The sequence below is a fragment of the Mustela nivalis genome (genome assembly GCF_964662115.1).
Source record: "Mustela nivalis genome assembly, chromosome: 18".
Taxonomy (NCBI): Eukaryota; Metazoa; Chordata; class Mammalia; order Carnivora; family Mustelidae; genus Mustela; species Mustela nivalis.
In genome coordinates, this window is record NC_139037.1 from 36,907,429 (window position 1) to 36,978,524 (window position 71,096).

The 71,096-nt window shown below is 51.4% G+C and overlaps 1 protein-coding gene across 1 annotated transcript; it reads left to right on the plus strand.

Annotated features, from left to right (window-relative positions):
• Nucleotides 1–18,649: 18,649 nt before the first annotated feature.
• On the plus strand, nt 18,650–46,703 carry VSTM2B (V-set and transmembrane domain containing 2B). The gene is made up of 6 exons (XM_082711070.1): nt 18,650–18,866; nt 19,271–19,894; nt 20,449–20,633; nt 21,550–21,579; nt 22,917–23,397; nt 45,999–46,703. The coding sequence occupies exons 2-6, from the start codon at nt 19,813–19,815 to the stop codon at nt 46,085–46,087; spliced, it is 867 nt and encodes a 288-aa protein (XP_082567196.1). The 5' UTR covers nt 18,650–18,866; nt 19,271–19,812; the 3' UTR covers nt 46,088–46,703.
• Nucleotides 46,704–71,096: the final 24,393 nt, after the last annotated feature.

Here is a 71,096-nt window from a genome sequence, read left to right on the forward strand (position 1 = left end):
AGCAGGGCCATACAACAAGTGGGGTTCTCAGGATTCTGTCACCCTCTGTCCTCTCCCCACGTGAGCAAGCATGCTGTCACACACGTTTCCCCGCTATGGCTGGACGGTAGCCACCACCACGCCAGGGCTCACAGTTCCCAGCTTCCTAGGGTTGGAAGTGGTCATGCGAAGTGGGGCCACTTCCTTGGCTTGGATCCCCCGCCCCCACCAGCAGTAGCCTCACCTCCCTCCAGGAGCCACATGCTTGACGGAGGTTTTGAGATCCTCCGAAGAGGAAGGATTCTGATGATACAGAAGGGGCAGACCTGGCATTCCAGCAGAGTGAAGGATGCCCATGCCAGACACATTTAGAAGCCGTGCTTCATCGGGGCTCCTACACTGGCAAAAGCTAACCCTGTGTGAGGGTTGTTTACCCTTAATATCTGAATGGGGGCTTCTCCTGGCTTCATCCCAAACCGCAGAGAAGCTGGCAGGCAGTAGAGAGGGGGAGGTGAGGCAGAGGCTCCTCTCTCCAGACAGATGTGCTCTGAACACGGCGCTCAAAGCTTTGGCCGCAGAGGAACACAGTCACCTCGATGAGCGTGTGCCTTTGCCGGCTGAAATACCATAGATCAGGGTGGCTTAGACAACGGACATTTATCTTCACACAGTTCTGGAGGTCAGATGTCCAAGATCAAGGTGCCAGCAAGGCAGGCTTCAGACTGAAGGCTCGTTTCTGGGCTTGCAGGTGGCTACCATCTCTGTGTGCTCACATGACAACCATTCTGTGCATGGGTATGTGGGGGTGGGGGTGGAGATCACTTCTCCTCTTTTTAAAAGGACACAAGTCCCATCAGATTAGGACTCCACTCTTAGGACCTCAATGAACCTCATTACCTCCTAAAGACCCTATCTCCAAAAACAATCTAAGCAGGCATTGGGGTTAGAGCGTCAACATACCAGATGATGAAACAGGGGGATACACTCAGTCCATAGCAGCGTACCAGGCACTGTGATGAGTAGGGGCAGAGGAAGAAGCCTGCAGGGATGCATCCCTCGTGCCCTTCAAATCACCAGACATTGCCCACCCTGGCACTGGGCTGAGGGCAGATAACACCTGCAGGAAAACAGGTGTGCAGAGCGGGCCCCCTGACCATGCCCCACAAGCTGTCCTCCAACCTGTCTGCTACTCTAACACTCCCCACCCCTGGGAGCCAGTCCTGAGACAGAGTTTAAGCTCCAGGTGTCTATAAGAGGGCTGAGAAGGAAGAGTGCAGGATGAGGCCACCTGCCGGGCACCCTGTGACACTGCAGAGCACACCACAGAGCAGCCCTACCCACAAGACATGAAGCTAGGGGTCCTGTCATCACTGCTGAAAGCTGCTTCTGGGGGTGTTGTCTCCTGTCTGTGCAGGCATGTGCTCCACGGCTAGAAGGACACGGAGGCAGAGTTGCAGGTACAAAGGGTAAGATGCTGCTGGTATGTGGACCCACTGTGAATGCGCCGGGGAAACGCACACCAGTGGTAGTGGACACACTCCCCAAGCAGACACTTCCAGAGGGCTGAGAGCACCCTCAAGTGCCCAGAGATGGTGGACCCCCACCAGGGCTTAATCCTAGTGGACAAGCCCAGGCTTCATTCAGAAATGTCCACAAGCCACCAAGGGGTGCTGGGTGACCCCGATGGGCTCCTGCCTGCCTCCGTGAGTGTGCGAAGCCCCAGAGTACAATCCCCCTGCGGGCTCAGTGGGCACAGCAGGACGGGGACAGAGACTCAGTCTACCGTGTTAAATTGAGTCAGATAATTCTCCCGTCTGCATCATAATTAACTTTACTTTATTCAGAGGAATACATTACAGCAGAATATTAAGGAATTTTCTTTAAGAAGAAAAGCATTTTCCTCACTAGTATTATTTTTAATGAGCTAAGTGATGTTAGTTTTGAAATTGCAATTGGGAGAGAAAGCACACACACACAGTAATGGACAATTTTAATTTTCAACAATTGTGATTGTGAATAATGCTACTAATAGCTTCCATGGTGGTTTATATTCATTTGCCTAAAAGCCAGAGCCCAGACGTCCCTATTGAAGAATGAAAAGATGACTGGGGCTGACCTGTGCCTGCCTTGTGCGTCCTGCCCCCGCCCCTCTGGAAATTCATTCTGGGCTGTACCCCTTTACCAGAACCGTGGGGTGTTCTGGGCCCTTACTAGGAACTAGAACCGTTTGGGGAAGTGGTTAAGTTTGGACCCTCTGGCTCACAAATGGAATCGAGCATGGGAGGTCGGGGAGGCTCAGTCATTCCCTGCAAGTGACTCCCCAACTGCCACCAATTATGAATGGCTCTAACACAAAACATTCAAAGGGACAGCAGCAACCCGCACGCTGTGGGCTCCTTTAAAAAGAAGCCCCATTGTTCCCCAACCGCCTATTAATAGCTAGAAAAGACATCTGTTCCTAATTTGGTCTTCTCAAATCAAGAAATCTTCCTTGCACTTCCCTCTGGGGCCAGGATGAAATCCATCAAGTGACAAAATTTACCAAGCACCAGGCGCATTCCAGCCCGGAGCTCAGAGCCAGCTCTGCAATCGGACCCCAGCCACGCAGAGGCCCGTGGCCAGAGGAAGCGAGCACCCTGTCCAGTGTCGACATCCTACCACACTCGGGCAGTACAGAGACCACGAAGAAAGACTCCCATGTGGGCTAGTCACATCCCCTTCAGTACTCAAGACCCCTGCTCCATCACCAAAGACTGGCTGGTCCACTGGATTCTGACTCCAAGCCTAGCTCCCCTTGGACTCAACCCGTGACAGGCAGCTCACCACCTACCAGGGGGACTCTTTTCACCCCTGAATATCTGTGACTGCTAAACACACCCAAAACCCATCTCGCCCAACAGGACTGATTCTGCTCTAAGAGACCAAATACTGCACAACAATCCTTCCCCTATCGGTCCTCTGACTGCTTAAGTAGAGATCCCTGCCTGTTGCCAAGACTCCATGTCTCGTTTTTTTTGCACAACAGGGAGCTAGTTATGGACCCAAAGTCCAGAAAGGACAATGGAGCCTAGTGACATAAGCCACCAGGTGGCTCCCTTTCATTCCAGGGAGTGTTCCTATGCCCCCTTCTGTGCCCACGCCCGTCGTTCCAGGTTCACAGTCCACTCCACACCCTCCCCTGCCCCAGGGCCTTTGCCAGCTCTTTCCTTTGCCCAGCATGACTTTGTGCAGTGTCTTCATAGCTCGTCCCCATCTCATCCTTCGGATCGTAGGTTCTCCGAGCAGCCTTCACTGACTGGCCTGCTAAAGGCACCCCCATCACGGCCAGGCATTACCCTTCTGGTTAGACGCTTTGCATAACAGTGAGCACTACATGCTTTCTTCTCTCTCAGCCACATGTTCCTTCTCTGACCCCCGTTCCAGAATGTAAGACTGTGAATACACACAGGGTAAGAACTCAATAAATGCTGTCATCTGAAGAGAGAACAGCTCTACAGACAAAAGAATCAGCAGCTGGAGCCAAAGCCCAGAGAAGCCACGGAGCCTACTGGTTCTAAGCACAGGCTCTGGGTCGAGAAAGATCTAGGTTGGCCCGCTGTGTAGCCTTGGGCAAGTTACCTGACCATCCTGAGTCTCAGGATTGTCCTCATTTTGTGCGTGCAGAACCCGCGCAAAATGAGGACGATAAGAGCTCATGCCCCCCACCCCCCCATGACAGGAGTGAGGAGGTGCTTGTGGAGCACTTGGTCCAAAGGCAGGTTCAGAGCAAACCCTCCATCCATGGTGCGATGGTGAGTTGTGGGGAACCTGGGGTCAGAGCTCATGGGGGCTCCCGGGGGGGCCTGCATCTCAGAGGGAGACAAAGCAGGCTGGCTGGCGAGGAACATGAGCGCTTCTGCCCCTGGCAGGAGCACCGTGGCAGGAACTGCCCAGCCCCTTGGAGCTGCAGGTGGGACAGCCCACCACTGAGGTCCAGGCTGAGAACCTGCCCCTGGACCAGCTGTTTCTCCCTGTTCTCCTCCTTTCTACCCGGCGGAAGAGCGTCCAGCCCACTGCAGGCCTTGAGCTCAGAGGAGGGGACCAACAGCGGAGCAAATCCATAGCTGCTTTCATCTGCTGCTCACGTCCCCTGAGAGCAAGGAGGCCAGTGAGAAAGGAACAGGCCTTCAGCATCCCTTCCAAGGAGGCTCAGAGCCCCCTCCTCTGCCAGTGTGGGTCCTAGAGGCGGGGCTGCGGGAGAAAGCAGATGCCCTGGAGAAATGGGCTCCCTGGGGCCTGCCTCCAGCCCCACAGGCCCAATGCCCCCCACGGCTCCTGGGCCTGAGCCAAGGCGCTTCCGTTGGCCCCTGGCTCCCCAGGACACAGCCGGAATTGTGCGGCCCGCGGCAGGCGCTAAGCCGCAGCTGAGGGGACAAGGCCCAGCTGTTCCTGGAGACAAGCGGGCAGCTTTCTTCCCACATGAAAAGGGGACCTGTGTCCCCGGGGGGAGGGGAAGGAGGAGGAGGAAAGGGGCCACGGGAGGCCCAGGCAGAGCTGTCAACACCCCTCCTCAAGGTCCCCTCTGTGGTCTGGAGTGGGCCAGGTGGGGCCAGGAAGGGGAAAGCAGCAAGGGCTCTTGAACAAACTTCCTAGGCTGGAGCCTGAGGCCGGGCCTCTGGTCCTGACCCCTGTGTGACCTGGGCCGGTCCTTTCCCACTCTGGCCCCATGCTCTCCACTGTAAAGGGGGCGTTGGAGCGTTTTTCCTATGATCCTGCAGGGAAGGGGGTGCACCATTTCCTTGGAAAGGCTGGTCACCCTGCATGAAGAGGAAGCAGGACCCAAAACTGAGGACCCAGGACACATGGTCTGAACGGCACTGCGGCAGGACCCTGCCTCTGTTTGGCAGGTAGACCAGCATGCTCCAGGGAGCACCGCGGGCAACCAGGCACATGTGTGAACGCCAAGGTCCCAAGAAGGCCCCCAAGATGGCGCTGATGGCAGAGTTAGGACAAACTCTGCCCCGGGAGCCCCAGAGCACCATCACAGAATATGACAGCCTTCCGAGCCCTCCCTCTGAAAACTGATGAAAATGGTCCAAGGCAGATCATTTTTTGGTCTCCTCCTCCCTGGATCTTACCATTAATCATACACCTTATTTTTTAGAAATAAGGAATCCTAAGACATCCACACATTCTGATACCAGTTCCTTCTTACACACACACACACACACACACACTCCCCAGGGCAGCCCAAGGCAGGCTTATCCCCCTGGGGACCTTACTGCAGGTTCCAGGTCTGGGTGCAAACAGTCGGGACGACCTTCGTGAGTGCCAGGCACCCCCAGGCTCAGCAATAGAGCACAGAGATCCACCCTCCCAGGAGGGCACAATCGGCACAGAAGAGGGACCAACAGTGTGACAACAGGGTTGGAAGAGGAAACCATGAGCGCATTGTGGGGAGCTTCTAGAAGGGGGCTGGGCCTTATTAAAAACAACCACGAATCGCTGTTTGGGGAGTGATTTTCAGTCGGGGTGAAAGACCTGGACCGATAGTGCCAGGACTCTTCCAGTCGTAGCTGACGGAAAACTGGAGTCCTAGAGCGTCAAACCGAAAAGGAAGGGACTGGCCATGGAAGTGAGGAGCATGGGGGGTGCACCTGTCTCCAGGCCTGGCTCAGCCAGGGACACCAACAACTTCGTAAGATCATCTTTCTATGGGTCAGCTCTGGTTTCTCCCGAAAGGGTCAGGGATGGCTCTGGCTACCACAGAGCCCACCACCGTGAGGACCAGAGCATGCTACCTTCCTGATGATTCTGGCCAGACTCCTCCTTGCGGCATGGACGTTACATCTAGCCAGGACCCTGTGCGTCCCTGAGCTCGTTTCCACAGATGGGGGTCTGAGTGTTCCAACTGGCAAGGTCTGAGTCACATTCACATCTCCGAAGCTGAGAAGTGGAGTCAGCCCCACATACCCCGTAAGCACAGGGTGTGGGGGAAGCAATTATCTCCATTTGGAAAGAGTTGTAGGGTTTTTTTTTTTTTTCTTAAAAATCAGCTATTCCCTATAAATGTGAACAGCATGCCAGTATCGCCCATTCCCGCAATGGGGGTGGGGGGGGTGGGAGGGGTGGCTGCAATCTGCAAGAGTGGAGAGAATGAGGCTAGCATGAAGAGAAAGGGAGAGAAACAGCTAGAACAAGCATCCTGATTGATTCATTTGAGTCCCTGGATCAAGCTGTGCCTGAAATCTATTTGAGTTATGCGAATCAATAGATTTGTTCCTTGTTTGTTTTACATGGTGTGAATGGTTTTTCTGTCACTTGCCACCAAAATGAAGACATGTTTAAATCCCTGCCCTCCCACCTACGGGGTGAGCTCCAAATGATCAGAAATCATACCTTCACCATCTCTGGATACCCAGCACCCGGCACCGGTGAGAGATGCTAACTGAGCGGTTGTTGAATGAATGACAAGTATCAACGGGGATGAGGAGGTTTCTCTGCCCACTGCCCTCTGCAAGCTCTCCACACTCGCGGAGCCCATTGCTGTATTCACCGCACCTGCACACCAGGCACCTTTCCCATCCCCCACGACATCCTCAGACTCTGGCAGGATGGGGTCTGGCCCCCGTCCTACAAGAAGAATGAGGGCTAAGGATAGTGTCACCCAGCCTTCTCTCCTCAGGGCTTGTCCTTTGCTGCCCGTTGATTAAAATGTTTTTAAGAGACCCGTTTATGATACTAGGGAGCCACCTTTTGGACAGGTGGCGTCCACGCCTCCTCAGAGGGTCCCCTTCTTCGGAGTCTCCCTACAAAGCTGCCCGTGTGCCCAGGCATCCACTGATAAAGGGCTTCTGCATAGCAAGGCAGGCAAAACCTCGGACATGTTTTAAGAGTGAGATGGAAATCGTTAGCTCCCATTTTAATTTAACAAGCCCAATTTTATAAATAAGAGTGAATTTTCCCAGGCTATTATATCTAATTATGCATTTACATCAATTCACATTATGCGGTTGATGAAATGTTAATACCAAAGGCAATTTTCTGCTGACGGGTGGCATGGAGAAGAGCTTTCTTCACATTACAAGTCAATATTTTTGGAAATAATTACCCAGTTGCTCACTAGAGTCTGCACTGACTAACCCAGTAGCTGTGTCGACACAGCCCCCAACTTGAGATGCTACGAGGGGAAATCCCCTGACAGGCAAGGAAGATGGGAGAGATCACGGGTGCCTGAGTGAGGGGTCCTGGCGGCCTCTGGTGGCTGGCAGAACAGGCTTCGCCCAGACTCCACCTTGTACCAGTACCAGGTCCTTTGATTACGTTATTACTAAATTGCGCCACAGCTCAGACTTTCATCTGCGAGACGAGAATGACACTAGGTACTCTCTCCTAGGGCATAAATGCATTTATGCCTTCACTCATTTGTTTGTTCAAGGAATGTTTAGTGCAGGTTACTCTCTCTGGGCACTCGGGAAATACACGGCACACGGTAATGATGATTATATGGAGGAGGGCGAAGAACTCGGACATCCTGATGGGCCTGGCGGGTACTCTTGGTCCCCAGGGGCAACACTTCTCAGGACTGATGGAGGCCAGCAGCCACAGAGCCTGAGGGACCACCAGAAGGACCACGCTTCAGCAGAGAGCCCCAGCAACGCTTCACTGGGCTTCCTCCCCATGGGAGATGAGTGCTAGAGCCAGGGGCCAGGGGACGCCTGGGCATCAACCAGCAAGGGGTGGCAGGGGTCAGGATAGGACGGCCGCTGAGGGGGTGAAGAGAAGCGGGTGATCTGAGAGACATCCCAAGGGTCAAATCACAAGCCGCTCCCTCCCTCCTGGGGGCAAGGGAGAGAAAAGTGCTGTGATCTCTCCAGCTGGGCTGCAGGGAAGTCAGGTCAGTTGCTAAGCCAGAGAGAACTTCCAGGTTCACAGGACACCAGGCTTTGCAGAGGGCCAGGCTGTCAGGTCCCGTGGGACATCCACGCAGAAGTGCACACCCACAGAGGAGCACCGCCGACCGGAGCTGGAGAAGAGGGCCCAGGTCCAAGCCATGAGGACTCTGAGACTCAGAGGCTGGGCGGAGACAGCCAGCCCGCGGGGAGGCAGATGGCACAGCCAGTGCAGGAAAAGAGACGTGCGTGAGAAAGAAGAGCAAGCCCAGCTGTGCCGAGTGTGTAGAAGCTCAAGCTGGGAACGACAGTGACCCTTAAACTTGAGAACACTGACACCCTGAGGTTTGTGAGGTTTGAGGTACCACTGCGGTGAAGGAATGGGGTTCTAGGCAGGCTGAGGAGGACTGGACAACAGGGACGCAGACGGACCTGCCCCCGAGGGAGGGAAGCCAAAGGCAGGTGGCGGTCTCCGTCAGCCTCTGCAGGAAGGCCCCAGGAACGAGACCAGCCCTCCTCCTCCCCAGCCTGGGCCTCTCGAGCCCAGGAATGAGGAGTAAAGCAGGCACTGCAGGACCCATGGCCCAGCTCCTTCTTCCTGTATGTGAGCCCAGCCTCCTCACCTGTAAGTGGGGGAGGAATTCTGGATACAGGTGGCCGTGAGGGTGACAGGGCGAGGAGCCTGGCTGGCACCAGCACCAGGCCCCATCCCTCCAAGGCAACTCCAGAGCCAGCTCCAGTGAGAGACCTCCGACTGAAAACAAAGTCCGATTCAAGAACATCCTCACCCAGACTTGAAATGGACAGAAACTTCAGGTGAGTCTGAAAACTCCACAGGGCCGTGTCTCATAGGAATCTCTAGTCTCGCAAGTATCCCCAGAGGGTGCACAAGGGTGCTGCCCGCTCTCTGTCCGTGTCTCCACAAGGCGTGGGGGAAACTGGACGCGAGGGCCACACCAGAGTCTTGCCGGGCGGGGGTCGGCGGCTGGGGCTGGCGAGGGACGAGGCATGCTAAACCGACATGGGAAACCAGACCCTGTAGGCCAGGGTGTAGCCGACAGACCCCAGAGGTTTATTTCTGTAGTGGAACCAACATTGAAAAATTAGATCCTGCATAGAAACCTGGATTTGCCAGCTTTACCAGAAGCACTGGAGAATCGGGTCCCACAGACCGGGAGCACGAAAGCAAAGGCGACCCCAGTCCCGGCTCCTCCCCAGCATCTCCCCCAATGGCCCCTTCCCGTTTTACATGTCTGCCTGGGCCCTGAAGGCTTCAGGCCTTGCCCCTAGAAGAGAGATATGGAGTGCAGCTTCTAGGTAGCATGCGGGGACAGGAAGCATTCCTGCAGCATGGACAGCTTGGCCCTCTTCCGCAGCTCAGACAGGGCCTGCCCAGAGTCCCTGTCCACTCGCGCCCTAAGAGCAGCCAGGAGGAGAAGGGGGACTGGCTAAGGGGGAACAAGTCAGGGAGGGGAGTCAGCTCAGGTCTGCAGTCCCAGGGGGGATGTGTGCCATTAAAAGGAGAGAAGGAGGGGAGAAAGGAGAAGGAATAGAGGGAAGGGTAGGGGAGAGGGAGGAGGAGAGAGAAGGCAGAAGGGAGCAGGAGGAGGGAGGAGGAGGAATGGAAGAAGGTGAGGCCAGGCAGAGCACAGTCTCTGGGTTCCTGTTCAGTGCCGTAGGAGGGCCAACCAGCCACCTGGCTGCAACTTGCCACCCTGATTTTGTGCATGGTGCACAAGTCTGCACACACTGTCCATATGTGTGCACAGTGTCTGTGTACAGGCTGTCTGGGCATATGCACACCATTTACACACATCTACGCTGTCTGTCATGCCAGTTGTCCATACACACACACACACACACACATAGGCCAGCTGTCTGCACACCAGTGCCCCATCTGCACACACAGATACACTGGTACACACACACCCATGTCCTTCCCTGCATCCATGCCGTCAGTACACATAAACACAGCATGTGCCCACCACCCGCATCCCGAGAGCACACCCCTGGGACCCCAGGCCCTGGATAAAAGGGTTGGGGTAGAAGAGCAGGACCCACGTGGAGAGTGAGCCTGCACCAGATAGTCTTTGAGGGGACAGGCCACACGGTGTGTGCCAGAAGAGCACAGTGACAGAAGTCGGCAATGCCTGAAGCCGGGACCCAGGGGTGGCCGTCTTCCCAGTTCCCCCTTGTCCAGAGATGGGGTGCAGGTGTGGGGAGATCTGTGCCCCTTTATCAAGCCTCCAGCTTTACTTGAGGCGCACTCTGCCACTCTCTTACCACCAAGAACCCCCTGTTCTGTCATCCTAAGCTCTGTCACCTTGCACAAATGTGCCCTCCAACAGCCCCTTCCCCCCAACTTGGCCACCATGGTCTCGCCCCAGCCATCCCCCAGCTGGGAGTTCCAAAAGCCATGCCATCTCCCTCTTGCCTCAGCACGGTGGAGACTCCGGTGTCAATGCCCAGCAGGGCGCCCACCAGAGCCCGCTTCTCTTTTTTTCCAGCTTGCCTTTCCCTACCCACCAGCAGAGCCCTCTCTGAGCCGCACCCCCACCAGGGGGTCTAAAAAAGGCGGGCCAGGCTGGGTGGAAACTCTGAAAACCACTTCTCTAAAGTGCACGGAGCAGATCACAACTGGACAAAAATTCTCACGCCCGTTCTCCACCCTTGCCAGCTCCCTGACCTGAAATGAGCAGGACAGGGTGTTCTGCTTGTGGGGACAGCTGGGAGCTGAGCCAGAGAGAGAAGGAAGGGGCACAGGCCAGTGTGGACAGGGGCCTGGTCTCTCCCCAGGCTCACACCTCTTCCCAAACAGAGAACCTTACTCAACAGCTTTTTTTTTTTTTTTCTTGGAAAGGGAAAAATGACATTTTGAAACATTACTGTGAAAAATTAATTTTGGTCTGAAGCATCAAAGACATTTTGCAAACAAAACCAGGGCATTTTGTGGTTGGCGACTGCCCGAGTTTAAAGCCCCAGGTACCCCGGCCCAGCCAAAAGGCCCCAGAAGGCGTAGGGACCTCACCCACCTGCAACTGCTCTCCTGGGGGAAAGCGTGGCCAGCTCCAGAGCCCAGGGGGATGGGAGAGTAATCACATGTGTGCAAAGCCAAGACAGCCCCCGGCTCCTCAGGCAGGGTGACCTTTTGTCAACTTTGGACAGGAACACAAATCTACCGTCACTCTGGATCGGCCTTGATTGGATCAAAATCCCATTGGAAAACAGGGGGGGAAAGGCAATAAAACCTCCAGAATTGATATTAAACCACTGACATTTCACAAACCGAGCGGCTCTGGCAGCTGCCAGTCTACCGGCAGGAGGAACTCTAAAGGGGCAAGTCAGGCGTGAAGGTCATGGCGGTGCTGAGGAGCCTCTCCCAGGCCCAGGCATCAGCACAGAGGGGCCAGGGGCCCAGATGGCCAGGGCCCAGCAGGCTCGGGCCAGGGTGGACGCCCCTGCCTGGAGGTCCTGTCCCTTCTGGACCCATGCATTTGCACAGGTGCACCCCAGCAAGAGAGATGAGCTGACCTCCAGGGCCATCCAGACCAGACACTCCGGGGCTCTGAAGCCAAAGATACTGTCAAACCTGGAGCTTGCACCTGTTTCCTTGACCCCAGTGGTACACCTGCCATAGCCCAACAGTGGGGAGGAGCCCCTATCTAGGAGGAAACCAGGACCAACAGACATTCCTTTGAGAAATGCGCTGGGAACTGTGCGATTGCCTCAGCTTCCTGCAGTCCAGCACACACTGAGCCCCTGCTACATGCCAGGCCAAGTGTCTGGGTAGGTCCAGACCAGCGTTCTTTTCCTGCAGGTAACCCAACTTGGGCAGGAGCAGGGAGACAGGCTCAAACAAGGCACTGCCAGAACCAGGTACCTGTGCCTACCACTGTATGTGGACAAGGAGGGGGACCCAAGAGCTCTCATGTTTACGCCCAAACACCGCCAACTCTAGGTACAGACCTACAGGTGCTGGCCTCAAGGGGAAAATGGGAGAAGGAAGCAGTCTCCAGAGCTCAGGGAGCCCAAGAAGCCTTCTCCAGGGAAGGCAGATGCTGCTGTATGCCTCCCGCCCCCCACCCACAGCAATGGCACATGTCACTTCACCATGAAAACATGCTTCCCGGCAAAGCCCAGATGTGGCCTCAGAGTATTCCCCAACACAGAGCCCCAGTAGAGGCCAGCACCTCATCGAGTCATCCTGAGAAATGACAGCAGGTCTGAGCCTTCCTGAAGTGAGAGTTTCCTGGGGGCATGAGGGGTGTTCTGAATGCGGACAAGAGGAGGAGATCATGAGGAAGTCTTCCTGGAGGAAGAGTCTGGAGGCAGGAGTCAGTCAGAAGAGCCAGGGAGTAGGCAGGGGAGCATACCCTGGGCTGAGCAGGGATGGTGGGGCAGGACCACAGGGCTGGGTTTGCAAACTGGACTGCAGGAAGCAGCCCGAGTCCAGCCCTGGGACTCCTAGGTGGAGCTGGAAGTGACCCTTCACCGGATCCTCAGGTTCCATGTCAGCTCAGGATGGAGGTGGGGGACGGAGAACCCGTTCTGCTCCCTCACTCTCCAGAGAGAGGTGCCACAAGATGTGGCACCAAGGGCGGCACCACTTGGCCACGGGGTGTAACCGCCCATGGGCCGCAGTGCCTCCCGATGGCCCCAGGTCCCCCATGGGGTTGCTCTGTTTAGAAACTTCTAGGTGGTAGTCCAGAAAGATGTAGAAAGAAGCCCAAACCTTAGGGTCCTGGAAATAGAGCCATCTGATAGCCAGACAGGGATTTCCTGAGCTGCTCTGGGGGCCCCAAAATGCAGGGGACACAGGACCCTAATGACGAGTCTTCTCCCATGACAATTCACAAAGCTACTTTGTGGACATCAGCTCTCTTGACCCCCACAACAGCCCTGGGAGGTAGGGATTGCAGTGCCCTCCAATGGGGAGCTCAGGCTCAGCTCAGCCTCAGCATCAGGGAGAGACTTGGCCCTGTCCCACCAGGCTTCCATCACCCCATCACTGCCCCCTAGTACCACACCAAGTCTGTGTTTTCTGACCACATGAGGCCAACTCCTCAGAAGGCTGTCCAATCCCAGACATAGGGAGACCGCCACGGACACCTCTGGCCCCCCAAAACATCTCCCATGGAACCATAAAACAACCTCTCACCGTGGGGTCTCGAGACCTTGCTGTGGGTCCAGAGAAAGCACTGGAGCCAGAGCCCTGCCCCTCAGGCTGACCCCTGGCCATTACAGCCAGCTCTGTGTTTCTAATCACCATCCTCACCATTAAGGTGAAGAAAGCACATAGGGAAATAACAGGGTTTTATCTCAAACCGATCGATCTGCTCAGATCCGTCTGGCCCCGGCCTCTTAATTCTCCATAATGTCAAAGCAATTTTTGGTTAAGTATACAGTCTGTCCTCTACTAAATTAAACTAATAGATCTAGTGGGAAATAAAACCCCAAGTGTACTGAGAATATTAAAAATTAAAAAAAAAAAAACTCTTCATGGGTCTGTAAGATTTACTTTGGCAAATGATTAAGTAAATAACACACGGACAGGCTATAATAAGATCCGTTAGGGGACAGTCAGCTCCACCGGTCACCTCCCTGCAGGCCACACGACCCGCCCAGGCACCCAGGCTTGAGGGTGGCCAGGCAGTTCCCTGAGGTCCCCCACCCACATCCTCATGACCCAGAAGCCAGCAGGACACACACCTCAGAATGCGGACCGTGGCTGCTGGTCCTGAGTCTCACAGGCCTTTAGCTCAAAAGCCAATGCTCCCATTCCCCCTGCACTTAGCACAGCTGGGACACCCTCCTTACAGGTAAGAAAAGTGAGGCTCCAAGAGGCCAAGGCAAGACCAAGGTCTGAACAGGAGCCCCTGGATTCCACAACCCTGGACACCACCTTGCTTTGCTTTGTTTTGTTCGGTTTGGTTTAGACTTAATTTTTCATTGAGCCATCAATAACCAGGCCACGAAGCAGGATCTTGCTCCTATGAAGCTCGTCAGAGCAGGGTCTGAAGCCCCAGAGCCTGCCACCCTGCTATTCCTGCCAACCCTGGCCCAGCACCTTCAGGCAAGTGCATGGGAGAGAGGATGCATGCAGGAGAGAGAGGAGCTAGGGCAGGAATTAAAAATCCCACTTTGCAGCTAGGGAACCTGAGCCTCAGGGGCTTTCCTGCCTGTACCTCAAGGTCCTTCCACATGTGGCTAGAAGCCTATGTGTGCCCTCACCTGCCTTCCCCACCTCCCCCCAGCCCCACTGTGCACCTCTCTCCTAGGAGGCTCTGCCACCTTCTTCCCTCCAAGTGCCCACCCTGCTCAACCCTCGGCCTTCACACTTGCTGTGTCATCTGCCTGAAACAGATGGCACTGGCTGTGTCATCTGCCTGCCTCCCCCAGGGCTCTGCCTAGCTGACCACTACAGGTCTTCCTCTGCCCACGAGGTTCCCACTAGGTACGTCTGTGTGTGTGCATGTGTCTGGGCCACGGGTCACAGGGTACACAAAGCTAAGACGATCAGGCTTAGGTTTTGCTTCTCCTCTGCAGGTGTATCTCTGCCCCCTTCTGGGCTGAAATGCCCATTCCCTGCAGGCAGGAAGCTACAGATTCCCCACACCGTATAGAGTCCCTGCTGACACCTATGTGCAGGGTAAATGAAAACTGAGCTCTCAGGACACATTGGCTGGATAAATGTTTGAGGCGAAGCAGGCTCTGCCTGGAGTTTCTCCTCTCATTCCATCTCTCCGGGCAATCCACAAGCCTAATCAATCCTGTCTCTGACAAGCAAACAAACAGCTCCAGGCACAGGGGACCCAGAGCAGTGACACCAATGCAGCAATGACAGGCCAGACCTGGGACTGTGAGCCAAGCCTGCTTCTCAGAGTGCGTCTGGGCAGGCAGGACCGGGGGCGAGGCCAGGCCCGCCTCCCTGACGGCCCTGAGGTACGGTGCGAGCCAAGGACCCTCTCTTGTCTCCCTGGGATGGCAGGGGCCGGAGGCCGCTCTCAGCCTCCTGCAAGGAGGAGGGTTAGAACAGGACAACAGGAACCCAGGACCCAAAACAAGCTTTTTCCACTTGCCTCGCCCCATGTCTTAGGGGCAGCCAGGGTGCAGAGAAGGCCACCCTCTGCCACCTCCCTCTGGAGACGCTGACCTGATGTTTGCCCTTGGAGGGGAGTAGTCCTGGGGCAGGACTTCAGGCCTTTATCCCCGGACAGTGATGGCCACTGAATGACTAAAGTGGTCAAAAATAAAAGTCCCCATAAATCTGGTATTTTCCTTTAAGCTGTCGGGTACACAGAGTGTGCCGGGATTATTGATAGAAAAGTTTATGGATGGGCTGCATCTTAAAATCAAAATACATTACCCCAAATCAATGTTGCCTTGCGTGGTATGGGAGGACAGGAAAGGTCAGCCGAGACGCGAATATCGAAACCAAAACTCCAAGAGGACCTGAGCATTAAAATAAATATATTTTGGAAAGTGAGTTCCAGGAAACACATTCACTTAGGGCTGTAATTTAAGGGTACTTTCACGAAAGGCTGGGCACTCTTTTTAAATGGCGCTTTTTGAAGTGCCTTTGAGAGTCTAGTGAATCCATCCACAAAATGGTATTGACAAGAGCCACACACCGCAGCTGGCAGCCCGATGACGGGAGCGCGGATGACGACAGGCAGGACAGGGCAAGGGTGACCACGGGCGAGCACCCAGCATGGGGGAGTCCAGGACATGGAGGGTCTAGTGGTCACGCCACAGGGGGGCCGCCCACCTCCAAGTCCCTGTACACTGTGATCCTGCAGGCATTCTGGAGCCTGTGAACGGACAGAGGGAGAGAAAAACCGTGGGGTCCCAAGGTTACTGTTACTACTACTACTGTTACTACCCACCCATGCACACTCAGGATCAGAGACACAACCTTGTGAAATGCTCTTAGAAGTCCACCAGTGAAGAAACCAGCCTCATGCCACATGACCAACATTTCCTCTAAACAGGGCATCTTTGCGGGACCCAAGGGACACTCTGGCAGTTGCTAGGGGTGAGTGGGGTGAGTGACCGTGTCCCCAGAGAGAAGTTTCCTTTGAGAAGAGAACCAGAGAAACCACACACGTGTTCCATCACAGATGCCTTCTTTACAGCCCCCGACTGAGACCTCTTCCCATGTCTCAACACAACCAGAAGGAACCAGCTCCCTTGCAGAAAGGGGGGCAGAGGCCAAACATCCCTTCCCGCCACAACTAGCAGCACTCCTAGTTGCAATGTTACTGAGCCTAAGCAAGGGCTGGCCTAGCTGAGACTTAGAGACACAGAGAGGGAAGGCACAGCTGCCGACCTCCCAGGCTGCCAGAGGGAACAGAAGAAAAAACAAACCCTCTGGATACAGAACCCCTGTGCACTTTTCAAAAAGTAAGGAAGAAGCTGCAAGGCAGGTCAGGCTGCCATCAACCAAGGGCAGGGAGGTCCTGCCCTCCACACCAACAGCACATACAGAGACCAGAATGTCACCTGGAGTAGGGAAAAGTTGAATGTTTAGGTTACGAATTAGGATCCCAGACTAAGACAGACCTGGGCCAAAGCTCTTACTCCGCCGCTTACTGACCTGGGGCTAGTTCCTTAAGCTCTCTGAGCTTCAGCCACAACATCTCTAAAATACAGTGAAATCACAGTGTCTACCCCGACAGAGTTGTTATAGGGGTTAAATTAGCTCTTTCATTCACTCCACAAATATTTATAGGGTTACTCTATGCCATACCCCGTCTAGGTGTCAGAGATGTGTCAGTGAACAAAGCAGTGAAACAACCCCATCCTAGTAGAGACTACAGGCCACAAACAAGAAACACAAAAAATAAGGATGTTTTACCATATGCTGGAAGGCATTTAGTACTAAGGAAGGAGAAAAAAAGGAGAGCAGGGTGAGGGGAGTGCCGGGGGAGAGAGCGTGCAGACAGCAGTATAAAAATGGTGGTCCCAGGATCCTAGTTGAGAAGGCAACTTCTTAACTAAAGCCAGAAGAACATGCTGGAGTTTGTTTAGTAGGTGTGGGGAAGGAGCATCCCAGTCAAATGATACAGCTGGTGCAAAGGCCCTGGGGTGAGACCACAGTGTGTTGCACTGTAGTAAGGAAGCCCGCGTGGCTAGAGAGAGTCATCAGGGAAAGGACACAAAAAGTATGAAGACATAGTGATTGAGTGGAAGTCAAAAGCAGATAGTTTGACCTTGTCAGACATTGTAAGGCCTCTGGCATTAATCCTGAGTGCAAAAAGAGCCTCTGTAGGATTTTGAGCAGAGAAAGAGTGATCCAATTTCATAGTGAGAACCAATGCATGGTAAGTATACAGCCAATGCCTGATACATGGAAAGCATGTGAAAGAACATGGTCATTATTCTTGTTAATAATAACACCAGCTCATGAAGCAGTCAAGATATAGCTTACCCCACAAGGTGGTTCAGGTTTAGAAGACTCACAGATCTAATGGGGAACCAAGGTATAACTCCCTCTACCTGCGGGAATTCTCCCCTTATGTATCCCTGATCACTGGCCATCCATCTTTGCTTGGATCTGGTGTCAGGACAGGAGATGGCTGTGTCCCCAGGCAGGCCCCCTGCCCTGTGGGCTAGCTCTTGCCATCGGAGCCCTGCCTGTAATCAATTCCCAAATGAATGTGCTTTCCTAGAATCCCCTCAAGGTCCTAAATCTCCTTAGCACAGTGCAAGTCTGCCCCCTCCGTTCAGAAACTAAGGACAGCAGTGGGGTCCACAGGGTCTTCCATTCAGCAACCCAAGGCAGTTTCTTAAGGGAGGTGGGATTTCTAACGGGAAGCCCCTGGCCCTAGGGAGATGAAATGACGGAAGGCAGCTGGCAACTGCCTCCATGGCTTGGAGTCCTTGCAGAGAAACCATAGAAATAAGAGAAAGACCCTAGACATTTTCCCAGCCAGGGCTCCCTAGTGGAGCAGCAATGGCTTGAGGGAGTGGGAATGTCTCCGTGGTCACAGATGAGGATACTGAAAGCCAGGCCCAGGAGGGGTAGAGGGCACAGTGTCCAGGGGTAGCCTTATTGGTAAGACAAAGCTTAGGAAGGGACTGAAGCTACTACTTCCCCACCGAGGGTGTGCCCTGGGCAGCCTGCACCATGTCTGCTGCCCTGAAGTATCTGCCCTCTGGGTTTCCTTCTCCTTGGCTCTTGGGGAACACTCTGGTGGTGCCTCCAGAAAGCTGGCAAACCAAGCTGGAAAACAGACACCTCAACCATCCACTGGTGGGGGCCTCCTGTAGGACTGAGCTGAGAGGTTGGGGCCAGGAAGATAGGGACAGAGAAACTGAAATCCGGGATTCAGGTCTCCCATGGGAAGGGAAGCAAGAGAGACCCAAACCCAGTTGCGGGACTTGCCCCTACAACTGTGTGCCCATCGGAACCAGAAGCCGGCCCTACACTCCCCCTTGGGGGCCAGACTGGACTCCCGCAGAGAGCTGGGGAGGGACAACCTCCTGGTGAAGGCTGGGAGAGGTACAGGGATGCGGCGGGGGGTGGGGGTGGGGGTGAGAGATGCAGGGACCGGGGATGGGCTTCGGAAAGCTCCCTGGACCCGACCTCTCGCCGCCTGAGGATCCCCTAGCCTTGCACCGGTAAAGAGAGGGCCGCGACCGGCGAGGAACGAGTGGGCACGCATGGGCCAACGATTTAGGTGCAGGAACCCCACCCCCGCTCGGAAACCTCCGGAGCCCTGAGTCGTGCTGGGCGCTCCCCACCCCACCCCACCCCCGCCGCCTCTGCCGTCACTCACGGCCGCTGCTCGCTGGCTCGCTCGTGCGCTCTCCGCGCCACAGGCACCTGCTCGCCGGGCGCTCTGCGCTCACTTCTCGCTCGCACACTGCAGACTCCCGGCGTCGCCTCCGTCACCCGGCCTCGTCCCCAGCCCAGCACAGCGCTCCGCCCTTCTCCCTGGCCCCCGGCGCCCACCCACCAGCCATGGCCTGGGCCTGGGACAAAGAGCGGTACAGCTCTTTGCCCAAACTGGGGTAAGGAGTTGAGGGCGGGGGTCTGCGGAGAGGGCCGCGGGGCACGCGGGGTGCAGGGATAAGCTGCCGTCTCAGGCGAGAAGATTGGGAAGAAGCCAGGGAGAGTTTGGGTGGGAGGACCCCCAGCCAAAGAGGGTGCGGGCGGGGCTGCGCTCCAACCACAGAGATTGTGGCCCCTCCAAGCGACCCCCGCGGGGGTGGGGGCACGCTCTGGGGCGGGGGCGGTGCAGGCTGTGGAAGAAGAGGGGAGGGCGGGGGTGATGCAGCGGTGGAGGCGGCTCCGAGCCCAGCCACTGACCGCCCCCTCCCTTTCTCCTTCCCCTCCCCCTCTCCCCGCCTCTCCCCGGCTCTGGGTCCGCTACGCCGGACCCGCTCTCCCCGCGCTGCACTGGGTCGGACGCCAGGTCTGCTAGCCGCGGCTGAGCGCCCACTCGCCTTGCGGAAAGAGACGCGGAGGGACCAGCGGGGGCGGCGGCGGGAGAGCTCGGCGGGAGCCGGAGGAGGTGGCATTCGGGAGCCAAATCAGAACGAGACCGGGAGGCAGAAGCTCGCGGCTCTGAGGCGCGCGCTCCCTTGGCCAGGGATGGGTCTCCGGGCGGCCCAGCCTCTGCCCGGCCCGCCGGGCAGAGACTAAATTGAGCTACCCCATCGTCCTGTGGACGGCCCGACAGAGGGAAGCACGGACAGATCACCAGTAGCCTCCCGGCGGGACCTCGCGTCCTGCGCCCCCCGCGCAGCGCCCCCAGCCGGAGCCGCGCCGGGCAAGCCGGCGAGGGAGCTGGGCTGATTGGCGGCCGCCGGCGGCCGGGGGAGGGGGCGCCGCGCGGGGCCATGGCAGGCTCGGAGGCGTCCTAGCCCGAGCCCCGAGCCGGATCCGAGCCCACGCTGCCGCCACCGCTGCCTCTCGGCGCCCGGGCCCCCGCCGCCGCCGCGCCCCCCGCGGGAGATGGAACAGCGGAACCCTCTCGGAGCCCTCGGATACCTGCCGCCGCTGCTGCTGCACGCCCTGCTGCTCTTCGTGGCCGACGGTGAGCGCGGGAACTTTGCTGCCGCGGGGGGCTCGGGCGGGGGAGTCCTTGCCGGGGCCGCCAGAACCGTTCTGTCCCGGTCACCAAGGAGCCGGAGAAGGAAGAGAAGGGGAAGGCTTCATGGTCTCCAGCAATCCCGGTGTGCAGCCCAGGCCCAGAGGGGTAGGGGGAGGAGAGCAGCGAAGGGTCGCCGCAGCGGCGGAGCCCTCTCCGGGGTCATTTGAAGCCGGACAGGTGCTTCGGCGGAAAGGTGGCTTTCGGGGCACGCGACCTGGCGCGCCCCAGGCTGGCTCTGACAGTGCGGCTGGGCGCGGGGTGGAAGCATAAGCTGCCCGTGCCGCTCCGCCGGATCCGAGGAAAGCAGCCTGCCGCGGTAGCCGGTCTCTGCTGGGGCCGGGCAGCTGTTCAACCGAACTTTGCTAGCTCCTGGGCCACGCTTGTGGCTACGGGGTGGCAAGCACAAAGGCCAGAGAGCCGGGACGCACAGTCTCGCCTAGAGTTGCCCCAGGCCCCCGCCCCACAGTTGGTCACGCCTCTCTCTTCCCCGCCCCCAGCTACATTTACCGAAGTCCCCAAAGATGTGACAGTACGGGAGGGAGACGACATCGAAATGCCCTGCGCCTTCCGGGCTAGCGGAGCCACCTCGTATTCGCTGGAGATTCAGTGGTGGTACCTCAAGGAACCGCCCCGGGAGCTGCTGCACGAGCTGGCGCTCAGCGTGCCGGGCGCCCGGAGCAAGGTAACCCGCCGCCCACGCGGCGCCGGCGCTCACTCGGCTCAGGCCCGGGCGGCTGGGGCAACCCCGGCAAGAAAGGCAGGGCGCCGCCCTGTGGAGCTGCCCGTCTCCCACAACCCCCATTCCCGCAGCATCTTGAACAACAGCACAGTTTTGATAATACCTTCCTTCTCCTTTAATTTAAAATTCTCTTAAAAGCAACCCTTCATCCAGTTCGTCTGCTCTTGCTTGCTGGCTGCTGTCCGCAGAGTCAGACGGGTACTGGGTGATGAAGGAAGACCACTTAGATGGGCCAGGCTTTCCCTGCCCTCTGCTACTCCGAGGTCCTCAGGGCACAGGGCCAAGGAGTTAAGCTCCTCTGGGCTGGGTTCCAGAAGCCCGCAGTGCACCTCCAACCCCCACAGGATCAGAGGGAAGGCCCCCACCGTCTGTCTGCCTCTTAAACCGGCCTCTCACATACAGTCTAACACACACACATGCACACCTACTCTCTACCCAGGGTCCCCCCCAGAGTTACTGCTCACGTCTCCCTCTGCGTCCTGTCCGGATACACGGGCCCCTCTGTCCAGCTTTCCACGGGATTTAGAGAAACACGGCAGGGAATGATGATGTTGGGGGGGGGGGGGGGAGATGAGCCTTTCTTCCTACCCTGGTGGCAATCCAGCCTTTACTCTCTGGCGGCCAGGTGTGCTAGGGCAGCCTCTCCTTGTCCAGGGACCATGGTAGCTCCAAGCCCTGCTTCCTTCTGGGTAAAACTCCAGGAAAATCTCATGTCCTTCGTGACTTCAGCCTGGCTACATCCCGAGCGGTTTCGAGTCCTAGCCTGCCCGCGGAGAGTCCCCTTGCTTGAGGCGCATCTGAGTTCCCGGAGCCTGAAGGCCGAGAGCCTAATGTGTCTCTCTCCCTCTTTGCATTTTAGGTAACAAATAAGGATGCAACTAAAATCAGCGTAAGTGTGGAGCCCAGCGCGGGCCGCGGGAGACCCCTTCTGGCCGCTTCGCGCCCCACATTTTCCTCTCTTAGAAAGGCTCGGCGGCCGCGCTATGTTGGGCCCTGCTTGCAGCCTTGCGTTGTCGGTTGCTTGGCTTGTCGGGGCGCCATCTGTCGCCGCTAGTGGAATCCGGTTCACTTTTGTGTAAATCAAGGGTCCCAGGCCTGAATCTCCTTTCTCTGTGAGGCGCTCACCTGTAAAACTCTCCTTCGTCCAGCTGGCGCGTCCAGACCCCTGCGCATCGGCTTGACTCTCCTCTGCTGGCTTGTCTCCCAGCAACTGGAGCGCGCTGGCCTTGACCCCTTCGCCAACTGGTGGGCCTTTCCGGCCCCGCCCCCACACACCCGGCGCCCAAGTTGCACCCTCCACCTCATTCCTCTCCTTTGCGTGGCTTTCAGGTCCGGTGCGGGGTGCTATGGGCAGGTCCTGGGGGAAGGTGGGGGGCGGGAAGGGGTAGAAGGAATTGGCGGGGCTGCTAGGGGCCGGAGTCTTGGGATCTATAACTCAAGGAGGAGATGCGCCCAAGCTCTCCTACCTGGAGCTTGGAAATATCAGGGCTTGGAAACCACTGGGGCCTCATCATGCGCTGGGTTCCGAGGTGAGCGCCTCAAAGTGGTATCCTCCAGGCCGCGGAGAAGGTGGGCTTGTAGGAAGCTTCGGGCTGCCTCTCTGAAATGCAGACTCAAAAGTAGCCCAGCCCGGGAGCCCAGCAGCAGCCTCCGCGTTGCCTACATCCTCGGAAGGGTGGAGGGTTAGCTGTGAAGGGCAGCGTGGAGGGGGGAGGCAGTTATTTATGTGTACTCTTGAGAGCCAAGTGTCTGTCCTTCAGGCACTAACCCAGGCCCTCTGGATTCCAGAGAAAAGGAACGTTGGTGGAAGTGGATGTGGAGGGCTGGGCTTAAGGCCCTGCGGTGGTTTAGCGACAGGAGGCCAAGCCAGAATTTTCCAAGGTGAAGAAAGGAGGAAGGAGGGGTGGGTTCTGCTTCTCTGATGGACAGAAGCATAGTTTGGCGAGGGGATGTAACATGATGCATTCGCTTAAGATGATGGGGAGACGGCGCAATGGGTAGGGCCATCCAGGGTCCAGTCAGGTTTGGGAGTCCCATGCCCCTGGGGAGACGCGGGATGAAAGAAAAACTGAGTCACCAGGGGCAGACCTGAGTCCGAGAGGTGTTGGGGTGCTGCGGCATGAGGGCGTAAAAGCAGAAGTGGGGCGCGGCGGCACTATGCTGCTGCAGAGTTTGCTGTGGGCTTGCGCATCCCAGCCTCTGACCCCAGCGCCTGCTCTCTTGCAGACCGTGCGCGTCCAGGGCAATGACATCTCACACCGGCTGCGGCTGTCCGCCGTGCGGCGGCAGGACGAAGGCGTGTACGAATGCCGCGTGTCCGACTACAGCGACGATGACACGCAGGAGCACAAGGCCCAGGCGTTGCTGCGCGTGCTCTCGCGCTTTGCGCCGCCCAACATGCAGGCCGCCGAGGCCGTGTCCCACATTCAGAGCAGCGGTCCGCGTCGCCACAGCGCCAACAGCGCAGCCAACGCCAACAACGTGGGTGCCACCGGCGTCGCGAGCCGCGCCACCTCCGACCCCGGCCGCGGCGACAAAAGCCTGCCTCCGGGGAGTCCTCCTGCGGCCCCGGGTCCTGCAGTCCCCGAGGCGGCAGCCGCCTCCGCGGCCCACGCAGCCACGACCACCGTCGCGGCTGCGGCCGCAGCTTCGTCAGCGTCACCGCCACTGGGCCAGGCGGTCCTTCTTCGCCAGAGGCACGGCTCAGGTAAGGGAAGATGCCGAGAGGGGGCGCGCTTGCGCGGGGGCTGCGGAACGGGGCGGGGGGTGGGGGCGGGAGGAGTAGGGGAGGGACTCTAGCATTTGAGTTTGCCTGATGATTGGTAGTGCACTTGGGTGTGCCTGGGGCAAGTTTTCCGCAGCCTCATTTGGGCTCCCTCATTTCCTGAGTTTCCTGTTTATTGCTGGTCGCTCAGAAGCATTCAAGATGTGTATTTATGAAGGGGGTGGGGGCCGGCCTGCCCCGATCTCCCGGTACATTCGTGGCTGCTGTGTGGGGAAATCTCTCTTGAGCTTGGAGAACTGGACCCTTTTCTCCTGGAGCCCTGAGAGCCTAGAGGGTAGGGCACTAGCGCCCAGAGTGGGAGGAGGTGGTTACAGCTCAGACAGTGGGCATCTGGATGCTGATTGCTAGAGCAGACATTGTTGGAGGCTGTGGGTAAGACTGGCTGTGCTGCCTCTGCTCTCTTTAGCTAAGTCCAGACTGTTTCCTAGGCACAGGTTCTGCTATAAATAGTCCCCTTTGGGCCTTCTTGGGGAATGGGGGCGTGAAGATAGAGCCTTGCCATGGTTAGCAGGGCATCCAGAGGTTAAGACCTGCTTTCCTAGGGAGCTGAAAGGGTTGGGAGAGATGGTGGGGGGACAGGAGAGAGAGGAGTTGGAGATCAGAAGGGAAAACAGACTGACTGCCCTGGGCAGACAGCTCTGGGGCAGGACACCCAGACTTGTTTGACACAGTCCCAGAGAGAGCATCTCTACTGGCTTTGCAGCACTAGGTGTCTGGGTTCTTCGACAGTGGCCTGTAAACGTCACTGTGGGATGGAGCACACTGTGCCCTAGGCTCGTGCTTCTCAAAGTGCAGGCCGCTCACCAGCAGCATAGAGCTGGTTAAGGACTCAGGATCCTGGGCTCTCCCACGGAATCTGAGGTGACAGGGATCCCAGCCTGTCTCCCTTGGCTGGTTCTGAAGCTTTCCAACAGTTGAGACCCTATCTGTCTGTCTTCGTGTCAGTTCAGTTCCACTACCCTTTGGGGGTCTCTCCATGCAGCTCAGGCTTCTGGCTGGATCTTAAGCTCCACACAGCCCCCCACAAGACTTTCCCCCAGGCTCTGGGAGAAGGTGGGTGAGCTGAGATCTGTGGAGGGCCTCTCCCCAAACAGCCCCAGCCTTCCCCACCTGACTTGGAATTTTCTATCCCCTATGTAAGTATGAAATAACACTAGCTGCTGTGACAAATAAACCCTAAAATGCCAGCGCTTAACACAATTCAACTGTATTATTTCTGGTCCACGTCTCATGCTGCTCTGAAGTCGGGGGTGGGGGTGGGGTGGGGTGGGATAGAGGTTCTGTTCCATGAATTCATTCAGGGACCCAGGCTGACATGCACTTTCCCATCTTCAAAATGTGCCTGCCAGGGTCTCTCTGGGCATTAACTTACAGCCAAAGGATGGGAGTGAACAGAAGCAACATTCTCACTACAGTTCCCCGAGAAAACCAAGCCCTAATGCTCTGAGGCATACATTGTAGATAACAAATTGACTTCTTTCTTGTTCATTTAGAACGGTTCTAAGTTTGTATTGTTCTTGGAAGACTGAGAGAAAGGCCACTGAAATCATTTTGGTAGGGGTGAATTCTCCCGGAGCAAAGCTGTTGTAGAGAATGGCAAGGCAAGTATTTAAAGACCAGGCCTACAAGTGGTAAAGGTTACTTCCCTTCTCACCTTTTGGCCAGAACTCAGTCACGTGGGGCAACAGAGCTGCAAGGCAGGCTGGAAAACGTAGCCCTCAGCCTGGCAGCTGCTTTCCGACCTCATGTCCTGTCTCTTCTCGGTGGAAGGGGAACATAAATTTTAGGGGGTTAGCCATCTTTGTCTAGCACACAGGAGGGCTACTGGAAAAGTGTTTATTGACTTGTAGAGTGAGGGGCTTAATTGGGTTGATGGAAAAAAAAAATCCCTTTGCTCTATGCCCTTGGGCCCCAGCAAGTAAATGCATGTGTCTCTGGCCTGAACATTCCTCTGGGATGTTCCATAGACCATGAGTAGTGGCAGAGCAAAGGGTTCAGAAGGCATGGCCAGATGTGAGTTGTGCTCCCAGCACTTACTGTATGAATGACTTAAGCAAGTGGTCTAACAGCTCCGAATGTATATGTCCTCATCTGTAAAAGAGAGTGGGAATCCCTGACTGCAGAGGGAGCTCAGTGTGGAAATTTCTACGTAAATGTTCATTATCATCACCGGGGCCATTACCTGCTGTTGCCAGAGAGGAGGGGGTGGGGGAGATGAAGCTGAGTGGTTGGCAGTTGGAGGCCACACTGCTGAGGGCCTTGAATGCTAAGTGGATCCAATAGGGACCATTAAAGGCTTTGGTCAAAGAAGCATCATATGAAACAGATCTTTGAGAATGAACTTGATAGGGTTCCCAAAAGGTGTTAATGAGACCAAGGCCACAAGCTCATTCCTGCTTGAATCTTCTCTCCCCAGCCCGAACCTTGACAGCCTGGTCCAACCAGGGCTGATCTGAGTGTGACTGGCATCGCTGGTCTTATATCCAGTCTCTGGGCTGGACACAAGGGGCTCCAGGGTCACTCATCCCCACAACAGGACCCCCACTGTGGAAGGTGGCACACAGATTGTGCCCTTTCTGTGAGGCGAACGTGATAACCACTACACTACGGAAACGCTGATTGTGCCCTTTCTGGAAGATCTAGAGGGTCTCACACCCGTTCAGTTCTGAGGGTGTAGTGCTCAGGACCCCCAGCAGGTGGGGCCTTGGGCACTTACCCGCCACAGGGCAGCATTTTAACTCTGCTGTCCTCCCATGGAGTGGCTTGTAATGTGCATTCCCTCCGAAAAGCACACCAAGTGGACTCCCAACAGGGCTGATAGGGCAGTGCCACCAGGATGGGGGTGTGGTGGCCCATAAGGTCATGCCGAGCAGTTGCCGGCTCCTGAACAGGCCTGTAACTACTAGATACATCTCAGAAAGAACCCCAAGTTTCTTTCCAGCTCCCATTCAGAAGGCCAGAGGTGGGCCTTCTGCCAAAAGACCAGAAAGCCTGTACCTTCCCATCTCCAGGTGAAGGTCTTGGGAGAGTCACGGTGCTCTGGGTACCTCTGTGCCCCACTGTGGCCATGGAGAAGTGTATGAGCTGATTTCTAATCCACAAACATACCCAAATGGCCTTGATCCCAAGGAGGGGGCCCATGTGGTCCTATGTGTTCCATCCCGCCTACCACCCAAGGCCACCCAGGTTTGGGCTGTCAGCGGGACAAAGCCTGAACATGGTGTTTTAGGTGGCAGGCGTTGATCACCGTTCTGCAGATGTGTGTGTCACTGAGCTATGCACGGTCCTGCTGAGCCTTCCTGGGGTGCAGCAGGCCAGCCAGTCCACCGGAGCCACCAGCAGCATGAGCCAGACAGGGAGCTTGAGACTGTGACCTCAGGCCTGACCTCCCTTGCTCACAGTTTTCAGCAGCCTTGAAGACAAGGCGCCGGCAAGGACTGCTGCCACCTGGTTAACAAGCACGGAGTACTGACGGAGTTTATCAGTCAGGTGCTGGCAAAGCAAATGGCACATTCAAACAGGGTCACTGGGGAAAGGCGACGAGAGTAGTTTCTGAAGGTGTGGACAGGGCTAGGGTAGCCAACAAAGCATGAGTGCCAGTCCCCGGGGCTGGGGACAGTGGGAGCCGTTAGCACCCCTGGCCTGAAGGGGCAAAGGGGGAGCAATTAGTATAACCCGGAGGGGCTGGCCAGTTGGAGCGGCCTGCCTGACAGGAGCTGTGGGCTTGGTCGGATGGCCCAGCAAGGACCTCACTTTCCTTCTGCCCTCCAGTTCCTGGGCGGGCCTCCTACTGGCCAAACCCTCCTGAGAGCCTTGGGCAAGGACTCTGACAAGGTGGCCTGGAGGGACCAGTGCCCAGGGGCTTCGAGCAGAGTGCAGAAAGGTGGATAGTGATTCAGGGGGTGCGTCGGCGATAACCCAACTCTCAGACGGAGGAAGAGGGTTTCTACCCCACCCCAATTCCAAGACAAACCCAAAGCTGAGTTTCTAGCTAAAAAGGCCATTCCAGGCCTGGGTCAAGGGGACACTCTGGCTGTTTGAGAATGGCAGCCTCAGGGCTGGTTCCAGCCCACCTCCCCAGTCATTGGTTCAGCAATTGCTCCTGGAAGAAAGAAGTCCCAGACAATACTGTGTTTTTCAAGCAAGCTACTTCAGCAATGCCAGGAAAGGGGTGTGTGTGTGTGTGTGTGTGTGTGTGTGTGTGTGTTGCAGGGGGGTGGGGGGTGGGTACTCACTTGAATGTCTGTCCTTTAACTACTGCCCAGCCAGGCCAGAAAACCCTTCCTGTGCCCCATAGGTGCCCAACACAGCCAAATACATATTTGCACTAAAAGTTTATGTCCAAAAATTCATTCATTTCACGTCTCATTTGTCAAGAGACATTTTGATATTTGTGCTTAAAAATAACATGGGCTGGATTAGCACAGCAGAGTTGGCACAGGAGACCAGGCCCCTTCTTAGCCACGTCCTCGTAAATCTGGCTCCTAATTAATCTGAACGCTGACCTATTTTTTATGAACACTTTGTTGCTGATTGCCATTTCTAGAAAAAATAAAAAAGAGAGAGCGAGAGAGAGAGAACAAAACAGAGTATCTTCCAGACAAACCCTTCTAATCGGGAAAGGCGTTGGTGCCACAGTGAAGCCAACGGCAGCCTCAGAAGAATATAGTTTGCAACTCAATGGCTTGTGTGTTGGCAAGAGGTTCCCCTCTGCGGGGACCTGGGGATCAGATCTGTGGCATGCGAACCTCTAATTAGCCTCAAGGCTCCGGCTCCAAGGAGAGGCACCCAGGCCCCTACAGAGAGCCGGCTGATGTGGCAAACTGCAGCCTGGGGCCCACACAGGGAACTGGCTCTCAGTATTTCAATTACTAATGAGAGAGAGAGTCAAGGCCATGGGTGTGCCAGCTTTCAAGAGGCTCTTACTGCTGGGAGCCACTGAGGGAGCATCCTTGGGTATCGCCATGGCAACTATAAACCATACCAGAAGGGGGCTGTGGACAAGGTGAAGGCCCTCACTCTCAGCCCGTGCCCCGCGGAGATGACCAACCTGGGAGAGTCTCCATGGAGCTGGGAAAGTCTCCACCCAGGCCAGCAGGGCCAAGCAAGAGTCACCTGGTGTTCCCAATCTCCCTGGACCCACGAAGAGCCCCCAAAACAATTGCCTTCACTAAACAATTCACTCTTCCCTCAAGCTCTGATGTGACATGAGGATCATAATTAAAGAGAAAATAAGTCTAGCAAAAGTTGTCCCAGAGAAGAGGGTGAGGCTCCCTGAGCATCCTGAAAGAGAAATTAAAGGATTTCATAAAGAAAATGGCTGAGCCTCACAGCTGGTGAGAGAGGCCTGCGTGATCCCCAACAGCAAACATGTGTGATTATTGGCTGCATGGCATCCTCGGCCCCATGGGCCAGTCACGTGACCGCCATGAGCAGGAACCGGTGATGGTGGCCATGCACCCAGCTCAAGAGTGTCAAGGGCACCTGTGGATCTCTGCCACAAAGAAGTCTGTGTCAGTTGATAGTCCTCATCCACCAAAGGCAATCAGAGGAGGCTTCCTATAGGGAGCGTGCAGTTTCTGACACGAAGAGGCACCTGGAGCTTTGTCTGCCTGCTTAGGTCAGTCCTGGGAAAGCTGCTGGAGGCCTTGCCTCCCTCCCCATCCTGAGCCTCATGAATTGAGAAAGTCACACCAGATGGGATAACCTTCGTCCACCGTTGAGTGGTTAGCCAGCCCATTGCGTGGCCATTCTTTCTGCATAAGGGAGATCCCAAATTAAGGACAAAACAGCTACCCTGTGGATTGCAATGACGATGAATAGATCTTACCTTTTCCTGAGCACTGATTATGGGCCACACGCCCACCCCGGGTTTCCTTCCTTTTTGCTGTTCTGAGTAACTCCTCCTGCCTCCCTTCATCTCACAGTCCCCTCCCCAGGGCACAGACCCCTTCCCCAGCTCAGGTGGAAGCCCCCACAAGAAAAATGGAGAGCCGGCCTTTCTAAATGTCACTGGGAGCCAAACCCACTAAGGAGCTACTCATTAATAAGCCAGGTGCACACTTTTAAAGCTCTGAATATTAAGGATTCCCCAAGCATCTGTGGGGATAAATAAGGTCAAGTGCTTTTGTAATATGATATTGATTAGTTCTGCCCCATGTGGACAGAGGCAAGGGCTTGGCTGTGGTCTAAACCCCTGAGCTGTATGGGAGATGCTGGCTTGATTCGAACACTTCTTTGCAGCACAGAAGGAAAAAAAGAATTATCTTTTCTATTCCTCCGAGCTTTGCTGACTGTTACTGGTCATCTCTCAGAAACTCCTATCCGAAGCGTGAGAAGCTTCCCTTTGTCTTATGTAAGGGCAGCAGGGAAGTTTAGGATGACCAGCAAACAGGCCTGGCCCCCGTAACTGCCAATCCCTACCTGCTCCTTGAAGGGTGGCAGACCTACCCTGTGGTGGGGCTTCTGGGGAAACTAGCCTGCTTGTCTGTGGCTTTGCTACTCCTGGGGAAGGTGTGCTATAAATACCAAGATGACTTAACCAATTCAGCCTCCTCTGGGCTACCTCTGGGTTTAGCTGCTACTGAGAAGCTCACCATGCAAATAGCTACAGGAGGGGCCTCTCAGCCTTCGACAAGAGCTTGAGACCTGTGCCCTCCTGGAGAGGCAGCCCAGCTGGCAGTCCTGGGGAGGCTGCTTCTGGAAATTACTGGTCATTGTGTTCCACATTATCACTCCTTGGACTGAAACATCAAAGCCACTCTGGACTGGCTTCTGGTGTTTCTGGTTCAAGCGGAAGGTTTGGGGGGCCTCTGTCTGCACAAAATAGGGCCAAAGTGGACATTTCAAAAGCTTTCTCCCCAGCTTTCAGCCACCCCCGGGGGTTCTGCTCTGTCCAGCTCAGAAGCCACCACCTGGCCAGAAGGGCTGATGTGGGGAACAGACCCCTCATGTCTGGAAGCCAACTACAAAGAGGGTGTGGCCTGAGTGCTCCCAGCTGGACACCCGGCGCCCATAAAGGGCGAGCCCCGGGGACGTGGCCCGGTCACTTCTCTCAGGGGCTGCCCCTTATGGTGGAAGAGAAAAAGCGCAAACCTGGAGACCAAGAACAATTCAGAAGGAAGCCTTTCCTTACCACCTTTCTCAGACATTTTATTCTTCTTCCTAACATTTCGAATGTTCCTTACTGTCCAGTGAGATGGCTCATAAGCAATCCAGGGGTGGGTGCCGCAACACTCGCCCCATTTCTGGGCCCTACAGAGCCCCGACCGCAGAGATATCACAGTATGTGCCTTATCCCTCCTAACCCTCGTAAGTACCGTGCTTCCCATTTTCTGCATGAGTCCAGCTGCTCGGATCCGAATCCTGATCCATGCGCCCCATGTGTGACTTCCACATCAGTTCTTGTCTGGGTGGTTCCTGGACCTGTGCCAGCATCAGAGGAAACAATCTACAGAGAGAGAGCTGAGCTTAGCGCAGCGCCTGCCACCTAGAAAAGCCTCAGTAGATGCTGACTCCTGTTATCTGCATCATTTGGGCAAATGGCATTGACTGTCCAGGATCCTTTCATGGTGCTCAGATCTGAGCCCTCGCCCTGAGACATTTCTCCCTCTGCACTGCTGTGAGCCTCATGGAGCTAAAGGTGATGGGAGGAAGCTGGGGAGCTTCAGAACAGAAAGTGCCTTCAGACTGTAAATGGCTCAGTGGGTTTCTATTTTTGTCCTTTTTCTCCTAGTGCCTTTTCCAGGTAGGAAGTGGGGAGGACTCTACGCCCTCCTCCTGGCCTGGCTGTGGCTGTTTTCGATGTGTTAGGAGCTCCTTCGTGAGCACAGACAACCTTATCCTGGTTTTTCTCGAGTTCCACCTTAAACCACACCATGTGTGTGCACCTGCCTGTAGGCCACTCTGTGCACCTGTGTTATCCCTGGTCTTGGTTCAGGGTTGTATAGGCTGCTGTCCACAGGCCATTGTGATGGGAGGAGACAGGCCCTTTGGTTGCTGGAAAGCCATTCTGAGGAGAGCCTGGTGTTTGCAGCACTAGACTAGGACCCCTCCACAGGAGAAGGGAGCAGAAGGAACAACCCCTTCGGTGACAGTCAAATAGCCAAAGAGCCTCCAGAGCAGGCCTGGACTGGGGATGGGGTGGCCCACGTCCCCCTTACTGGGACTCTTACCACTCAAGGTAGAACTGCTTTTGTGGGAAAGCCCAGTGTCCCACAGAGAGGCGCCTGTGGAGGGGCCTTGGGGCCACTGTCACAGGCTTGGGCTTGCACTGGCTCTTCCACACGAGGTCCTGTGGTTGCTTTTCATGTTCACGCTCTACCCAAATGCCCTTGCTGTGGCTCACTGTGCCTGATGACGACCAATCAAGGTGTTGGTTGGTCCCAAGGACCACTGGGGAGAAGGTAGGACAAAGACCACCATGGGGAGGTGCTGGGAGCCTGAGCGGCCTATTTGCAGGGCTGAAGGCCAGGGCCCCTTCTGCCCAGCCACACCCCTCCCTGCCCCATGGGAACCTTCCTCCCACCCAGCACAGAGAGCCCATGCAGACTCACCGAAAAGGAGGCCCACCTACTCTTAATGTCTGTCGGCAAAGGCAGAGAGCCCCTCGCTCTGCTCATTTCTGGCCCCCTGCCCATCAGCTTTCCTCAGGAGGAAATCCATTTTCTTTAACCAGGAAAGCCCAGCTGCCACGTGAGTCCCCTTATAGCAAATTTTATTACAACTGATTCTCACAGAAATGCCACTTGGCCCAGATGAAGGATCTTCATATATAATATAATAAACCGGAAGGAGGGAGAGCTGGCATACCGTGGCTCATCCTGAAAGGGGGCTCTTGGCCAACTATATTTGGTCTGGCCAGAGCCAACTGCCCAAAGCATCAGGGAGCCCCATCCCCTATCTCAGGGAGGAGCTCACCATCTCACAGTGGTGGTCAGATCAAGCAAGAAGTATGCTGAGAATGAATTCAGGGCTCAGCTGGGGCACAAGTAGGACTCAGAAAAGGTGGGATAGGTAGAGATCACTTCAAAGAAGGGAGGAGAGCTTTGTTGATCCTCCGGTCAAAGGGGTCTCATTCACCCTGAGCATCCAGAAGGGCTCCACTGATGTCTCGGGGCTCCCAACCTTTCCTTCTCTGTCATGGAGTCGGTGTCTGGCGGATGCCAGGCTGATGCCCCAGTGAGGCAGGCTAAGTTCTTTCTCAGGTCTTTATCCTCCCTGCCCCGTGTTCATTGGGCCTGGCACTAGTTCATTCATTCATTCATTCATTCATTCAACTAATGTTCGTTGAACATCTTTTATATGCAGGAACTGTGCTAGGCATTGAGGACACATACAAGGTCCTCAGAGTCTGGCAGAGAGAGAAGCAGACATTGATCAAGTAGTCACATGGCAAGTGGAAGTTTGCAGCCATGGCTGGTTACTCTAAATGAGAGGCTCATGAGCTATAGGAGCTAAAAATAGGGAGACTTGACTCAGTCAGGGAAGGGTGTCTGAGGGAGTGACGCATGAGCCATAATCTGAAAGATGGTTAAGAGTAAAGAGAGAGGGTAAGGAGAGTAGGTTGGGTTTCTAAGAAGAGGGGACAGTGTGTGCAAAGATCCTGTAGCATGGCAGGAGGGAACAGGAGAGTACAAAGACCTGACAAACATTACTGCAGTTGGGGCAACAAACAAGAAAGGGAACAGAGGGAAATGTAAGTAAAGAGTATTTCAGAGCTCCTACTCCATAAGGCCTTATGATAGAGATGGGTGTTTGGGCTTTGTCTTATGGGCAACAGAATGGGGAGCAAGTGGGTGATAAGGGATGATGTTTTTGGAACCGATACTCTGGCTGCTGTGTGGAGGTTGAAGAGGTGAGGACAGAGTGGATGTGGAGAAACCACTTTAGAGGCAGTGATCCAGCTAAGAGATGATGGGTCTTAGACTACCTGTTTGGTTAGATAGGTGGTGGGACTGGTGGGGGGTGGAAAAACAAGCCGGTGGCTGAGTCAAGGGAAAGATGTGAAAATATGGTAAGAGGGTAGGGATGAGTGGAAGGAAATATGAGTGGGTGTGTAGATGGATGGATGGATGGATGGAAGGACAAATGGATGTGTGGATGAATGGATGGAAGAATGAGTGGAAGTGTGGGTGGATGGAAGGATGGACAGAGGTGTAGACAGTTGGAAGGACATGTGGACATGTGGGTGAATGGGTGGAAGATGAGTGGAAGTGTGGGTGGATGGAAGGATGGACAGAGGTGTAGACAGTTGGAAGGACATGTGGACATGTGGATGAATGGGTGGAAGATGAGTGGAAGTGTGGGTGGATGGAAGGATGGACAGAGGTGTAGACAGTTGGAAGGACATGTGGACATGTGGATGAATGGGTGGAAGATGAGTGGAAGTGTGGGTGGATGGAAGGATGGACAGAGGTGTAGACAGTTGGAAGGACATGTGGACATGTGGATGAATGGGTGGAAGGATGAGTGGATGTGTGGGTGGATGGAAGGTTGAGTGGAAGTGAGAATGGATAGAAGGAGGAGTGAAAGTGTAGGTGGAATGAAGGATGAGGGTAGGTGAAGATAGATGGAAGGAAGAATGTGAATAGGTGAATGGATGGGTGAATGGGGGATAAAAGGAAGGATGAGTGGATATGTAGATGAAACAGGAATGGGAAGATGGGTTCTGGTGGGGTACATAATGAGTCTTACAGAATGTGTGGGGTTGGGGCTGCAGACATGCCCAGGGTTGGCATTGCCCAAACCTGACACACACGTGCAGTCCATATTCCAGAAGAAGTTTCCTAGGAAGTGGCATGGCACAAACTGGTTCAGCTCAGAATTCCATATGAGCCCTTGCTTCTGTCTATAGTCCCCAGGTACAGTAAGAATGGGCAGGGCAAGTGGACACAGCTAGTCTCCAGCCTGCTCCAGCTCCCCTATCCCTTCAGCCTTTAGAAGGCACCACCTTCGCTCCCTGGTGAAGGACAAGAGTGGGGGACCTTTCCATCTGCTGGACACTGGGCACTCTGGTGAATGCAGCCTGACCAAGACTGATTGCATGATTATTATCCATCCAAAACTCAATGTGGATACATTTGTTTTCAAGCATCAAAAAAAAAAACTAAAATCTCCAGGTGGGCAGGAATAACTATATTTGCATTAAAGACTAATGTAACAAAAAATACACAAGGCAATAATTCATAATGCATTCATTCTAGTCTACAGAGTCATATTTTAATGCGTGACATATCCTGGGCAGCTCCTCTGTGCTAATTTTATTTAATGAGCACATGTTAAAGAATTTTCAGAGCACTATCCCTGGGCAATTAAAATGTGTTAACCTTTTCAGTTAAATTGTATTTCTAACGAAAAGTCGTCAGTGTGAAACAGAAAGAAATACCTGGGCACGGTCAAGGCAGAACCTAGAAGAAAGGTTTGCAGTTGTGTCCTGGCAGTGCTGGGCTCGGGGACCTCTAGACCTTCGTCCTTGGCCCTCTGGCCTCTCTTCATGGCCAGGTCCCACTCCATAGAGGAGGGCAAGGAAGCTGAGTCCTGGACCCACACATTAAGCAGGCTTCATTGAGCCGACATTGAGTGCCCAACGTTTATCTGACCTGGGGTATCTGGGGCACGCTCTGTCAAAGGACACAAGGGCTGTAGAGGGGACGTGTGGGATTTGGATGGGGCTAGGATGCCCCGAAGAGGGGCAGGGTCCACTAATTTGAAGCCCTGGCAGGTCCTCCATTCCCTATCTGTGTAATAGGCACCCTAGTGCCCCAGCAGCCACAGGTCTGTGTGTTTCAGATCTGGAAAGGGTCCTCAAGAGCCTCTGGTGAATGGTTCTCAAGCTGTGTTCCTTGGAACCCTGAGTTCCAGCCCTATTCCCAGCTTTAACCAGAGCTGTTTGGTTTTTCTAATGGCTTGAAATATCAGGGTTCCATGCAGCAATTAGCTTAAAAAAGGGTTCTACTGCTTTAGATTTAAAAAGCAATGGATATAGCCATATATATATATATATATATATATATATAAAATACAAAAATACACAAATTACATAGGGTATACAAGTAATACATATATATATATATATATATGTCACCTTCTAAGGGAAGAATTTGAAGTGGCTTACAGACTGCATGTAACATAGCAAAACAAAAAATTGTTAATGAAGAAATTATCATAAAGGGAAAATGAATGTAAAACAGTGAAATTCGTTTGAGGAAAAGTTGGACAAAGAGACGTGCGCGTACAGTCTCGGGCAGTTGAAAGGTCAGATCAGTGTGGTAGCAACCGGCCTCCAGCACCAGCTTGGGTTTGAAGATAAAAAATGAGATTTCAATTTGAAGCATCTGGTGAATGTCTGGATGCTTAGACTAAGAAAGACGTCCATTCATTCATTCAGCCCGTATTTTATGAGCATTGCAGGGTGTGGGCAGGGTGCTGGAGACAGGAGTCAGAAGGTGAACCTCCCACGGACGCGCAAAGGCAGCTGGGAAGAATAGGAACTTGCCCTCAAGTCCACAGGGGGCAGGGAGCCTCCAGATGGAGTCCAAGTGGATGCAGTGTCTCAGGGAGACCTTGGGGGTGCAGAGGAACCCGTTAGGGGAAAAGGCAGGCACAGGGTGAGCAGTGTGGTAGATGACAGGGCTGGAAGGCAGGTGTGAAGGTGCAAGGTGGGCTGGGCTGGGGCCAGGTGAGAAGTCAGATCTCCTAGCTAGGATGGAGCCCCTGGGGGACCAGGGTGTGATAGGCGCTTTGCATTTGAAAAGGGCGCTATGGCTTCTGACTGAGTGGGTGCCTGGCTGTTGGGATCAGTGAATGTGGGGAGTCAGGAACATCCCTGCCCTGCCAGGAGACAGCTGATTTGGTGAGAGGGAGGGTCCAGGTGTTAGGTCCCCTAATAATGCATCCGTGATTAAAGGAGCAAGACTGATACAAAGCGAAGGTCAAGCAAAGCTTTATTTCGTGTCAAGCATCAAGAATCAAACTGACGGGCCAGGGCTGCGCCTCTTACAGAGAGGACGACCTTTCTCTGTTTCACAGACTAACTTTTAAGGGCAAAGGCCATGTGGTTGGGCCTGGCCATGCACAGGTGGTCAATGAAATTGTAACACACAGAGAAAGGTGCACAGTGATGCTAGGTGACCAACTGAATCACAGTCTACCCTATAGTAGACATTTGACCTAGCCTATCACCTTGGTTAGAACTGGCACCCAAAAGGCTCCCAAAGGGTGGGGCCCATACTCCTATGGGCTAGGGAGACAGTATGCAACCCCCCACTGATCAGATGTCCCCACCTGGACTGACCCACCCTTGTATCTGGGCTTTGTTACCTGGGGCTGGTTTCCGGGACTTGTTTATTTATTTATTTTTTTTAATTTATTTTTTATTTATTTTCAGCATAACAGTATTCATTGTTTTTGCACCACACCCAGTGCTCCATGCAATCCATGCCCTCTCTAATACCCACCACCTGATTCCCCCAACCTCCCACCCCCCACCACTTAAAACCCCTCAGATTGGTTTTCAGAGTCCATAGTCTCTCATGGTTCACCTCCCCTTCCAATTTCCCCCAACTCCCTTCTCCTCTCTAACTCCCCATGTCCACCTTGCTATTTGTTAGGCTCCACAAATAAGTGAAACCATATGATAATGGACTCTCTGCTTGACTTATTTCACTCAGTATAATCTCCTCCGGGACTTGTTTTTAAGTAAGTCCCCTGTGGGAAGGGGAGCAGCAACCGTTTAAGGGTTAAACAACATTATTGTTTAACCTTGATGGAGGCCTCTGGCTAAATAGGTCCTTACACAGGGACCAGGCAAGGGTGGGCCAGGACAGTTCAGCAGGGGGTAGTATGGGACAGGAGAACTGTCTTGGAGGTCACCTTGTAAAGGCCTCTGGGTTGGGCTGGGCTCAGCTGGGGAAGGGGAGTGGGCTGTGGGCAGCCAGAGGAGACAGAGCAGGGCCCTCTAGTAAAGGGGACAGCGTGAGCGGCCTCCATGCAGCACCTCAGTCTGCTGGAGGTGGGGGTACCTGAAGCATTGTGGAAGCAGATGAGGCAGAGGGATCCCTGAGTGGGGTCCGGAAGAGCCTCCCTCAGGCTACGGAGCCGAGATTCCACTCACAGCTACACCAGAGATTAACTCCTATACCTATACTGCCTACCCGCTGTGCAACTTTAACAGGCCCCTTAACCTCTCTGGGTCTCACCTGGGTGAGGGGAAAGTGGCTTCTACCTCCTAAGGCCACTGAGAGGATAAAAGGAGAGAACCCAGAATCGTGTGCTGTTAGCACCCTGCAGCCTCAGAGCTCAGAGAATCCGGATGGAGAGTGGCGGATCCCCCATGAGGATGGGCCCGGCACTGAGGGAGCCCCCCTCCCCCCGCCCGGGGTGCACCCTGACGGTCACCGTGGTCAGGGCTATCCCTGGCTCTGCCAACACTGGCCTCCTGACAACACGGAAAGACTAGTTGACCATTTTCATTAAGTGACACCATTAAGGGATCATTTGGAGCGAGATCTCATTTCAAAAGAAATAGGAAGCTGGAAGGGAGTTCACAACAAAGTTGTGGCCACATTAAGAAGCCATTATGAAGGTTAAAATACAGAAGAACATCTCCTCCTACGCCATCTCCCTCGGAAGCAGCTTGGGGCTGGGATCCAGCTGGGGCATGGGGGGTGGGGAGCAGCCCTCCTGCTCTTTGGTTCTGAGAGGTAGTCTAGGCAGGGGGTTGGTGTGTGGACAGCAGCCCGACGGTCTGGGTATAAGTCTGGACTCTGCCATTTATTTATCTGGCCCTTGGTAGGGCCAGATTTAAAAAATGAAAATTCAGGACACCCGGTTAATTGAATCACAAGAAACAAATGATAGCCTTTGAGTACAAGTAGGTCCCATGCAGTATTTGGGATATACATGAACTTAAAATTATTCATTGTTTACCTGAAATTCAAACTGAGCTGGTGTGCTGTATTTTCTCTGGCAACCCTAGGCCTGGAGTATGTCAGGGCTCTGGATCTCAACCCCCCTCTCCCCCACCCCCATGAAGTAGAGTGAAATAGCAACTCCCGCAGTTAGGACGATTGCATTTAATGTACCATCCTGTGACAGTGTCTGCCCTAACAGGGGCTAGCCAGCTCTGCTGTCCTCTTTCTGAAGGTGCTTGCCTCTCTCTGCTTGGGCCTGGCTGGGTCTTCTTCGGGCCATCCACTCCCCAGTGCTGGACAACCGCTCCCACATCAGATCGCCGTGCCTCCCTGGGGGCGGGGCTGCTTGCCTAGGCAGAGGAGAGGAGGAGGTCTGAGGCCAGCCCTCTGCTGCCTGGGCTTCCACCAAGGCAGGACATATTGTAAGAAAGGCATTTATGGTAATGGGGAGAGAAGTGGTAGAGAGACAAAGGGCCCCATGAACAGTGCAGACACTTGCCCCAAGCCCTCTGTGCCAGGGCGCTCAGGGAGGGCTTCCTGGAGGAGGTAGCACTGGTTGCAGGCTTGAGGCACAGGTCAGAACTAGACAAAGGAAACAGAGGTGCCGCAGGGTGAGCCCAGAGTCCACTGCAGGTGCTCACAGAGAACGATGGACTGGAGAGCAGGTCGGCTGGCAGGGGGGCAGCAAAGGTCAGGTTGTTAGGGAGTGTCACAGAGAAGCCCAGCTGTAGCCCTGAGATGGTTGCTCTTTCTCCTAGAGCAGAGGGGCTCTACACCTCGGAGAGAGCTCTCCTTGTGTGTCTGAAGAAGGGAGGTGAGCAACGGCTGGTGACGGAGACAGGAAGATGCTTTAGGGAGCGCGGGGGCCGTGCACAGAAAACACAGCAAGCAAGGGCTAAAACCAGTGTCCCACCCCTGCCTCTGCCCCCGTTCACCCCAGGGCTCCTCCCACTGGCTGGACACTGAGGCTGCCGGAGGACAGCTTGTCTTCCCACCCAGGCCCCGGGCAGGCCAGGCAGCAGGGCTGATCAACATGGGACCAAGGGACCCTCGTCCCATTTGCTCTCCTGCAGCTCTTCCTTCCACGCTCAGCTTTCCTTCCCAACATCTCCGTTTCCTTCAAAGCCCAACTGCACTGGCTGTGCCTAGTTTCTGCCCTAGTTACCGGCATGCATTAATTTTATGGCAGAAATCAATTCTGTCCAATTCTGTTGGTGCCCGGTTATTCCTTGCTGACTCCCTTTGAATAAATATCCATGAAGAGGCTTTAATTAAAACGCCAACAAGGGAAGCTGCCTCCTTGCAAGGCTGGCCTCTTTGCACTCAGCTGCGGCGGGGTTGCGTGGCCTGCTCGGCATGGCGTCTGGGGAGGAGGCAGAGAACCGCGGCGGTGGCGGCGTGGGTGCTGGTGGCCATGCGCAAGTCAGGAGTATCAGAGCGGGGAGGGCCAGTGTCTGTCTTCACACGAGATACAAACTAAGGCAGGACCAAGGCCCGGTCTCCTGGATGCTGCCCCAGAGCTGGCTCGAGGGCTGCAAAGTCAGGGGCTGCTGAGGGCCAGGCTGGGTGGTGGAGGCGAGCGAGGCTGGCTGAGCGAAGGGAGCCCCAAGTGCTCGAGGGCCGGGGGGTAACTGGCATCCACCCTTGGTCCAGCTGGGGTTAGGGAAGGAGCAATGAGCAGCAGAGTCCTGCTGAGAAGAGCCCCCAGCTACGGGCCGTGTAGCTGGGAGGGGTACGTGCCCAGGGTGGCTGGGACTCGGGTGTTGGCAGTAGACGCCCAAACCTCTGCTTTCATGTAAGAGCCTCCTCCCTGGTTTTGCATGCTGGATTATAATTTAGAATTTTTTAGAACTGTGTGCACCCAGCCAGACCCCTCTGCAGACCTTACTGAGCCTCCAGTGGCTTCTTCCCTTTTCCTTCTCCCTGCTGTTGCCCCTGGGCTCTGTGGGAGCTGGTGATTCCTGGCCAGGGAGGTGGGGCTGGAGAAGGGGGTGGGGTGGTGAAGAAGAGGGAGAGGCCAGCCCGCAGGAGCGCCGCGGGCGACCCTGCCTGCAGCTCTGGCCTGATGTTCTGGGTCAGGCGTCTCCACCTTGGCCAGGGTGACTCCTACATGTCCTTTCTGCTCCACTTCACAAGCGCCTAAAAACCCAGAGAGAAGCCCCCTGCACCCTGGCCCTGGGATGCTCTACGAGGGACCCTCTCCTTCAGCCGGGGCTTGGCCCCCTCTGCCTCGGGTCCAGGAGGGAGTGGGGCCGCTGATGGGAACAGGAGTGAGGCCAGGCCATCCCTGGCTGCTCCAGGCAGACAGCCCTCTGTCCCATGGCTACATGGAGGTCCGAGGCCAGCCCATAAAGACCAGCCACACGTAGGCTGCTGCCTCTTGGGGGCCAGCCCTCCCCTCTCACTTGGAGGAAGAGCAAAAGGGGAAAGGCCGACACTGGACATCAGTGCTGAAAGGCCTCATCCAGGTCACTCACTTGGCTTCCTACTCTTCTAGCCAAGAAGCCTGTATTTAAAAGAGGTGTTATGACAGCACGAAGTGCAGAACAGACTCATGTGCTTTGCTCTGGGTGACGTAGAGGAGGGGACTGTCCTCACGACCCTCCTCACAGCCCTTACGTTAGGCTACCCTTGTTCTCTGGTGAGCTGGCTTGTCTGTGGAGACCAGACTAGTTCTCTGGCCACCTGTACTCAGCGTGGAATATTCTAGGGCATTTCTGGGAAGGGAAGGACCCAGCATTGTGCTGTCAGCCCTCAGAGTGAACCTGAGCCTAGGCCCTGAGGGCCAGAACCAACCAGTTATCTGTTTAGGTAGGTAGAGCCAGGCCTCAATTGTATCTGAGTTTTATTTATTCTTTGCATACCAGGACCACATTTTGGTTTTTAATCTATAGCGAAAACAAAAACAAAATGGCCTTGGAGCAGCCTTGGACTCGGAGGCTGACTCAGGCCAGCCCCTCCACGACAGCAGCCAGGCCACCCGCAGGCCTGCAGCTGTCTCCTGTCCACGGCTGCGTGGCAGGTGCTACAGACCACATCGGGGCAGAAGTTACCCCCGAGGACAGGGAACCCGGGAAGGGCAGGCAGGGTCCATGGAAGGGAGACGGTGGCTTCCCTGGCTAGCCATACCCCCTTGGCCAGCCGGGGAGCAGCTCACCATGCTTCTGATGTCCACAGAGAGGGGGCTTTCCCATCAGGGCTCCCACGCCTGTGGGCATCTGGGATGTAGTGGGGGTGTCCTGCTGTTTCCCCTGCAGGCCCTCCCCCACCAGGAACCTGACTCATGGGCTCAGCCTCCAGACATTGTGGACAGGGCAGGGGTCCCAGGAGATGACCCAAGAAAAACCTCCTCCTGCACCTCTGTCACGAGGCCTCAGATGGCCTCAGAGAGCCCGTGCTGTTTTCTGACGGGGCGTTTGGCATTCTGCCATTGTTGGGTGCATGAAAAAGTGGGACTTTCCGGCCAGAAGCCGCTTGGCTGGTGCCTCTGCTGTGCCCATGGGGGCTCAGGGCCCCCACTGGCTTCTTCAGGAGCCTCTTAAATGGCTCCAGGAGGCGTCTTATCCCGCTCACCCTCTCAAGGATAAAAGTTAATATTCACAGAGCAAAAGCAGCTTTGATTTCTTTAAGAATGATTAGCAAAACGGTGCTACTTGTTAAATTAAAGAATGAATCAGCCACTATCCCGTCAGAGGGCTTCCCTCACCTCTGATTTTCCAGCCTGATTGGAAGCAGCCTGATTTTCCAGCTTAATCATGACAAACAAACTTCTGCGTGTTCCAGTGCTATTCCTGTAGTCCTGGGGAAGGGAGGAAATAGATACAGAGACGGGCCGTATCCCATTGCGCAGCAGCCTCAGGCCCCCTGGAACAGAGCCGCCGCTCGCGGCATAATGAAAGAGGCCGGTCCTGGAGATCCGACCCCAGCTGAGGCACATGCCCGGCCCTGCCCGGGGAAAGTGGGCCCCGACACAGTGAGCTGTCCTGGTTCACTCCAGGAAAGTGAAGACAGGGCTGGGGGCAGCAGCTGTTGAGGGGGGCCCAGCAGCCTCGTGCTCACCGTCCTTGTCCCTCCCGGGAGCTGGCACCTGGGGAGGGCGACACTGGACTGCCAGCATCCTGAATTGCCCCCTCTGGTGTAAAGAGCCCTCTTCCTCCAGGGCCAACCTGGAAGTCAGTCTTGCCCCGTCGGCCCTGATCCATTCGGGAAGCCGGGTGTGTGTTTGTATATCCAGTGAGGATTGGCAAGACATTCCAAAACTTTCAAACAAAACGTTCCAAAACATTCCAAACAAAAACTCGGTCTTTCGGGGGCGCCTGGGTGGCTCAGTGGGTTAAAGCCTCTGCCTTCGGCTCAGGTCATGGCCTCAGGGTCCTGGGATCGAGCCCCACATCGGGCTCTCTGCTCAGCAGGGAGCCTGCTTCTTCCTCTCTCTCTGCCTGCCTCTCTGCCTACTTGTGATCTCTGTCTGTCAAATAAATAAAAATCTTTAAAAAAAAAAAAAAAAAAACTCGGTCTTTCTCCCACCAAAGATCCAGGGACGTCTGTCTGTCTTGTAAGAAAGGGCTGGGGAGATCATTTGCCCAACTTCTTCTCTCTTGGGAAATTTTCCTCTTGAGCGAAAGACAACCTCCCACATTCTGTTTTTCTCCAACGCTTTTCAGAAAAGTGATTATGTTACCCTTTTCGATAAGATTTATTTGCAAAGCAACTGACTGTTTGAGGCACTGATGTTTACATGATTGTGTGACAGGGCACTCGAAAATTCGGAGGCTTTGGCGTAATGTGAGAACCATTCATTAGCTCGTGATCTGCCATTCTCATCTGGGCTCACTCATGCTTCTCTGCACAGCTGAACTTTCAGCTGAGGACTGATTGGACTAGACAGGCTGAGCAGGGACATCTCATGGCTTTTGTCCTGCTGCAGGCTGGCCCAGGCCTGGTCACAGGCTACAAGAGGCACAGAGGAAGGACAAGCCTTGGCTTGCCTCATCCTTGATAATGTTCATTGGCCAAAGCAAGTCATGTGACCTAGCCCGGGGTGTCGGGGACACCACCATAGGGTGCAGCTGTGGGGATCGCAGAGATGAGGGAAGGAGAGTGTGGTCATTCCTGCAGTCAGCCACTGTGACCTTGCTTGATCTGATCCCAACCTTGTGCATCATGCCAAATGCCTGTTAACTGTATGGAGCCATGAGTATGCACATGCACACTCCACTTTATGGAGTGTGGCACAAGACCCGGAGAGGTACAGGGTCACACAGCAAGTCACACAGGTCACACCCAGGGCACACAGCAGGCTGGCTCGGAAGCCTCTCTCCCAGGTGCCAGCCCACTGCCTGATACCACCACCCTGGGCCCCCTCTATGGTGACACTAGGCCAGAGAGTGGATGACATGTCACCCAGGAGCCAAAGCCTGGCTGTCCCCCCACAGACATCCATCAGCAGAGACACCAGAGACCTTGGCGTCTGCCGGCCCCAGGCACTGGCCTCCGGGACCCACCAGCCCCTGCTGCTTCCACTCTGGCCCAGCAATGAATGGCAGGCTGATTGTTTTAATCCAGGGTCTTTGGGAAGTCTCGTGCAATTCTAAAACTTGGCAATGGGAGGAGGTGATAGTGTGACACTGGGGAGGGCCAGTCAGCAGTATTTGGAGGAAAATTAAAATTTCTCCTCGCATCTCCTATGCACAGAGTTCCGCAGGTGACGTTTACCTTGTCCGGCTCATGAGCCCAATTGCCCTTTCTCCTGCCCCTGCATCCCTCGAGGGTCTCTGTTCTGCTGTGCACATCCCTCTGCTTTCCCATGTCTCACGTGGCTGTTTGGTCCCACCTGCCTCTGCCTGAGTGTCAGGGTTTGCAGGAGCACAAAGATCTGAGCCAGGAGATCTGGAGGCCAATGGGCCCAGTCTGGGCATGTGAGACCTGGGTTCCCAAGAGGCAGCGCTCTGCCCGCTGCATCCCCCGTTTCCGTGCACCTGAGTCCAGGCGCCTGGCCATCCATCAACACATCCGTCTCCACACCCACCCTCATCCTTTCCAGTGATGTGTGACAGTGAAAAGCAGCAAAGGAGGACCTAACCGAGTCTTTGGAGTGACCAGCGTACCCTGGTCCTCCTCACTGATGGATGGCAAGATGCCCAGGACCGCTCCGACCAGGCTGCAAGGATGGCCAGTAGCAACACCTGTGTGGAAAATCAGTGTCTGAAGAGGAAGGTCCGCACACTTGGATTTGTCCTGTCCTTGTGCTTCTCCGCGGGGTCTCAGACTGTGCTTGGAAACGATTCACTGTGGGCGAGAGGCGCACCACAGACGGCCCCCACCCCCCTTCCATTCAGATGTTCGAACACAGCCTGTTTCCCAAAATGGGCGGATGGAATCCCGGAGTCTGCAGCAGGAGTGGCCCCTGGATCATTGACCCATCCTCCTCCTTCTACCAAGGGAGATGGGCCCAGAACACAGTGATTTCCAGAGCAAGAAGGATTTGTGATTGGGGGAAACACCTGGAATAGAAGATTACTGGCTCTTTCAACTGGAGAGAGGGGCAGGTCATAGGTTCAGTCCCAGCCTGGTCAGGAAAACCAGAAACCTGGCCTGCTTGGCGCAGGGAAGGGCCGCCTCTCTCCATCCAGGTGCAGAGTGGCAGCCCAGCTGGTTAGCTGGAGTGAAGGGAAGAGAGAGGCCTCCAGGGGGTGCCAGTGAGCAGGCTGGGGCTAGAAACCGTCTACATTCAGGAAGCCAGAACCTAAGCAGGGCTTAGGGGCAGTGCTTTCCCCAGGGTTTGGGCAGCACTTCTACACTGGCTTCTCTCAGGACCCCTGGGGCGTCCCACCTTCCAACGAAAGCCTGGGGTTCACAGGTAGGCCTGTCCCAGCTTACACCAGAGACCTCCAGTAGACACAGACCCTGATGACAGATGGGCAGGAAGCCAAAGCAGGCTGTCCAGGAGAGGCAGAATGAAGACACATGTCATCATTCCTGTGGTGGGCCAGGGGCCCGAGTTCATGGCAGCACCGGAGAAGCAGATGGGAGTGACCTCCCACTAGAACTGTGCAGGCGTCACTCTTCCAGGAACCCAGCTCCCTCACCTCCACCAACCAGTGATTTCTGAGCTTCCCACTTTGACCCCAAGGGCTCCACTGACTGTACATGGGAAGAGGACTCGGAAACATCAGCATGCCTAAGATAGCATTTGTAATGCTAAACTGTGCGATTCAGGCAGGGGTTGGAGGGGTTGGAGCCATGTGAAGTCGTGGAGTTTCCCTAGAGAAGGGGGGAAGCTGGGGCTTTCCTGTAGAGGGTACTTTGCAGTATACGTTGAGGGGAGGGGTGGTGGGGGGAGTATACTGTCTTTTTATTTAGCTAAAATAACAACGTGGACTTGAGAACTGCAATCTAACTCACCCAGCTTCAGGCCAGGGTACCTTTTGTCTGAACACAGTAGGCGTCTAAAACGGGTGGTCTGAAAACAACAAACGGCAAAATGCCTCCTTGTTGTAGGGAACCGCTACCAAGCATCAGCTACGTGCCCAGCTTCTCTCCGGTCTGCTCATGGCCACTAGGTTCTCATGCATCAGGCGTTCACTGTGCCCATTTTCTCATCCCCTGCAGGCACTGGCCCTAGCTCGGCCACAGACCCACTCCTGTCCCTGCTCCTGCTAGGTCTGCATAAGTTCCTTCGCCTGCTGGTGGGGCACTGACAGACATGGCCATCCTGCTCACCTCAGCCGCCCCACATGACCTGCCTGGACCCGGTGTGAGGCCCGCAGCCCCAGACGGACACAGAGAGACTGAGAGAAGCATGACAGAGTCCACGTGGAAAATGAATAAATCATATTTTGGGGGAGGTTACTCAAACGTAGAACACCTAAAATAATGCATCTAGTTTCCAAATAAGATGGAATTTGGGCCATGCGGTATGCATGGGATCCGTGATTTCTCTACTTCAATGTATTTTTCTTTTCTAAACTTTTCCTCCAAGTCTTCATTTTGCACGAACTGTTGAGCAGTTATCTTTAGGATACTATGTAAAAATGTTGGGTCAAAGCCTTTCTGACAAAGCAAAATATTTTTAGTAGATTATTGTGTTTAGGAATTTTTTATTTACTTCTTTTCTTTGGGGGCTTTCCTTTTTTTATTGAAGTAAATTATTTCTTTTGAGACATTTTGATTAAAAAGATACATCTTATCATAATTAAAATTCACTGTCAATAATATTTATTTTTAAATAAAGATTGGAAACAAGGTCAGATACTTGTTTATAAACTGTATTGTATATTGCTGATAACAGTTGAATAAAAAACAACTTTGAAATAACCTTTCTGCAGGCATGTATAAATGTTAAGCCCAGGAGCCTAAAACAGCCCGAATGCCATGACCTCTTGTTCTTTGAAGCCAGCTGCACACTTGGCAGGATGCAGCCCAGCATGGACGACAGCCCAGGGAACCTGGCCAAGGCTGCACAGAGCAGACAGAGTGTTTCCCAGCCTCCACGAGGCACAGGGGACCTCACAGAGCCAGGATCAAGAGCAGCCCCCAGCCTGGGTTCAGAAGGAAAGAAGGTTGCTGGGAAGAGTGTAATTTAAATCAAGAACCAATTTTCCCCTTTTGGTTTAAAGTAATTATGCAATGTATTTGTCCACTTGGATAAGACTATTTCACATTGGATTCACTGCTAGCTTGAGAAGGAAATTCCGGGAGAAGATGGGGAAGCTCATACTCTTTCTATATGCATAGAGGGATAGCTTTGAGCCTCTGAAATACAGGTGTCTGGGTAGGTGTCACATATCTTAAAGGAATAGACATGACGTGGGGGCTGTTATTCATTCCACGATAAGATACCATTAAATAACTAGAACCCATTGGGTTTGCTAGTCTAGCAAGTTTTTTGTTTTGTTTTTAAAGATTTTGTTTATTTATTTGACAGAGATCACAAGTAGGCAGAGAGGCATGCAGAGAGAGAGGGGGAAGCAGGCTCCCCGCTGAGCAGGGAGCCCAATGCGGGGCTCCATCCTAGGACACTGGGATCATGACCCCAGTGGAAGGCAGAGGCCCTAATCCACTGAGCCACCCAGGCACCCTAATCTAGCAAGTTTTTAAACAAGTGTGTTTGTGCTTGATGTTGGTCATCTTCCTGCATTCTGTGGCAGGTGGGGCAGCTCTGTGACGGAGTGGTAAATAAAGGGGGATACATGACTTTCAGTCCCAGGCATTTGACTGCTAGTGCAAGACCCTTCAAAGCCTCTGGTAAGCCCTGCAGTTTTGAAGACTAAATACTCAGCCTGCCCAGGTCCTGAGTTTCTATGGTGCACGCAGCCCCCTCTGCTGGTCAGTACTGGAAATGCAGCACCATGGCGAATCAGCCCCTGAGGCTTCAAGCCACTGAGTTTGGAGTTATTAGTGCAGCACAGTCCAGCCTATCTCCACTGATTCAGCAAGTCACTGCCGTATTCACTTGAGGGGTGAAAGGAAAAGAAGGTGCATTTGGATGACTCCACGCGTGCAGAGACCCCCGGTGTGGAACTGATACCCTGAAATGCCAATGGGGGAGACCACCTGTAGTTGTTGTTTCTGGCGGATACATGGAGTTTGTTCACATTTCATTTCTATTGATCAGCACCAATCAAGCTTTAAATTTAATCATTTGCCTGGTGGACAATGATTCTGTCCAGAGGATCATCTCTTTTATAGTTAACTCAATAGTGCAGTGGGCTAATGTCATGTTAAATACAGGTCCTCTGTGCTTGAAAAGAAAACGGCACCTCCTAGGCTGACTCCAGGTTGAACGGAAACGATGTGTCAGTGGTGGGCTAACATTGTGCCAGATCACTCCAGGGACCCGGAACTGGGGAGCCATATCCTATCCCTAAAACCAGACCTTCTACACATGCGCAGTCAGCCAGGTTTCTGCCGGCATGATGGGCCTGGGAAAGAACAGGCTGATGTGCTTTGGGGAACTCCTCTCCTGGGATGCCCTCTTTCTGCACAGATGGGCAGCACCTCACACTCACAGGTACAAGCCCTGTGTCTTCTCCTCGGGAGGAGGGATTTCTAGGAAGGAAGACGTGGGTGAGGCTGGGCTTAACTCCCCAACAGAGGCCAGTGGAAGTCGGACCAAGACCAAGGTGGAACTGGGGTCCAAGAGAGCCAAAAACAAAACCTTCTGACCATGGAGCCCCCTGCACCACGTCCCTGCTGGTTAGTGCCCTGGACTCAAAGGAAGAAGAAATGAAGGGTGCACATGTGCACCAGAAAGCGTATTGACAAGAACCTTCACACATGCTCCCGGAGGTCCCTCATGTAACACCCCAAGATGCTGACAAAAAATGGACAGGCTGCATTGAGTTTTCTGGCATAGACACAAACCAGGAGGATCAAGCACCCACCCAAAATGGAAACAATGGGACTGGACTCACCACCCAAACCACCTTTCCCTTTGGATTTTGGCCCGAATCCACAGCAGACAGGGCCTCAGGTATGAGGACAAAGATGAATATTTTGATTTGAGAAGAAGGCTCTGCAGGTGATTCAGGAACTCTGGACCCAGGCTGTGAAGACCACCCAGCTGACTAGAAGGGATTGTGGAAGTGTGGGTCATTATTGCAAATAACATCAAAATGAGGGTGAGGAGGCAGGAGGGGAGAGGAGGCGAGTGATGGCAGGGCAAAGTCCACCCCAGTGGGAGACTGAGTGTGGGGTTGGGGGAGGGAAATAAGGGGGTGCGGGGGTGTAGACGTGTTGGAGAGAGTACACAACCCAGACCTGGGGAAGCGACCCTGCATTCTGCAGTTGTGATAAGGCTGTCCCTGGTTGGCAGCACCCCATGGTGTTGCAGGCAGCATTTCAGGGCAAAGCTTCGCAGGAAGGACAGGAGTCCTCAGAGAAGTGACGGGAGGTGACGTGACCAGAGGGAGTAGCATTCTGAGTTTCAGTTCTGTATCGACCCCGCATTCTTAGCTACAGCTCTGACCCATAAAACAGAGCTCCATGTGATTGGTCAAGACTGACCTTGGTTGGAATATAATCAAGTAAGCCATCTGTGAGCTGAGCTTGTGGCTAAGGGGCTCCTGACACTGTCGGGGGCGGGGTCTGATTCTGGCTTCTCTCTGCACTGCTTCCCCAGACAGGCTCATCCCCATATCCGTTGGCATTGGGCATCCGTGCTGCAAACGGTTCAGAGGGTGCACCCCCTGCTGTTTCTAGATAACAAGTAGCAAGAAGCTCAGTGCACTTGTTCCTCATGTGTGGGCACACGTCTGCTGAGCGGTCCACTGCTTCAGAGCACATTTGCTTTCTTTGCAGTGAGTGATGCAGCAGTGGGAGTGGCCCAGTGCTTGGGGGAACTTTAGCCAGCCTGACCACATGGTGGGGTTGCTGCCCCTCGGGCTTCCGTGACTTCTATTGCCAAGAAGAACCTTTACCCACACATGCATGGGAAACCCATGATGTGTAGGAAGGACCTACACCCTCTTGTGCCTGCAGACACAACATGAGATAAAGTCTGAACACAACACCAGCAGGGACACCTTTTAAATTACAAAGAGCCATGGAGCACTAAAAATACGTATCAAGTCAGAGAACCGGACTGCACACCAAGTCTAATGTGCCACCAGCTAACAGAAACCCAATGAAAATCAGATCTGTTCCCTGCCCTTGATTTTTTAAAGGGGCATATGATAAGTAATACTCATCAATCATTGATAATCTTGAAAATATGGATGATATCTTTCAGATTTTGAAGGGGGGGAGGATTTCTTTCTTTCTTTCTTTTTTTAAAGGTTTTATTTATCTATTTGACAGACAGAGATCACAAGTAGGCAGAGTGACAGGCAGAGAAAGAGGAGGAAGCAGGCTCCTTGCGGAGCAGAGACCCTGATGCGGGGCTTGATCCCAGGACCCTCGGATCATGACCTGAGCCGAAGGCAGAGGCTTTAACCCACTGAACCACCCAGGCACCCCTAAGGGGGAGGATTTCTTAAATAACTCCCGAAGACGGTAAGTTTAAGAGAAGAGATGGATGATGGTGACCAAGTATCATGAAGAGCATTTGTTCATCCAAAGCCACCATAAAGAAAGGGAAAAGAGACTTAAAAATGCAACCAATAAAGAATTAATATCAAGCATGTACAAAGAACTCCCAGAAATCAGTAAGCAAAGCATAATGCAGAAACAGACAGAAAACATGAGCCACAAAAAATATGGTCTGTAAGCATAAAAAACGTGTTCTTCCTCACCTCACTAGTGACAACAGAAATGCAGAACAAATCCATAATAATTATGGCCACTCAGTTACCAACAGTGTGAAAGCCTGATAATACCATGTGTTAGGATGTGGATTGTAAGATCTCTCAGGCATTGTCTGTGGGAGCATAAATTGGTGCAACCTAATTAGACATGCTTTGCCACTGACTCTCAAGATTGAACATTCCCATACCCTGTGGCCCAGCAACTTCACTTTTTTTAAAATATATTTTTTAAAGATTTTATTTATTTATTTATCAGAGAAAGAGAGAGCACAAGCAGGCAGAGTGGCAGGGAGAGGCAGAGAGAGAAGCAGGCTCCCCGCTGAGCAGGGAGCCTGATGCAGGACTCGATCCCAGGATCCTGGAATCATGACCTGAGCTGAAGGCAGCCGCTTAACCAACTGAGCCACCCAGGCATCCCCCAACAACTCCACTTCGGAGTGGAAAAAGTCTTGCTCATGGGCACCAGGGAACGTATACATAAAAGCTAATGGCAGCATAACCTGGAAACAGACAAGTTCCCGTGGACTAGAGATCAGATGAATAGGCTGTAGAATATTCTCATCAGGGAATATGACACAAGAGTCAAAAATGAACTATTATCATATTATCTATTAGTTGAAAATAGTAAGTCCCAAAAGATTATATACAGTATAATATTCTTTTTATAAAGTTAAAACCCAACAAGAGCCAATAGATAGAGCATGAATGGATGGATGGATGGACTCTCTAAAAAGCCTATAGATGAGATAAAACTATCTAAAAGGAAAGCAAGAGAGTGATGTGTAAGGATATGGAACCACAGGACCATGGCTATCTTGGTTAGAGGAGGCAGAGAGATGGGGTGAAGGAGGAACCCACAGCCAGATGCAGGGGATGGTCAAGACCTTAGTTTTCAGACTAAGGTGGGGTACTGACTGCATCATCTTGAATGAATGAGTGAATGTTACCACACTTGAATCAATGATAAGAACTTATCACGAAGGAGGGCCGTGATCAATCAGTGCAACCCAGGTGAGGTTAAAAACAAAAGAAGCAAAGACGGCGTCCCATCAGGGGTTTCTGTTAAATTCGAGAAGTAACATTCAGCGCTCCCCTTCTACAGGCTGCAAGACAAACCCACATCGTCCTCAGTCTCCCACCCTGAGGTTGCAGACCGAGGGTACGTGAGTTACCTCTGGCTCACAGACTTTCTTTGCTTGGCCTGCGCAAGGATGTTGATTATTATTTTACAACAGCAGGAACTCTCATGTGAAAATCCAAATTTCTGGTTTCTCTTGAGAAAATCATCATAGGTGGCCACATGGGGCCCACATTACCGTGTGGTCACAATAGATGGGTGCCAAGCAGCTGTTCCCGGAGAAAGAGCACGGTCTCCCCACTTCCTGACAAGCCCTCCTTGCCCACACTTGGCCTGCTTCATGCAGGTGCCAAATCTGTAAGCACCTGGGGGCCAGTGAGCGCCGCCCCCATGCCCAGGAGGGCCCTTGCCAGCCTCCCTTCCCCTTCTGCCCTCAGCAGCTTCCAACAGCTGTGTCCACTCTCCTGGCCTTGCAGGGCCAGAAGAGATTGCAGCCGTTCAGAATGCTTCCCAAAGGGGTCTGAAGCAAAAGAAGTTTTAGGGTTAACCACTTTCCATTCCCAAAGCAGGTAATTGATGTTCCTGTAGAACATGTATCCAGTTTTCGATTTAAGAACACAGTGAAGTTAAATTGGATTGCAGATAACCTGAGTTTTCTTTTCCTTGCAAATGTTGATTTTTTGGTGCTTTTTTTTTTTCAGTAAATTATAGTATATGAAATTTTCCATTCTGCTTTGGAAGGTCTGCAGCATGTCTATAGCACAATCTACAACATACTCTTATCTACATAACCCACTAAGGCCTGTTTACAGCCAAACATCGTCCTGCTCCCTAAATCTCTAAAAGCTTGGTATTGTCAAGCTCTTCTCCAATGACCCAGCTCTAAGACCCTCAATGGTAAAAATTTGATCCCACCAACCACCACCTCCCACAGCTTCTCCAAATAGGGTCCTAATGAATTGGTACTTTTAACACCAACTTTTCAGAATGTTAATCCCATAAAATGGAGTGTCAGTTTTACAGGGAAAGCTCTCCTTTATCAGCAAAACTGATTCCATTTGACTGATTAATTGCCTTTAGAACTGTCAAAGGCTTCTAGATTAGCGGTGACAGCTGGGGAGGAGGTGGCCATGCAGTGTTGTGACGTGGAGCACTCCTGGGCTGGGGAAGCCAGATTACAAATGCACAAATAATTAATTCAAATCAATACAGCGAGAGGTTCAGGCTGAGAGACATTCAATTATGTTGTTCAAAGAGAAGATGCTGATCTTCAGCTAGTGTGCTTCATGCTGCAAATAATAGAGCATTTTTAATTTGTGCAGCAGGGTTGTTAATCTTTCCTGGTGTAATCCAGCCCTTGGGGAACCCCATAAACGTGTGGCACTGAGTGTGCAAGGCTCCCTGTGGAGGGCACTCGATCAACCCAGCCCTGGCTTCCCTGCCTGCCTTTTTATGTCAATCTATCAACACTCAATTAAAAAAATATATGGTAGGCTAATAGATGATGGATGGATAGATGGATGGATGGATGGATGGATGGATGGACGGATGGACACATGGACGGATGGATGAACAGATGAGTGGATGGACAGATGGTTAGATGAATGGATGGTTACGTGGATGGATAAAAGACGGATGGATGGATGGATATGGAGGGAGAGACAGAAATAGAAATTTTCAAAGACTGTCAGACATACACACCCCAACCATAACTTCTAGTTTTATGACTTCTAGATTTTACCTGAGCAAGTAGCACCAATAAATCCCAGAGGAGTTATGTCCCCAAAGGAATTACTTTAGAATTCCCTTAAATAGCAAGCTCCTGAAGCCTGTTCAAAATAAGGTTTCAATTTTAATTTTATTATACAGAGAATATAAGCACATGTGTGCTTGTGCACACAGACAAACGCGCGCGCGCACACACACAGATTTGGAAGGTTATACACCAGGGTGTTAAGGATTGATATCTCCATGGTGGGTGGCTTTAGTGGCTGACTATAAGGCTCAACTTTTCTGTGATGAATACCACTTCTATAATAAAATAAAAGCAATAAGATATTTTTAATTAAAGCAACTCTCACACACAAAAAGGATGATTTATGTATAAAAAATGTAACTTCCCAGGAGTTTTCAGAAGGACATTTCCTCTAGGAGGGGGCTTTCCAGGAATGTGGTGCTTTTCACACCTGGCTCCGTGGTGGCCGAGCCTGCCTCAGATCACTTGGGTGGGAGCTTGGGGTTCATCTGAGGTGAATGATCTACCACACCCCACCACCCAAAAAGAAAAAAAAATCTATTTGGCCCAAACACAGGGTTGGTAGCAAAACAAACTCAGAGGAAGAAGAGGTTAGGGATATGGGGTGTCTTGGGGGACATGGACCCATGAGGTCTGCAGAACGTGACATTAGCTACTGTTACACAAATTCAAACTCAAACACACATTGTTTATTATTCTACACAAGCTCTGTACAGGAGAAAGAGCTGACTACGCAAGGACACCCCTCCACCATTCACTGAAGGAGCTGGCAGTCCAGCAGCAGGGAGGAACACATCCACAGTTAACTGGAATTCCATTTGGACCAGATAGGCACAATAATGGGGTGGAAGGGGACCCAGGGGGAGAAATAATTAATTGTGATAGGGTGGGGGGGGGAAGCAGGGGCTCATCAAACATTCATGGAATTGAATTGAAGTGGCATTTAAGCTGGACTTTAAGAGCCCTCCCTCCCTCACCCTGATGCTCAGAGAGCCCTATCAGACACAGACACAGCGGGATTTCCCCTACGACAACCAGAGCTGCTGTCATTTGGGCAAAACTCGGTGCTTTCTCACAGCGGCTGTCACCAGAAGTGGAGGCCTCACTGCACATCCTTCTGAGATGTGTTGAGCTGCTGGAACAAGAACTCAGGGCGGTCTCAGGGCAGCTGAGTCATGTGGGAGTCTCAGAGCCCACACAGGAACATGGAGAGATCTCTGGGCAGGGCCAAGACATGCAGTGATGCTGAAAGTTGACCCAGCCACAGGGAGCGGCTTGTTCTGAGCCGTTCCATGCAGGCAGTGCCTGGGAGACAGTGCCGTGCTGCGTGAATCAGAGAGTACCTGTTACGACAGCGACAGATGTGGGGGAAGCCAGGCACACCACAAATCAAAAATAAGAAGGAAACCTTCCGTCAAATAAAACTCAAGCCACGCCAGCTCTTCTCCTCCTTTGCCAGAGCCTTGCGTTCTCTGCACACAGACTCCCAGGACCACAGAAATGGGCCCAGTGGAGGTTTTGCCTATAAATAGGCAGGTCCAGGTCAAAGAGATGTGTTTGTTGACCATGTTAAAAACTAAAAATCAGTCAAATAAATGAGACATTTTTCATTTCCCCCTAAATTGCAGGAGGCAAGGACTAAGAAAATAATCTATCAAGCTGGAAGTATCTCAGCAGTTGGTTTTTATTTATTAAAAAGATGCATGGCATTTGCGTTGTTACCGGATACATTTTCTATAGACTAGAAATTGTAGAAAGTATCCCAGGAGACCAGAAAGATCGGAGATTTTCTCCTTGCTTGTTACTATGAACAAAGTTCCCAATTTTCCAATTTATGCCACTGGTCAAGATCGAAAGGGAAATTTTCACATCATTGACAGATGATTTTTCAGATAACTATTCCATCATTCCAACTTGGGGGCATCGACTATGTTCCCACATCTTAGTTACGTAGGTCATTTAAACACGACCTGTCAGTGTGTCATGACTGCAACAGACGTTTTTTGCACCATACAGACCTTCCTTCAGTCTCCTTGGGCTTTACCCAGCTGTGGCGGATGCTTCCAGTTGCTGACCTGGGGCCATTCTCAGAGGCTTGGCCTGTGTCCTCTGCTTTTCCACCCAGGGCTTCCCCTAAGTCACAGCACCTGTTCAGTCTGGAGCAGGCACAGTGGAAGCATAGTAGGGTTGGGTGACTACTGAAGGATCCTGTGGGTCCCATGGGAATCCGCCCCCCGGCCCATTCTCTGGTGGATTGTTCTCAAAGGCATTCTGCCTTCTTCTTAATGTACAACCGAGTCTTGTTGCCTACAGAAGTGACCTAGATATAACATCCTTTATTGTCTTCCTCCTTCCAGACTCAGTCTCTGCTTCCTGCCATCCACTTTCTAGAATCATCCCCAAATAAATTGCCTCCACTCAAGTGCTTGCCCCAGGCTCTGATTAGGACCCAGAGCTTTGCAGTTTGGGGCTGTCCAGCAGCCATTCTTCCTTTATAACTGAATTTTCTTGGGAAATGACCATGCACTGGATGTGTGCAGATCTGTGGAGGTGGATCTATCAGGCACCCGTAAGAGAGTCAAATCAACTAAATCTGTCCCTTCCCTCACACCATCAGGGCCACAGGGCCACAGGGCCACAGAGAGACAGAGGTGAGAAGAACAGCTTGGGACCACTTCCAGGTAACAGTAATTCATGTTTACTGGACTGTCCTTGCTGCATCGCTCTGACTGTGTCTTCTGCTGCTCACCCACCCAGCTCCTTTGGTGCACCTACCTCCCATGAGACCCTGAGAGCCTTCACAACCAAGAGATTCTCTCTGATGGAAGATAGCCAGAGTCAGGTTCCATTGCTGCCACCACAAATCCCAGCTGACATAGTTAGCAACTCAAGCCAAGCTAGGCTGACCAGAGGAATTTATTAGGAAGCAGGGTAGCCTCATGAAACCTCATGGCATTTGAGCTTGTGCTTCAACATGGGGCTAGAAGAAGACCATAAACGCCAGCACTATCCATTGTCTAACACATTCCCTTGCTCACGGCCCTATAGCTGGTAAAAGACATCCCATTCTCAAGTGTACAAGTTAAACATCTGGCTTCCCAGGAAGAAAGTGTGTACCTCTCTCTGTCTCAGTTCCTCTCTGTCTCTCCCTGTCCTCCCTGTCTCTGTCTCTCTGTCTCTCTCTCTCTCTCTCTCTCTCTCTCTCACACACACACACACACACACAGTCCTATCTAAATTCCCAGAGAAAGGCTGTGATTCTCCCAGCTTCAGCTAGGTGATTAGCTCCAATCCAATCAAATGTGACAGGGAGCTGGGGTTATGTTATCCAATGTGTCTTCCAGCCCCACCCCCTTCTTCTGGTGAGGGAATGGGGTGCCATTTTGATATGGGAAGACACTATAATAGATGTCCATTGTACCAATGCTGCTCACACTTCTCTGTGCTCACAAATCACTGGAGGGTCTTGTTAAAATGCAGGTCCAGGATAAGGCCTTAGAGTCTGCATTTCCAACAATAAGATGTTGACGTTGCTGCGCACTCTGCATACTTTCAGTAGCAGCACTACTGCTACTCAGTAGTCAAAGAGGACCGTCTTCAGCCTCACTAAGTAAGCACCCATCCCTCCCCACAACCAACAAGAAAAACCACTTTGCTACACAGCAAAGACAACAAGGAGGACTACTTGCTGGTTGAGACATGATAAGAATTGAGTTGTCAATGACATTTTCATGGGGCTTTTTTTTACACAGGGACATTTAACACAGCCTACAAACCAAGCCATTAAACTTTCAGCCAAGTAATTACTTTCACCAGAGCAATGATCAAATCAGATCAAATTAGGTCCCAGCCCTGAGACTTACCCTCCCATCATCTGCCAGCATTGTTGTAGAAATGTCTTGGATTAATTAAAAACAGTGATTTTATATTTCATCACAGCATTTTTGGGACAGTGACTTCAAGTGGGCAAGTCAAAGTGGTCTCCTTCTTTTGCCCACCTTGCCTCATCCCTGGAGTGTCCTCACCTGTCTTTCCTCTTGTAAATCTCATTTGTCTACAGCTCTGGTGTCTTCTGCCCTCACCAGTGAGGGCTCCCAGCCTGCAGAGTACCACATTTGTACCTTGTACACCCCTACCACACCTGTGCCTTACATTCCCCCTCCCAAGCCCCAGTATCCATTTCTGTCTGTTCTTTCTGTCTTTTCCTGTCCATGGCCTCAGAAGCTACCAGTAGCAGATGTTCCTATTTCAATGGCTCTTCATGGATGTGGTCCTATTGCCCTTCACAGCCCCATCTTCTTACTAGCCAGTCAGGAGATGACCAAGGTCTCAGGGTGAAACACCCATGAGGTTTGGAACAGTGTCCAATTAGGGAAGTGACTCAATCTTGGTGGATACCCTACAAAATCGATGCTGCAGAGTCTGTATGTGAAGCTTCAGAGGGACTGGGGAGAGCCACATGGCACTATGGTCCAGAGAGGGCACTATAGAAACAGTATAACCCAGACACCTGTTGCTTAGTATTTCATATCACCATGGTGCCCAACCCTTCTGTCCAAACCCTCCATACATATCTTCTGGAAAGGGCCACCCAGGGCAGGTTTCCCAATACATCCAGACCCAGAATTGAGATCCACAGTGATCTTGTAGATCTGATGGGCCTGCCACTGGAGCCAGGAGTTCTCTTCTCAGTACCCACACTCTAGAAGACTTCACAGCCCCCACTAGGAAAACAGTTTCTGGGAAGGGAACTCTGTCCTCCTCCAGAGAAACCCCCTCTCCAGTTCAGTAGTATGGTCATGACTATAACAATTAATAGGAAAAAGAACTCAGGAGGAAAAGTGCAGGCATGGCTGGATCAAGGGTGCAAACATCATTACTGGGCCCAATTCTCTTTCTATCTCCCAGCTCTGCTTTCCTCAGGGCTGACTTGGGTCCTGAGCAGGTCCCTGTCTGTGTGGTGACTCCCATGGCTCTGGTTTATATTGTCTAGTTTAGCAACCAGTGGAAAGAGGACATCTCTCTCCCTAAAGCTTCTGGGATTACCTCTCAGTGATCTTTCTGGGGTTATGTGCCAAACTGAGAGCCAGTCAAAGTGGCCAGGGAGGAGTGGCACTCTTATTGGCCAGGAATGAGTCATAGCCTCTCATTAGAGGTAAGAAGTGAGGGTAGAACAACTGTGCTCCCCAAGAGGAAGCTGAGGGCTGCTAACAGAAAAAAAAAAACAAATTACAATTTGTCTAAAACAACTTAATTCTGGAGACAATGAATAAGATCATATAATTTCAGCTATTATATATAATATCACACTAAGCAGTTATCCAACATGCCCAAGGACAAACCTGTCTTTCAGATTGAAGTGATGGGATCACATAAAGACTATACCCAGATCACTGAAGGTCATGGGTTGCCTGAGATGCGTATCCTGACATGAAGGTTAGAGAAAAAGTAGTCTGTTTGGGAAGTCATGAGATATCTACAGGGGAGGTGGAAAGTGAGACAGCCAAAAAGGGTGTGTTATCAGGATCATTACCACCATGGGGAACTGAAACCTATCCCACCAGGGAACTCTGGGAGGTGGCAAGTCACACTTGAGTTATCCCAAGCAGGGATGAGGGAGCTGGGGTATTTATACACCATATCCTGCCTGCTGATTTCCAGGACCTTCTGGCTTGCTGTACCCAGTGAAAAAGGGGTCCTGATGCAGAGAGATTCAGGTGCTGGCTGTTGGAAATGGGGCTGGCAAAAACTAAGGTGGGAAGTGTACCTGAAAATGGACAGGCAACCAACAACACTCACAATGTCCAAAGACAGACTAGACTGAATAGACTGAACTACATGGTCTTGGAGGTCCTAAAGTCATTTGAGAATCTTGTGATCCCTCCAGCTCTAGATCATTTACAACTCTATCAAGCCCTATACAAAAATACAGTTAGTAGAGATTTTGGGTAGGTAGAATATTAAGTAAAGTAACTTTATGAGGTTTAAAAGTTAGAAATGTCTTCTTGCAGAATGATCCTTTTTTCCTCTTTGATAATAATATTACTCATAATTTCAAAACATTTTATAAATAACATGGTCTCTAAGCCACCCTGAGAAAAGAAAACTGAATTTCAATGTTTTTTTTTCTTAAAGTCAAATTCTTTTTTAAAAGATCCAAACTGGTTGCATAACCTCCTGGAAACAAATTAACTGATGGGTTGATTTTTGCACTTTCAACCCAACTGTTTTGACTGTTGATAAGATGTCACTATGGCAAATATGAGATTGAGCATCTCAGATCTACCTTGTCCAGTCCCAAGATCTGGTCCCCAAAAGGGAACACTTTGTTCCCAGAGAGCCCAAGCCAAAGGTTTGATCATTAGATGTAAGAATCATTCCAACTTCAGGCCATTAACCCCATATTCACTGGGCATTTTACCCCTTTAAGAGGTAATGTAATGCCCATCATCTCATGTGACCCTGGACAGATCCACTCCACAGATGGGCTGAATTTCATCCAGGTGAGAGGAGGTTCAAGGTTGCTGGAAAATGTGGAAAAACAAGCTTGATTCTAAACTCTAGCATGAAGATCTTTCCACCACACCACTAGGCCCCAGATGGTTGGCTTCTCATGCATTTGTAAAATTATTAGATCAAGCCATCTGAAATGCAATTTTTATTGGTCAAAATGATCAAATTACAGCAAATTTGCCAATCTCATAGGTCACAGGGGTCAAAACTGAAAATCATGAGTTTCATATGGTCCAACCTAATACAAAATCATTTCGGAACCTGATTCTAGTGAGCAAGACTATCAGAAAAAAACATTATGAATACCATTTCAAATAGAAGGACTATTGTAATCAAAAAGGTGGGAAGGTAACTATATCACAATGTGAAACATTGGGCTTTGTGAAGCACTAGCTGTGCTATTTGTATTATGTTCACTAGACCTGCTTTGAAAGCCAAGGAGCAATGTCTGTCTGGAGTCCCCATCTGACAAAGAAGTGCCAGGGAAGCCCATCCTGGGGCTGCTGCCACAAAAATCCTGTGCTACAAAGATAGAGCTCTGCTTTGATGGTCCCTTCTCTACTGCACTGTATCTCCACCCACACAGAGACCCAAGAGAGGGAAGGGTAGAAGGCATGAGGCGCCTGTCATTGGGTCCCTACGAAATAGCTTGGCAAAGCAGCCAAGGGGGTGCACAAGTTGCAAGGACGTGATCTGCTTGCAGAGCCACCCCCACTGCATGGCAGAGTTGAGCAAAGTGGATACCACCAGGGAGAGACTCCTCTGATGCATCTCCAGGCAGAAAGCTACAGGCTGAAGAGATGTGATGACTCATAAAACCCACAACTGTTTCGAGACCAGTTCCTTTTTATGTAAAAAAGAAGGAAAGAAGAAATATGTCTGTTTATTCTTTCTGTGCACTGAGCTTAATATATAAATAAAGCATTTTTGTGAACAGACCCCCCAAAATCATCATCTTTGCTGCATGCATACTAATTGCATTATTGCTTAATTGCATGATAGAGTGTATAATTTGGGATCTATAATGCCTGGGAGGGGGCAGGGATGGTTTAAGCTTTTCTTGCAAATCCCAGAATCCAGAAAACTGGGGTGAGAACAGCAGCAAGGGTCCAACTTCCCTTCCTAGCTGGCTTCTTGGATATCTTAACTCTCCATGTCAGGGAGGTAGCAGAGAACAAAACCCCCTCAGATAGTGCCTCCTTCTACCCTTGCAGCAGAAACTCACGACAAGATGTAAAGTTCAGGACTGGGACGTCATCCAGCAGTTACTGTATGCTTGTTGCCAGGCTGCATGAGCATTAGGGACACCCAGATGAATGTGGTTCATTTCTGGCTGCAGGAGAGCTGGTCTAGTAGAGGGAAGCAGATATATAAACAGAGCTCACTGATGGAGACACATGGAAGAAGTTTCTTGCGGGGGGGGAAGGAAGCCTAGACCCAAGTCTCTAAAAAGACAAAGTTAGATTCTTAAAAAAGGAGCAGTAAGACTAGCTAAATGCTCACTGGCACTTGCTTCTCTTGGATGCAACTGGTCTGTTGAAAAGGAACTCCTGAAGAAGCCAGTAAGGAAGTAATGGGGAAGCAGGACAGAGAAGGGAGAAGGCAAGCAAGGATGTGATTCTTGGTGAAATTCCAGATTCAGCTTGATCCCTTGGGAAGCTCTGAAGCATAGCTTACACCTCAGAGTTTGACCTACCTCAAGGCAAAGATGTTGGTCTTTTCTTCCCCAGCACAAGCAACTGTGTTTATGGGATGCTCCAAGTGAGAAGATATTCTCTACCTATAAAGGAGGAGGCTCTAGTGTTCAAAACATCCCACAGAATGTATCAGGTATGGTCTGTTAGCCAAAAGCCCACAGATGCTTGGGCAGAAGTGTGCATGGTGGATGAAAATGACCCAAGAGGATCAGTGATGGTCAACACCCAGTCTGTAACCCAGACTGACTCAACCTTGGCAATGATATATGGGTGGAATGCTATGCATTTGGATTTGCCAAACCATGCCTGGTCATAAAACACCAAGCCCAGCTGGCCACTTACCTGATCCTTTTCCAGTTAATTCCAAGTCCTCCAACTTTGTTCTTCCTTTCCAAATTATTTTAGCTACCCTAGGACCTTTGCACTTACATATAATTTTTTAATTAGCATGTCAGTTTCTACAAAAAAACATCTAGGATTTTGATGGAGATTATGTTAAATCTATAGATCAAATTGAAGAGAACTGACATCTTAACAATATTGAATCTTCTGATCCATGGACACAGTATATGGCTCCTCGTTTATGTGAGTCTAATTTCTCTCAGCTGTGTCATGTAGGTTTAAATCTGTAAGACTTGCACACATTTTAGCAAACTTACCTGTAGGTAGTTCAAACTTTTGATGCTATCATAAATTGCATTATTTTGAATTTAAATTTCTCATTATTGCTAGTATAAGGAAATGTAAAGTGGTTGCTCATATTGATCTTTTTCTTGGAACCTTATTAAACTCATTTATAAGTTCCATAGCTGGGTTTTGTTTGTAGATTCCTTATAATTTTCTACATAGGTAGATGCTGTCAGCAAATGAATATAGTTTAGCTTCTTCCTTTACTAATTGTATGATGGCTTGTTTTGTTTTGTTTTCATGCCTTATTGCAACAACTATCACCTCCAGCATAAAAGTGAATAGAAGTGATAAGAATGAACATATCTGTCTTATTATTGATTTTATGAAATAGTATTTTCTCTTTCACCATTAAGTATGATGTTAGCAGGTTTTTCACAGAAACTCTATCAAGTTGACAAAATTGTGTTCTATTCCTAGTTCGCCATTTATTTTTACCATTTTACTATTTTTTTTAACCAACCTTTATCATGTTTGGATGTATGATTTTTGTCGAATTATTTTCTACATTTATTGAGATGATGATATAATTTTCCTTCTTAGTCTGTTAAAAATGACTACACTGATTTATTTTCAAATGTTAATCTGTCCTTATGTTCCTAGAATAAACACCACTTGCTTGTGATGTATTTTTTTATGTTTTGTTATAGCCAGTTTGCAAAAATCTTGTTAAGAGTGTTCACGTCTTCTAGTGGACTCCATGTTATTCCTTATGCTCCACAAGTAAGTGAAACCATATGATAATTGACTCTCTCTGCTTGACTTATTTCACTCAGCATAATCCCCTTCGGTCCCATCCATGTTGATCCAAAGCTGGGTATTCATCCTTTCTGATGGCTGACTAATATTCTATTGTATATGTGGACCACATCTTCTTTATCCATCCATTGAAGGGCATCTCGGCTCTTCACAGTGTGGAAATTGTGGCCATTGCTGCTATGAACACTGGGGTACATATGGCCCTTCTTTTCACTATGTCTGTATCTTTGGGGTAAATACCCAGTAGTGCAATTGCCAGGTCATAGGGTAACTCTATTTTGGAGAAGGAAAAGTGAATTGGGGGAAATCGGAATGGGAGATGAAGCGTGAGAGACTATGGATTATGAGAAACAAACTGAGGGTTTTAGAGGGGAGGGTGGTGGAGGGATGGGTTCACATGTTCGTGGGTATTAAGGAGGACACGTATTGCATGGAGCATTGGGTGTTGTACATAAACAATGAATCTTGAAATACTGCATCAAAAACTAATGATGAGGATATATACACGATGGAATATTATGCATCCATCAAAGGAAATGAAATCTTGCCATTTGCCATGATGTGTAAAGCATGATGGGTATCATGCTTAGCGAAATAAGTCAAGTGGAGAATGACAACTATCATATGATCTCCCTGATATGAGGAAGTGGAGATGCAACATGGGGGGTTAAGGGGGTAGGAGAAGAATAAATGAAACAAGATGGGATTGGGAGGGAGACAAACCATAAGTGACTCTTAATCTCACAAAACAAACTTAAGGTTGCTGGGGGGAAGGGGGGTTGGGAGAAGGGGGGTGGGGTTATGGACATTAGGGAGGGTATGTGCTATGGTGAGTGCTGTGAAGTGTGTAAACCTGGCGATTCACAGACCTGTAACCCTGGGGATAAAAATATATTATATGTTTATAAAAAATTAAAAAAAAACTAATGATGTATTTTACTGTGACTAACATAACACAATAAAAAAAGAATATTCACATCTATGTACATGAGGAATCTTAATTTGCAGTCCTCTTTTCTTGTAACTCTTTTCTGGTTTTGAAATCACAGATAATGCTGGCTTCTTAGAATAAGTTATGAACTCTTCCCTCATCTTTAAGTTTCTAGAAGAGTTTGGATTGAATTGACTTTTTTTTCTTTAAATGACTGGTAGAATTCTATACTAAAGCCACCAGGGCATGGAGGTGGTTTTTATTTTGTTGTTGTTGTTTTATTTGTTTGTTTTTTGTTTTTGTTTTGTTTTGTTTGTTTGTTTGTTTGTTGTGTTTTATTTTAGTATACTCCACACCCAACTAATGACCCCAGGATCAAGTCACACGCTCTACTGAGTGAACCAGCTAGGTGTCCCGTGGGTAAGTTTTTAACTATACATTTAATTTCTTTAATAGATATTGGACTATTTGTGTTATCTACTTTTTTCATTAGTAAGCTTTAGTAGTTTGTGTCTTTCCAGAAACTTGTACATTTTATCTAAATTGTGGAGTAATGATTATTTTTCCTGATACCCTGTGTATTACAAGATTTTTCCACTTTTGCTGTTGGGAACATGACTTATTCCAGCCCTGTATGAGTTCTGGACATTGTTCTACCTGCTTATTTCCAGTGGATCTTTCAGTTGCCTCAAGTAGTTTCCTCACATTCATGCATTGACTAGCAATGAGCTGAAGACTTGAGTGGAACCTGAAGGAGTCCGGAGTGTTCTCTCTTTCTCTTTCTCTTCTCCCTCCCATCCTAACTCTTTCTCCCCCCACCCACTCCCCTCTCTCCCTTCTGATCTTTCTCTCTTCATCCCATTCTGGTAGTCTGCCTGCAAATGCTAGCTACTTTGGCCTCCCTGAATCTTCCAGTTTCCTCATCACTGGGCCTTGTGTGGATTTCCCCTTCCCTAGAAACTTACCTCATGGTACAGGTTGGGACCAAAGATAAGTATTTGGGATCAAGTACACAGAGCTAGTAAATAAGACCATAAGTGCAACCAGAGAGCACTTGTAGTGGAGGAAAGATAGTATCTTAAACATAAAACCCACAGGGGCAGGGTAGGCACAAAAGAGACTATGATATGTAGGAGTAGAAGAAAGACGTAAGTGGAAAGAAGCTCATCAAAGAATGACATTGTGGAAGTCAGGGCTTGGAGAGTTTCAAAAATTCAAGGACTCCAAGTTTGTCCCAAGGCATGGAGATTCAATGTCAGAGGGCTTACACAGGCACAATGCCACCCATGTGATAAGTACATCTTGTGCTGTGACTTTTATATGCTTGTCTCACGGGTTTTGCCAATATGGAAAACTGGTCCCCTTTACCAGAGAAGACTGAAGTGTGGGTGAGTGAATGATATGGGCAGAAGTGGCACAGGCCAAACTCACAAGAAAGCTGGTGGAGAAGGAAAGATTAGTAGCTTAGGGGAAGGCAGGACCAAGGTGTTGGGAGTGGAAAGGACAACTTCTGCTCAGTCAAATCTTCAATCTGTGCATGGTCTCAGGAAGAAAGGGCAGTGGACAGGTAAATCCTAAGATTTGAAAGAAGGATGATTGATGGAGCAAGAGCCCAAGAGATGGGAAGTGGGAAGTGTTGTCCCTGCGTAGGAGGCAAGAATGAGTGTCAAAGCAGGAAAATAACAGGTTAGAGAGAGAACAAGTTTGCGATCCATGCATTGTTCTCCCTCTTTACCAAGAGAGGTTGGCAGCACATGGGCAGGTTACATGTCAGCCTATGATGGCCTAAAAATAAACCTCAGATTTGTTTCTAGCTGCCCAAGCCTACAACTCTGAAACCTATCTCCTGTAGCGATGACTGTTAAGTCTCATCAATGCAGAGATAACAGGCATCAGAACATGGTGCTCAAGGCCACAGTTTAGGACTGCCTTGGGTCACCCAAATGGTGTGACATAGACAAGACCTTAAAGAAATCCATTCTACATAGTATTTGTACTGAAGCACCAAGTTCCACATAGGAGAGGTACAGCCATCTGATTTCTACAATTCAGAAGTGTATCATATGGATAAAACATGGCAATCCAAACTGGCTAAAACCAAAAGAGAATTTGTAGGGCTGGATGTGGCTGCATCTCATTCCAGAGCCCTGCCAGGTTACTGGATGGACAGGTAGCTACCTGTGGTAAACTAATGGCAGCAAGTTCACCAGCTGAACAAAAGTTCTGGAGTTGACTCCTGGTTCTAACTGACCTGGACTGAATCATAGGCTCATTTGGAACCAATTACCAAGGCCAGAGGGACCCAGTAGGCTGACTGTGTGAGCCAGGATGGCCTCATCTTTACAGAATGCACATGGGCTGGAAGTGAAGAACAGTCACCTTATTCCTGGGAGGGAGGGGGGAGAGAAATGCATGCTGGGAGGGACCAACAACTAGTGTTCCCTACATTAATCTCTCCGAGGCATCAGTTCTGGGAGGGTCTGCTCCAGAAATAGAACACAGACACAAAGAGCCATGGCCTGCATGTGCATCTGTGATGGAAGGTAATCCTACATAGTATGTGTGAGAAGGAAAGAGACAGTGATCCACAAGCTTGGAAAATGAAACTGTCATTCTAGAAGCTGCGTCTTTCAGATGGTGCAACATCTGCTTAGAAAACAGGGTTCATTCGCTTCTGCTTGACCTTTGATCTTGCTGCCTCTTCAGTTTTGTTTCAAATGGACCTATAATTCCATTTTAAGAACTTGACTGGAACTAACTCCTTTATTAAATAAACTTCATTTAAGGGCTGACTGCCTCGTGTCATGGAAGAAAACGCATCTTACTTTTGCTGAGACCAATCCAGGTCAGCAGGGCAAAAGCTTTCTTTTGAGAGAGGTGAACTACCATCCCTTGGATGAAGGGCTGAGGAAGCTTTTGTACTGAAGGTGCAAAGTGGAGAAAAGAGAGCCATCACATAGGAGCCAGTTCAGAGGGTGAGCAGAGTGCACAGCCACCTGCTGCTTCTCTCATTACCCAGCCAGGAAAATTCTTTGAAACAGAGGCATCTCTGTGATCACAAGCAGACGCGAGCAATATCTCCAGAGCAGACTCAGAGCTCCCACTGCTGCCTTCAGCCTGAGGCAGAGGTTCCAGTAGTCTCCACAGAGGCTCAGTTTTTTCAGGAGTGAGAACAGACATGGGGACATTTGGGACTCCTGGGTCCCTTTGCTAGCAGGAGACAACCCTGGTAGCCAGCCTCCAAAATGGTCCCCAATGATCCCTGTCTTCTGGTATTGCCTCTCCCACATTGAGGAGGACTGACCTGTGCAACCAATAGCATATCGCAGACGTGGTGATGTCTCTGGAGGGTAGATCATAAAAGATACTGTAGCTTCTCATTCGCTTTCCCACTGACTCTGGGAGAAGCCAGGTAATACTTTGAATAGATACTCAAACATCCCAATGGAAAGACATAAATAGCAAGGACCAAGGTCCTCTGACCACATCCATGTGGACAAGCCATTCTCAGGAGCACACGCTCCTGCCCAAGTCAGTCTTTCAGTTGACAAGCTGTGGCTGGTGTCTGTAATACTGAAGAGGAACACAGAGCCAGAACTCCTCAGTTAACCCATTTCCAAATTCCTGACCCACAGAAACTGAGATAATAAATATTTTCTTAAGACAGTCAGTTTTGGGGTCATCTGTTATGTAGTAAAATAAATAATATAGCTCTACTTCCAGATGCAGGCAAACAAGATGTGTTCCTGGTTATCTGTCTATTATTTGCAGAACTTGCTCTCACTCAGTGCCATAATCCCATCCTGTTGGATAGAAGCTTCCAGAGGTCACAGACCAGGTTGTCATTAACACCCACTTCTTATGCTTTTAATTTCCCGAAATACTATAAATGCTCAATAAACATTTGCCAGATTAACTTGAATTTCTGTCTTCTGTAGGGGGAAAACTTCTGAACACAGAAGTGTTTCCCTCTCCCAGAAATTACCTTCCATAATTCAAAATGAGGAAATGAAGCCTTTTAATTATCAGAAAACATCCAAATCCAGATCTTAACAAATTTAGTATATTGTAGGGGCTGCTTCTTGCAGAGATTATAGCTACTTGAAAGAGTCCACAGGTCAATACAATTTCAGAGAACTGTGTTCAGAAAGCAATCTGAATGTCTGAGAAAGGACCTCACTGCAGCACTGATCAGCAACATGTGTCTGCTTGGCCAGTACCGTCTCTACCAAGTCACAGCTTCAAACAGCCCACCCATCAGGGAGGACTTAACATGTGTCCAATACCTGCTGGCCACTCTGTCAAAGTGCCCAACACAGAGCTCCATCCTTAGGAGGCTTGCAGTTGGCTAGGGCAGGAAATATTCCCATGGAAAGATGAGCCACACTCACATCTGAATTAACCTAGCATCCATTAGAGTGGCAATGATGGTAGGTGACCTTGGAAACAAAGAAGATGCTCCTCACTCTGGAAAAGTTGTCACACCCTGGAGTCCTTGTCAAGGAATTTGTGGTCTTCCATAGACAGCTTGCCAGGGAAGGTCCTCTAATCCATCACAGAGACAGCAACTAATGGTGAGCCTTAAAAAATGAGCAAGAAGCATCCAGGGAGGAAGAAGCCATCACGAACAAGCAGCCTCATGAGGCAGGGAGACAAGCACCTTGTTATGACTGAGCATGTGTTCTTAGGCAGGGGTGAGGTGAGATAAGATGGGACATTCGTTGTGGAAATGTTGAGAGACATATCTTCATGGGTCTGTCACATTTCTGTATATCTCGTGAACAGAGGCACTAGTGGCCTTTGTTCTGGACTATCTTTCCAAGGATATTTGTACAATGAACAGCCTTGAAAGACAGATAGATTTGTTCTCTCTCTGGAGTGAAAGGCAGGTATGCTCACTTCCCATTACAAAAATTCTTAAACCTTATGGATTCCACTCCTGTGACACAACCCACTGGGTTGAACCAGTACAGGAAAATTCTGATTATGGGTTACTGTTACTGCTGTGAGAATGGAGTCCTTGTCTTCTGACCCAGGTCTCATATGCATTCCACCAGCATCCATGAAACTGGCAAACCAACTAGTGAACTGGCAACTGGGGTATAATTCTTGACAGGGAGCCCCTGAACTCCAGGTTTTATCCTGCTGGTTCTTGAGCAGTAAAATTATACATGTCCTTAACCATAGAAGAGTGTTAATGGGAGTATAGGAGGGTGTTCTGATATAAGGTCATTTATTGGGTTGTTTTGTATTTTTTTCAAGATACACAGAAATCTCTGAAGGAAAAAGTTAAATTCCTTTTTTTTTTTTTTCTTAGCGGGGATTAAATAAACATCTATGGAGTAGAAGGGGAGGAAACCTAGAGTGTTCCACCAAAATTAGAGAAGTTGCTGAGAATGGGAGTCCACTGACGGCTCCAGGACTGCTGCCTGGAGGGGTTAACCAACCTTGCCCACCACCTGTAATATAGAACCTGCTGACACTGATCATCAGTCCCCTCTACAGACACAGCAGTCTGAACCTTCTGGGGCGTTGTCTTAGTCTGCCCAGGCTACCATAACAACAAAAATCCCCTAGACTAGGTGACTTACACAACTGAAATTCATCTCATCACAGTCTGGAGGCTAAGTTCAAGTTCAAGGATTGAAGATGGCTGCCTTTGCATTGTGTCATCACATGGTAGAAAGAGAAGGAAAAAGCTCTCTGGTGTCTCTTCTTATGAGGCACTAATCCCATCATGAGAGCCCCCATGCTTATGACATCACCAAAACCTGATTACTTCCCAAAAGTGCCATTTCTAAATACCATGACACTGGGGGTTATAGCTTCAACATATGAATCTTGGTGGATGTAATTTAGCCCATAGCAGACTGTCTGGGGTCTTGACCCCCAAAAGCTCCCACCATGCCCCTACTAATTTATCACACAACACTCATGGACTACTCAAGTTCTCAAGGTGAGAGAACCTTGAACACCAGCTAGTTCAGCCTCTTGCCCCTGAGTGGGGAATAGCAACATTATCTAGAGTAGGTAGCTGGTTACTTCATTTTAAAAAATCTCAAGGAAGCAGGTATCACCCTTTTCTCTCAACAACGCAATGTACCCTGATGGTCAAATGCTCAAATTATCTAACAATATTCTCTTTGGATTTCATTTAAACCCGATTTGTTGATCTTTTGGTTCCACTTAAAATGACACCTGGGGGTGCCTGGGTGGCTCAGTGGGTTAAGCCGCTGCCTTTGGCTCAGGTCATAATTTCAGGGTCCTAGGATCGAGTCCCACATCGGGCTCTCTGCTCAGCAGGGAGCCTGCTTCCTCCCCTCTCTCTGCCTGCCTCTCTGCCTACTTGTGATCTCTCTCTGTCAAATAAATAAATAAAATCTTTTTAAAAAATGGCACTTGGTTATTCTAACAATAATTTGGTCTGCAGGGACGCCTGGGTGGCTCAGTTGGTTAAGCAGCTGCCTTCGGCTCAGGTCATGATCCCGGCGTCTTGGGATCGAGTCCCACATCGGGCTCCTTGCTCAGCAGGGAGCCTGCTTCTCCCTCTGCCTCTGCCCGTGCTCGCTCTCTCCCCACCTCTCTCTCTGATAAATAAATAAAATCTTTAAAAATAATAATAATAATAATTTGGTCTGCAAACAACCTGAATTGTTTTAAAGTCAAATAGGCAGTTGGGAAAAGGAAATGTTAATGTGCCCTGAGCCCAAGAGTCATAAAACATTCTGCCATTACAATTCAGTATCAGGCAAGTGCTGTGAAGTGGTCACAGGTAAAGAGATATCACCAGTGAGGAATCTCTCCAGCTCAGTGCCTGAGAATCCAGACTGGAGTAGAGTCTATGATTCAACAGGGTTTTCCACTGTGGTGGCTCTTCTTCTGCATTGCCTCATCCATCACAAGCCAAGGCAGCAACTCTGCAGTAGAAGCTCTAACACTCCAGATTCTCAGAACCCAGGAGCCAATGCTTCTCTGATCCACTTTCTGGCCAGCAGTCCAAAAACTCTGCAGGTCCTCTCAAACCATATGCATTTCTCATGAAA

Excerpts from the sequence above, each read along its gene's own strand:
- VSTM2B (XM_082711070.1), top strand. The coding sequence starts at position 19,813 with ATGGAACAGCGGAACCCTCTCGGAGCCCTCGGATACCTGCCGCCGCTG. Across the intron at positions 19,895-20,448 it reads GCTGCTCTTCGTGGCCGACG|CTACATTTACCGAAGTCCCC; the intron begins GTGAGCGCGGGA and ends CCCCGCCCCCAG. Across the intron at positions 23,398-45,998 it reads TCGCCAGAGGCACGGCTCAG|GCACTGGCCCTAGCTCGGCC; the intron begins GTAAGGGAAGAT and ends CATCCCCTGCAG.